Source organism: Cynocephalus volans, chromosome 3 (genome assembly GCF_027409185.1).
Source record: "Cynocephalus volans isolate mCynVol1 chromosome 3, mCynVol1.pri, whole genome shotgun sequence".
NCBI lineage: Eukaryota > Metazoa > Chordata > Mammalia > Dermoptera > Cynocephalidae > Cynocephalus > Cynocephalus volans.
The window spans coordinates 3,427,397-3,497,743 of NC_084462.1; the positions used below are offsets into that span (position 1 = coordinate 3,427,397).

The 70,347-nt window shown below is 47.1% G+C and overlaps 4 protein-coding genes across 4 annotated transcripts in view; 3 read left to right on the forward strand and 1 right to left on the reverse strand.

Moving 5' to 3' along the window:
• SIGLECL1 (SIGLEC family like 1) overlaps positions 1-6,020 on the forward strand; it is a 6,455-nt gene extending 435 nt beyond the window's left edge. Inside the window, exons 2-6 of the mRNA XM_063088764.1 lie at positions 1-17; positions 162-267; positions 1,443-1,599; positions 2,729-2,821; positions 5,781-6,020. The exon at positions 1-17 is cut by the window's left edge and continues 265 nt beyond it. Of these exons, the coding sequence (XP_062944834.1) occupies positions 1-17; positions 162-267; positions 1,443-1,599; positions 2,729-2,821; positions 5,781-6,020 (613 nt within the window). The remainder of the gene's footprint in view (positions 18-161; positions 268-1,442; positions 1,600-2,728; positions 2,822-5,780) is intronic.
• Positions 6,021-20,745: 14,725 nt separating this feature from the next.
• On the forward strand, positions 20,746-41,165 carry LOC134371861 (sialic acid-binding Ig-like lectin 10). Its single transcript, XM_063088765.1, has 8 exons — positions 20,746-20,764; positions 21,918-22,019; positions 22,958-23,242; positions 23,573-23,854; positions 24,006-24,108; positions 35,478-35,617; positions 39,342-39,466; positions 41,160-41,165. The coding sequence occupies exons 1-8, from the start codon at positions 20,746-20,748 to the stop codon at positions 41,163-41,165; spliced, it is 1,062 nt and encodes a 353-aa protein (XP_062944835.1).
• A 10,962-nt stretch (positions 41,166-52,127) lies between these two features.
• IGLON5 (IgLON family member 5) lies at positions 52,128-67,534 on the forward strand. Its single transcript, XM_063092232.1, has 8 exons — positions 52,128-52,206; positions 60,939-61,017; positions 61,805-62,037; positions 63,532-63,651; positions 65,021-65,155; positions 65,330-65,450; positions 65,954-66,108; positions 67,446-67,534. Exons 1-8 carry the CDS (start codon positions 52,128-52,130, stop codon positions 67,532-67,534), a joined length of 1,011 nt encoding a protein of 336 aa, XP_062948302.1.
• A 2,575-nt stretch (positions 67,535-70,109) lies between these two features.
• Positions 70,110-70,347, reverse strand: part of VSIG10L (V-set and immunoglobulin domain containing 10 like) — an 8,345-nt gene continuing 8,107 nt past the window's right edge. Inside the window, exon 10 of the mRNA XM_063092205.1 lies at positions 70,110-70,347. This exon is cut by the window's right edge and continues 690 nt beyond it. The gene's annotated coding sequence lies outside the window, so the exon portion shown is untranslated.

Here is a 70,347-nt window from a genome sequence, read left to right on the forward strand (position 1 = left end):
CATCCTACTGATGTCAAGTGAGGACGGAGGGGGCTTGGTGACTGGATGAGGACCATGAACAGGACGGGGACCGGCACTAGGGCTGGAGGAGGGAGCAGAGCTTTGGCTCTGATTCTGACGTCTCAGGAGGGAAGCCTTTCTCACATGATCTCTACTTCCAGGAAAGAGCTCTTTGGTCTCCCAGGCCTTCCTTAAAGGGCTGATCCAGGGTGTTATCTATGGAGCCATCGCAATTGCACTGCTTTTCTTCTGCCTCCTCCCCCTCATGTAAGTACCAGGGTTAAAATTCACCTGCAAGCCTCTCCCAAAGCCTGGCAGGCCCTGGCTGCAGCACTGGCATAGAGAGGGCATAGGCCAGACCCCTGCCCTCGAGGAGCTCAGGGTCTGAGAAAGGAGAAAGGCACCAAACTCGGTCACCAAAATTCAGGGCCGTTGAGACTATACTGAGTCATAAAATGGGTCAGGGGACAGATGTTTTCAGTGCATGTTATAAAAGAGAAAGCCAAGGAGGGACTGGCTGCCCTGGAGGAGCCAGCAGAGAATCCCCGGTGTGCTGTCTGAGGTGGGTGTGGGAGGCTGCGTACTTATTAGCTTGATGGAAAGTAGTACAAGGGTACTTCAAAAAGTTCGTGGAAATATTTGTATTATTTTTCAAGTCTATTTTTCCACAAACTTTTTGAAGTACTCTCATATATACAGAAACCAAGAGGCATGCTTGAGGAATTTCCAGTGTCTTCGTATAATGTCATTTGCACTGAGAATGACAGATAATGGTTAAAACTGAGGTTGAAAAGGTCCTTGGAGTTGGTTCATAAAGACCCTTGAAACATGGCTGAACATACTGGCTAGAAGCCTGGAGTGAGGAGGCAGAGTTGCTGGAGGTCAGGCCAGAGAGGCAGACAGGGGATCTTCACTTGTGAGCCATGAAAGAATGCTAAGCTGAATGGAAAACATGAGTTAGAGGTGGGACACAGATCTGAGAGCAAGAATCAGGAGGTCAGAGTCTGGGCAGTAAGCTGGTGCTGAAATCTCAGCAGGAGGGCCAGGCCTGACCTCGGTTGAATGATGTGGGCAGCCAGAGGAGTGGGATTTGGGAATGACTGGCTATCAGGGGAGAGAAAGAAGTGAGGAGTGAGGGTAAACTGAGGAGCTATTTTCAAAGTATAATCAGCTGGACTTAAGACCAATAGCAATCACTTTACAGTTTGCTAGACCCTTTTATAGCTGACCTCATCTGAGCCTCACAGACTGATAAGCAAGGCATTTCCATTATAGAGGGTGTGAGACCAGTTCCCGGGGAGCTTGTGTGGCTTGCCCTAGATCACCCGGCCAGCTGATAGTGTTGTTGAGGCTCTAAACTAGAACTTCTGATCAAGACCACAGCCCATGTGGGGGTACAAGGAGGTGGAGAGCCAGAACTGATCAAGAGCTCATTTCTTTAGAGTGAAACATATCCGAATGAAACAAGCAAAGAAAATTGCAGCAATCAAAGCAAACACCAGCCCTCAAGTCAGAGCAGGCCAAAAACCCAAGATGTTTCTGAAATCTGAGGAGCCAAGAAAATCTATAATTGCCCCGTCTTCTGAGAGCTGGATATTGGTGGGTACCCATTGTGTCTAGAACCTAGTCTATGAGAATAATGATAATAAGACCCATGGGAAGAGGCAGATAAAGTGTTTTGAAGGAATTATCATCCTCAGTCCTGTAGGACGTCTAAATGCCAAAATATGTTTTCACATTATTTTATAGATGATGAAGCTAAGGCCAAGAGAGGAAAAGAAGTGTGAAAATTAAGAGAAATAATTTAAAGGGTAATAGAATCAGCAATCTGTACACACACATGCGCACACACACACACACACACACACACACACACACACACACACACTAGCACACTAAGTCCCCATTGAGAAGGGGATTGGGGAGACTCCTAATAGAAGTTGTAGCATTGGAGCAGAAACCAAAGGGTTTGGTTTACAACTGTCTGGCAGGCAGCAGTCAGCATATTGTAGATGCCACAGGTCCAAGTCATCCCGAAGTGCTTGGAGACCATGCTAAGCCCAGGTTACTCCTTTCTTTACACTGCACCCCACATCCTCAGCAGGGCCTGATAGGGAAAGTGCCTGAGGTTGCTAGGCCTCACTGTTATTTACCATTTATGATTCTCCAGGACCAGAAGTGTTCTGTCACCCTCTTTACACTCTGTGTAAAGAGCTGATGTCCTTTTGTGGATAGAATGTGCATCTGTTAAATTCTACCAATATTTCCTGCAGTATCTCCTAATCTGTGTGCTGGGCAATGCTGGTATCTCAGAAATGGGTCAGATCCAGACCTTTCTCGCAAAGAGCAATCAGGCTGGTGGGAAAGACACTTCATAGTAACAGGGCTGAGCCATAGGGTTATCGTGGTCTGGGTGGTGAGAGGCACTGAATCTGGCTGGGAGAATTGGGCAAAACTTCCCAGAGGAGTCTGGGAAAAAGTTGGATGGCTCCCGGTACTGGGGGTGCACAGAGGGAGGACTCTAGAGAGACGACAGGGTTTCAAGCTCCAACCATGGGATTGCGAAAAAAGCTAAGCCAATGCCTGCTCCACGTTGCCTTTGTCCTGTGCTCAAAGGGACATCCTTTTAAGATTTGGATGTCTTACCTCTAGACCTGTTCCAACACTCTTCTTCTTCTTCTTTTTTTTTTTCTTTTTGCCCTGCTCTGCATCTGCATTTCCCATCCAGGAAAAGCAAGATAAACAAGCCAAAGAAGACTGTGGAAACTACATCACAATGGAGTCCTCATTCTCTCTGGAATTAGAAAAGTCTACTAAATTCGTAGAGCCCTCAGAAACCCTAGAGTCTATAATAAGCCTGAAGCCCCCAGAGTCTCCTCAGCTTACAAAGCCTTCTCAGCATCCACTTGTCCCTCACACTGGTTCTGCATCCAATAGGGGTTACTCTTAGACCTGGTCTTAGAACTTTTGAAGACAAACTTTATGATTTGTTGTTTGCATCAGCCAGAAGAAACATGCCCTGCCCTGGGATAGTGTCAAAGGAAGGAAAAATACAAGCAAGACTATGAAACAGGTACACCAGGAAATAGCTTTTGAGGCCATACTATGTGCCCAGTACCTGAGATAAGCATACAAGAACACCAGGCTTTGAAACCATCATATATGGATTGATTCTCAACTTGAATGCTTAATGGCTGTATGCTTTTGGACAAGACCATTTTACCCCCCTTTTAAACTTTAGTGTGGGCCGGCCCGTGGCTCACTTAGGAGAGTGTGGTGCTGATGGCACCAAGGCCAAGGGTTTGGATCCCTATATATGGATGACTGGTTAGCTAACTTGGGAGAGCATGGTGTTGACATCACCAAGTTAAGGGTTAGACCAGTCATCTTTTAAAACAAATAAATAAATAAATAAATAAATAAATAAATAAATAAATAAAAACTTTGGTGTCCTCACCTAAGATGTACCTGGGTGAAAGGTGAGTGAAAAGTGGTGTCCAGTGATGCAGGTGAAGAAAAAACACAACAGTGGACCTTGAACACCAGGATAAGGAATTGAGGTTTTATCTTGGACTTGATCCTGACTCCCTTAGAATGTAAATTCCATGAAAACGGGACCTGTCTGCCTTCTTTTCTACTTGTATCATCAGCACCTAGAATGGCACCTAAAATACAATAAGCTCTCAAAATGTTTGTCAAATAACTGAATAAATGAATGAATGAATGGATTATAAGCTGATGTAAGTTTTGAAGTAAAGAAGTAAAGTGTAGTGACTAGATATGTGAGGGTACTTCAAAAAGTTCATGGAAAAACAGAATTAAAAGAAACTAATCTTTCCAAGAACCATTGAAGACCCTGATATACAGAAAGATTATTCTCTCTCTCATATACATATATATATATGAGCCTGGAAAGTTCTGGCCTCTCAGGAGCTCACCCCTTACTCCAAGCTCCAGCTACATTGTCTTGCTCCAGGCTCTCCAACTCATCAAATCTTTCCTTTCCCAGAGCCTAGAATGTGCTGTTCCTTCTGTCTTGCCGGGTCTCAAGGGCTCTGGTGAGAAGTTTAGGTTTTATCCTCACTTGTGGAGAGTTATTTCCTTGTGTACTTATCATTTCAGAAATGAGAGAGAATATCTATGAGAATCTTGTAAAGCAGGTTTGAATTAAGTATACGAGCCTCTATTTTATACACACACACACACACACACACACACAACAGAGGTTACTCTTAGACCTGGTCTTAGAACTTTTGAAGGCAAACTCTATGATTTGTTCTTTGAGTCAGCCAGAAGAAACATGCTCTCCCCTGGGATGTGTTAAAGGAAGGAAAAATACATGCAAGACTATGAACGGGTACATCAGGAAATAGTTTTTGATGCTGTACTGTGTGTGGCCTCAAAAGCTCATATATATATGAGAGAGAGAGAGAGAGAGAGATTAAAGATATTAAAGATGTATTTAGAAGAGGTAGGACAGGAGGCAAAAGAGGAGGTTAGGCCAAGCTAAAGGCAGGCATGCAAGGAATGAGAAAGAGATTCCAGTATTAGAATGGACCGTGGCTGTGTATTGTTCCCCTAAAAATGGATGACAACCTCCCTTTTGGAGCCATATGCCAGTAGTTCTCAGCAGGTGGAAATAGGGTCACCTCTTGCCTGGGGCAGTATTTGTGAGTAAATACAGTGATTCTGTAGCACCAGTGGGATAGGCATTGTGTACTGAGGTCAGAGGTTTATATAAGCCCCCACATGTATAAGCACCTCTTGCATGCAGTTCATGCATTCTACAGAAATATGAGCGCCCACCATGTGCCAGATAATGAGGGGAATAAGTGGGACACTGGCCCTGCCTCCACAGAGTCGTGGTCTACACAGGTATGTAGACATACACAGACAATATATTTCTACACAGACAAGAAACACACCCAAATTTATAGTTTAAAATGTGGATGAAAAAGGACAGAATACTGTAAGAAAGTACAGGAGAGAAACCTAGTTTGGATTTTAGAATCACAGAAGACCTCTCGGAAGTGACACTTGCATTGAGACCTGAAGGATTATTAGGAGCTAGCCAGACAGAGGGAACAGCGCATTCTAGGCTCTGAGAAAGGAGAGGTTTGGTGAGTTCAAGAATTCAGAGGAAGCCAATGTGGCTGGCGCTCAGAGTGAGGGGTGAGCTCCTGCGAGGGCAGAACTTGCCGGTCCTCATGGGCTCTGGTGAGAAATTTAGGTTTTGTCCTCACTCGCGGAGGGTTATTTCCTTCTGTGCTTTGTAATTTGGTAAAGTGGGCTCGTATTCAGTGCAGATCTATCAATGAGAATCTTGTAAAGCAGAGGTTTTGAATTGAGGCTAGGAACCTCTATCATAGCGTCAGTGTTTGCTTCTACTAAAGAGACGCGTCTTTGGTTTGGGAGGGAGAGGCAGGCAAGGTTGGGAAGCGGGAGAGTAGTGAGTTTGGGAGAGGAAAGAGATCTAGAAGAGGAAATGTGGCTGGGGATAGGGCGGGGATAGGCTTGGGCATGGGAATAGAGAGCCAGGGCTTCCTCCCGTCTCCTGTTTTGTTGGTAATCGGGCCTCGGTTGCAGGACTGGAAACAAGGAGGTGCTCAGGGTGCCTTCTGATTGGCCCTGGGGCTGAGCACGGGGCATTCTGTTCCTTGACATATGGCTTCCAATCAGCCCATCACCTGCCTGCCAACAGGTACTGGGTTAAGGGAGAAATGTCTCAACAGCTGATTGGCCTGGGAGGGCTGGCAGGGTTCTAGAACCACCTGCTCTAGAAAAGCGATTCTCCCAACGGCTGGAGACGCCCCTCTAGAGCCCAGAGCGCCCAAGAACGACGGTTGCCGGGCCTGGCTCCGGCGCTGGAGACCCGCGCGTTCTCCTTCGCGGCCCCGCCCCCTCCCAGCGGCCCCCGCGCGCATCCCCGGGCCCTGATTGGCTCTGGACGGACTCGTGGGGCCCCTCGGCGCGCCTGCGTGGTGGGACTTCGCGGGTGGGGGTCGGATATCCCCAAGTGACCTCCCGCTAGTGGGAGGTTGGTGAGGCCCCGGGGGAGTCCCGTCCCGCTAACGAGCTGGTCAGATAATCAGGTAGCCTCCCTCCGCGCCAGTCACTTCCCCAGAAGTGACTCAGTCGTTGTGCAACGGTTATTCCACATGTCAGTCAGTTCATCCTGCTCATCCCGTGTCGTTAAATCAGTCCAGTCACTTCGTCCTTCTGGAAAGTTCTCCAGTCAGTGTTTCTATAAGTCACCTGATTCACTCGGCAAAAATCCGGGAGGACGTTCAGTTTTCAAAGAAATAGTGCTGAGGACGATCCAGACTAGAGCTGTTGGAACCGAAGACTGGGAGGTAAAAGGAAAGGATCATGGAGGGTGGGGGAGGGGTGGGGGAGGGGTGAGGGAGGGTGGGGGAGGGGTGGGGGAGGGGGGCTGTGAAGACAGCCCATGAGTGCACCAGGGCCTGAGAAAGGAAGTGAGACGTGAGAGAGATCAGAATTTTAGAGTCTGAAGGAGCGTTACCTCCTCCGCAATAAAACCCTCCCATTTTACAAATAGGAAAAAGAGGACGAATCAGAGAGGGGACAGGACATGTCCCCAGTTACCCAGCGAGTTACAGGCAAAGCTCTGGTTTGAACCAGCCTCGAGCTATTTACAACCTTTACTTTGAGTTGTAAATTTGAGGACGAGGGAATTTGGCAATGGGGGGTGGGGGAGCAGAAGTGGGGTATGAAGGAAAGAAATGATTTGTTATCTGGAGGATTGAATGACATCTTCTTGATGTGAGAATGAGGGAGAAGTTCTTTAAGAATGGCAGAAACGGGAATGGAAAAGCAGAGGGCTGGTTCTTGAACCAAAGTGTCACTGGAAAGAAATGAGTCAGAAGTAGTCACAATGGAAATGCCTATGGGAACCAGTCAGGGATGATGTGAATTTTAAGTAAGACTTATTCAGCACTTACTTTGTGCTGGCTCTGTTCTGAGGGCTTTACGTGCATTAACTTAATTAATCCTCTCAATGATTCTACAAGATGGGTACTGTTACAATCTACAAGTTATAGGTGAGGAAACTGAGGCCCAAAGAGGGGACATAACTTGCCCACAAACAGCTGGCAAGTGGTGGAGCCAGGCTGACTGCACAGCCCTCAGTCTTAACCACTGTACAGCGTAGTGCATCAGGGAGAGAGGGGACAGGGATGGACTGGAGGACATATGATCCGTGTTAAAGGGGGAATTTGATATCTAGCAGATTGTTGCCATGTACTGTTAGATCTGATTTTGTTTAAAAGAAGTTGGAAATTCAGACTTGTGTGTGAGGATCCTGATTTTTAAACATTGACAGCTAAAGTTTGTATGGGCTAAATAAAAACACCTACATTTTAAATGCTTTACAGAGCATCATTTGTAAACTCTGAACTAGACTGTCTTTCAGATGAGGAACCAGTTCCCTGGTGCGGGAAGGGCCCGGCCAAGAACCATCTGGAAAATGAGAGGCAAAGACCAGGCCTGTGGGCTGCTGGTCCATTTACTCCCAGAAGAATCTAGAGCCCTTTCCTTGGAGATGGCTTCACATCTAAGTTGTATTGGTTTCCAATTGCTGCCATAACAAATTACCACAGATTTAGCACCTTAAAGCAACACCCATTTATTATCTCACAGTTCTGTAGGTCAGAAGTTTAGGCATAATGTGGCTTGGCTGATTTTCTGCTCCAGCTTTCTAGAGGTTTCAGCTTTCTTCCTTTCAAGGCCTATATCAAAGTATCAGCAGGGCTGCGTTGCTTTCTGGAGGCTATTGCCATGAACCTGTTTCCAAGCACATCAGATTGTTGGTAAAATTCAGTTCCATGGGGGGTTGTAATAGTGAGGGCTCCATTCCTTGCTCTCTGTCAGCTGGGATCATTCTCAATTTCTAGGAGGCTGTCTGATTACCTCCTTGCTTCATCTAATCTTTTAAAAAAATTTATTATTATACAATCTTCAAAGCCAGCAGTGTTGAGTCTAGTAGAGTCCTTCATATGCTTCATATTGCTCTGACTTCCCCTTCTGCCTCCTCTATCGTCTTCCTTTCTCTTCTCAGTCCTTCTGACTCTTCTGTTTTGAAGGGCTCGTGTGATTACATTGCACCCACTCAGATAGTCCAGGATAATCTCCTCAATTTAAGATCAGCTGATTAGTGACATTAACTTTATCAGCAAAGTCCCTTCACTGTAGTAGTTAGATTAATATTTGATTGAATAACCAGGGAGCAAGAATCTTGGTGTGTGTGGGGGTAATCTTTAGAATTTTGCCTACTACACAGATCAAAGCTGAAGACATCTTCAACTCACATTGCACATCACTGTTTGCTTTCCCCATCAAGTCTCTTCAACCTTGTGAGGTGAACAGGGCAAACTGATTCATTTTCATATTTTACACATGAAGGAAGTGACTCAGAGGGAGGAAGCTTAACCATGATGACACAGCAGCTCTTAAAGCAGCGTGGTATACGGGAAAGGACACTGGGTTTAGAGGCCAGGGAGAAGGGTCATGACTCCGATATGTCATTTTCTTGGCCATGTGACCTTGACCAGTCCCTACCCTAGGCCTCAGTTTTCTTATCTGTAAAGTGATGTGTTGATAACTACATAAGTGTTGTTCTGGAGTTTAAGAAGGATAAAGTACTCTAGCATCTATATATATATATATATAAAAAATGATAAAGTATGTGAATCTCCTATGCACAGCACGTAGGCCTCCATGATTGCTCAGTATATTTTCTTAAAGATATCTTCAGAACCACAGCTGGAACTCAAATTTCCTGGTTCCAAATCTTTTCTTTCACTTGGTAAAGTTTTACTGTATACCATCCATGTTTCAGATTCTGTGCTGAGTACTGGAAACACAAAGGTGGACTCCAACTTGACAGTCAGGGTGGCTCCAATATGTCACACAAAAGCAACTTGGACATGACTAATTTTCTCAAGGAATTCACATTCTGGTGAGGGTAGACAGAGAGAGACTTCTCTGAATACTGTGACATAGAAGAAACTGACCAAAGAGAGAAAGAGAAACAAAAGGGAAGCAGGACAGTAGTATTTCTAGCTGTTCATTATGTAATCTTGGTAATAGTCTTCTGTTAAAGTTTGGAGTTTATTCTGAAAATGAAGTTAAGCCACCAGAAGGTTATAAGCATGGAACTGACGTGATGGATTTATAATTTGAAAGGATGACTCTGGGTGCCACATGGATAAGGGGCTGTGCAGGGGCAAAACTGGAAACATTATCAGAGCAATGAAGTAATGGAAATTCCGCAAGACCCTTACTTAGCTGCAGAACCCCCTGGATAGTTTCCCCATCATCCGCCTCTGCAAGTTCTTCTGAGAGTCCTCAAGAGATATCCTATGTCTTCACAAACAGGCCCCTTCCTTCTGGTTCCTACAAGCATGGAAGCTTCGGGCTCTTATGGGTCAGGCTGGCTCTCCTGTTGTTCTGTGGGTGCACTAGGCCCTATTAGATGCTGCAGCTACCCTTCTGCTGTCTCATCCTAGGGATATAGTGGTCTCTCTCAGAGCTCCCAGAGGGCATGGCAGGAACAACTGCTACACTTCTGCCTCTTTGCTCTGTAGGCTGTATCCACCAAGAGTCTCAAAGCTTTGCAGAATTCTGTGTCTAATTGAGGGTGCAAGGATCATTTCGTTTTGTGTCATATTCTGTTAGAGGAATCCTATAGCAATGCTGCTTGTGCCTTGTGGCAGACAGATTCTAAGAGGGCTCACAGTTAACACCCATTTCTTAGTATTTACACCCTTTTGTAATGCCCTTCCCTTGAATGTGGGCTGGCCTAGTGACTTTTTCTAACCAATGGAATATGGCAGAGGTGATGATGAGATGTCACTTCTGCGGTTAGGCTGCATAAGATTGTGACTTTCATCATGCTAGCTGACTGTCTCTCTTACTGGCTTTGATGAAGCAAGTTCCCATGTTGAGGAGGCCCACGTTGCAGAGAACTGCCAACAGCCCGTGAGAAACTCAGTCCAACAGCCCTTAAGGAACTGAAATTCTGCCAACAACCATGTAAGTGAGTCATATTCTTTTCCAGTTATGCCTTCAGATGAAACCTTAACACTGGTGGACACCTTGATTGTAGCCTTGTCAGAGACCCTGAAGCAGAAAACCCAGCAAAGCCATTCCCAGATTCCTGACCAGCAGAGACTGTGATAATGAATTTGATCATGAATGATAATGTGTTGTTTCAAGTCATTAATATTATGGTAATTTCTTATGTAACAATAGATAACTAATACATGCCTCAGTAGGTTACAACCTCCTGCTCTCTGATAGGGACCCAGAAAAGGTGAGGCCAATACACAAACATACCGGGCTATATAGAAAGTACAGTTCCTCCCTTGCGAGAACTGAGGTCTTTTTAATCATTAAATTCATAGCACCTGGTTTCCTCTTCTTTTAGGACAGATTTTTTTAAAGGCTTTTTTCCCTATATTCAGAGAGATATGGGGCAACCCACCACCAAACTACTGTGCCCAGAAGACCAGAAATATATGAATCTCACCAAGACTCAAAAATAATATTTTGTTGTATTGACCTGTGAGTCTCTTTTCCAAGCAATCTCTTCCACTCCCTAATTCCTTCCCAGTTTATTCAGTGGCGTTGAAGAGAGGGAGGGCTTTACAGGAGGGTGTGCAGAAACACAGAACACAGTGAAAACATGGATACGGCAGAAACGTGGAAGAAAGAACAAAGCTTTGAGATTTAAAATATAATTTTGAAACTCATGACACAGATGATGGATTGAACACAAAGGCTTTTGGAATTTAAAAGTCGGGCATTTGGAAATTCAAAAGCCTTCATCTAGAGGGAACTCATGGCATAGAGATCAGCTAAATTTTCCTTCATACCCAAGAGTAGAAAATACGAGGGTACTTCAGAAAGTTCACAGAAACGTAGAATTAAAAGATAATACAATCTCACCATAAACTTTTTGAGGTACCCTTGTATCCCCAGGATTGGAGATTCAAACAGGTCATGATAATAATAACATGATTACCATGTATTACTTACTATGCACCACTGTACTATTTGAAGTGTTTTATGTGTACTAAATTTTTTAATCCTTATAATAATCCTTTCAGGTGGACTATGTTTTGAGCTCCAGTTTACAGATGAGGAAACTGTGGCACAGCTCATAAAGGGTGAACAAGGATTATAACCTAGGAGGGTTGGCAGAGCCCATGTCTTTAACCACTACTGGCAGTGAGGGGCTCTGTGGGGCTTGAGAAAAGTGCCTGTCTACAATGTCTACAAACCTGAGTCCAGGAGTGGTGATAGCTGAGGAAGACAGAAACACCAGATATGTAGTTCATAAAAATGGGGGAGGAAGAGGAGAGAACTCAGAGAAGTATGAAACTCATGACCAACAAGATCTCCCATGCACAGAGCAAAGAGGAAATGTCAACAGGGCTGTCTGAGCAAATGGGACCAAGAAACCCCACCAAATTCCCACTTATTTCAAAGTAGAGCAAGAAGGAGACAGTGATTACCTACTCACCAAAGAGTGGATAGGCAAAGTGAAAGTCCTTAGATAGCCTCATCATATTTCCTGAGACCCAAAGTTGTACAGGACAGGAGCAAAGAGTTTCCTCTTCTGGGGGACTCAGGAGAGCTCTGATAGGCTTGGTCCAGAGTAGGAGATGATGCAAAAGCAACATGACCAAGAACCCAAAAGGATGAGTAACATCTGGAGGGAGGTGTGATATTGTGATTTATAATGGTTGTAGTTCCTATTCCCAGCCAGAGCACCTAGAATTTCCTAACACCTAAACACCTTGGAATTTCCTAAGTGACAAGAAAGATTAAGGTGACAGAGTGTCCTTTGTTATTCACAAGTCCTTTTCAATCACACCTGAGTTTGTGTTAATGAAGTGACTTCTGGAAAGCCCTTAAGGATGGGGGCTGGTTGTCAGGGGAACCATGCATGTGATTAGAGGGTTGGAACTTTGAGCCCCACTCCCCAGCCTCCAGGGACTAATGATTTAATAATCATGCCTACATGATGAAACCTCCATAAAAACCCAAAAGGACAGGGTTCAGAGAGCTTCCAAGTTGCTGAACAAGAGGAAGGTGGCACACCTGGAGAGGGCATGGGAGCCCTGCACCTCTTGCCCCATGTCTTGCTCTATGCATCTCTTCCATCTGGCTGTTCCTGAGTTGCATCCTTTGTAATAAACCAGTAATCTCATAAGTAAGTGTTTCCCTGAGTTTTGTAAGCCATTCTAGCAAATCATCAGATCTGAGAGGGGATTGTGAGAGAACCTCCAATTTGTAGACACATTGGACAGAAGTTGGGGGTAACCTGGGGATTTACTACTTGTGATTGGTGTCTGAAGTGGGGGACAGTCTTGTGGGACTGTGCTGTAAACCTGCAGGGTCTGTATTAACTCCAGTTAATGTCAGAATTGAATTGAATTGTAGAACGTACAGTTGGTGTCCATGGAGAACTGGAGAATTGCGTAGTGTAAGAGAAACCTGCACACATGTGGTCACAGAAGTGTTCTGTGTTGAGTGTGAGTAGTAGAGAAGGAAACATGTAGTAGAGTTCAGTTTTTCCTGCAAAGGAGGCCAGCCCAAACAGTAAGAGCCAAGGACCACGGGCCTTTACCAGCACTGAGCAGTGGGACACTCGTAGCTCCTTAGAACTTAAATGCAACCAGTCATTCCTCACCCAACACATTTCTTCAGACATTTCCTTTGTATCGAGTAGCTTTCTTGCAACCACGAGGTGACAAACAGAAGGGAAAGGGCCAGAGGAGGTAATGAGGTGCTTACGTAGTCGAACCACTTGGCCAGTGCTGTGACTACCAAAGTCTCAACTTCTGATTATGTGAGAAATATGAGAAAAATAAATACCTATTTGTTTAATCCACTGTAAGTTGTGTTTTTGGACACAGCCAAAATGCTTTCAAACTGCCACAAACGATAAAAACATCTAAAATCAAGAAAACTAGTATTAGCAACACCAGAAGAGAGAAAGATAAATCTAGAGGGAGGGGATCTGCTTCCACTTAGGAAACATCCTTAAAAAAAAATTAAAAAAGTGGGGGGGGGGTGCTGGCTGGTTAAGCTCAGTTGGTTACAGCGCAGCCTTATAACCCCAAAGCCATGGGTTTGGATTCCAGTACTGGCCAGCTGCCAAAAAAAAATGAAGAGCTGCAAGAAAGCATTCCTTCCACCCTAATGATGAAAAAAAAAAAAAATCCAGATAATCTGCAGAATAATAATTCTTCTTGAGTTGGTTGGACAGCTAAGGTTGCAAGGCAGTGGGCTTACTGAATTCCAGATGGTGACAAGTTCCTCCAAGAAGAGAAGAAACATAGAAACTATTTCACCCTTAGCAAAACATGAGAAGAAGAGGGGATTATCATAAAAGAGGGTAAGAAGAAGATTCAATTAACTGGGAGTCCTGGGCACAAATGTAGTCTCTCCCCCTCCCCCCTACTCTCCCCCCCACCCCGCCCGGCTCCACAATAACATCTTTGAATGTAAAAAAAAATAATAATAAATAATATATATATATTTTTGTGACCGGTAAGGGGATCGCAACCCTTGGTGTGGTGTCGCCCACACCACGCTCAGCCAGTGAGCGCACCGGCCATCCTTATATAGGATCCGAACCCGCGGCCTCGGCACTCCCAGCACCACGGCACTCCCAGTGCCGCACTCTCCCGAGTGAGCCATGGGGTCGGCCCAATAAATAAATTTTTAAAAATTAAATAAAAGTAGTAATTTTTTAAAGATAAAATCAAAACAAAACAAAACAAAAAAACCACATGTAGTCTGTACTCACTCTTTTTTATTGTCCTCCACCAGGTGATTGCAAGAAAGATTCGGAGGCAAGGCTGGGGGCTGAACAAAGCAACCTCCACCTCTAGCATCGTCCCATGAAAAAGGAGCATGAAAGCTTGGTCCATTCCCTGAGCCTTCCTTGCAAAAGAAAGAAAAGCTTAAACATCTGGGGATAGGGTCAGAAAACCTCCTGCCCTCAGGGTCCAGGCAAAGATCCACAGCTACTGAGGGAGGAGTAAAAGCAAAATCTGTCTGCCTTTGGGGGAGGGATAGGGAAACACTTCCACATCCAGGGTTCAAGGAAAGATCCACTGATTCTGGGAAGGGACAGGAAACACTCCCTTGCCCAAGAACTCTCAGAGACACAAGGCAGAGGAGGGGTAAGAATAGCCCTATATCTATTAGAGAAATTGTTTTTATAGTTAGAAATTTTTCCATCAATAAAATATCAGGCCTAGATGGCTTCACTGGTGGATTATACCAAACATTAAAGAATAAGTTATTATAATACCAATTCTACACAATTCTTCAAGAAAATAGAGGAGAGGAACATTTTCCTACTCATTTCATGAGGCTAGCTCTGATATCAAAACCAGACATAGGATTATAAGAAAACTCTGAACTAATATCCCTTGTGATGATAGATACAGAAATTTTCAAAAAATATCAAATCAAATCCAAAAATATTTTTAAAAATTTTAATCATTTTAATACATCATGATCATGTGAGTTTATCCCAGAAATGCAAGGTTGATTCAAAATTTTAAAATCAATCAGTGTAATATGTCAACAAAGGAAGAAAAACTGTGTGATCACCATCTTTCCAATAGACACAGAAAAAGCATTTGACAAAATTCAACCTCCACTCATGGTTAACCAAAAAAGAAAAAGAAAAAAAGAAGAACTTCCAGCAAACTCTAAAGAAGGAAATTTCTCAACCTGATAACGGATATCCATGAAAAAGATATGACTGATACCTTGCTTAATGATGAAAGACTGAGTACTTCCCATCTAAGCTTGGGATCAAGGCAAGGATATATACAGACACTCCTCTATTCAGCATTGTATGGGAGGTCCTTGCCAGTGCAGTAAGGCAAGAAAAAGAAACAGTAGGTACACAGATTTTAAAGGAATAAATAAAACTGTCCTTATTCACAGATAACGATTGTCTACATAGAAAATCCCAAAGAATCTGCAAAAAAACCTATATAATTAATAAGTGAATTTAGCAGGATCATAGGAGACAGTCAGTATACAACAACTAATTGGATTTTTATATGTTAGGAAAAAAATAGAGGCTGATGAAAGTTTTCTATAGTTTAACTGGGGTGGTAATTAAATGTGTGCATTCATTTGTCAAAATTCATTAAACTGTACACATAAAATGGATGCTTTTTATTTGATGTAAACTATACCCCTATCAGAATCATTTAAAAAAATCTTTTCAGAGCCCCAGCAGGCTGTGTCACATGGCCACCCTTACCTGCAAAGGAAGCTGGGAAAGTATTCATTATTTCTGGCCTCTCTAGTGGTACCAGCAAGGGATAACATAGTTGGGAATGTTCATTGGGTCAGCCAGAAAGCAGTGCCAGCTTTCATAGTACAGCTGAGGCTCAAACTCAGGCATTCCTGCTCTTCACAAGCCAGGAAAATATTGTGCTCGTTCATTTTATTTTTCAGCAAATATTTATCAGACAAGAACCTGTCTAAGTACTGTGGAGGACACAAAGGTCTATTTGACATAGGGCCTTCCCTCAAGGAGCTCACTCATAGATAGATTCCCTGGTAAGATATTTCATCAGTTTCTCAATTAGAGTGACAATCAAATGAAGAAATATGGCAGTAGGCTGTGTGTGCTTGGTGTAGCAGCTCCACAAGGCCATCAGGAATTAGGCTTCCTATGCTATTGTCAAGAAAATCTTTAAATCTCTGGCTTTCATCCTCATGGTTGTCAGATGGCTGCTCTAGCTCCATGTTCCAGGGAGGAAGAAGAAAAAGTGACAAAGAAATAGTGGTACCAATATCAGAAAAGTGGAAGTTTCAAAAGTCTCCAGCAGAAAGCCTCTTATGTTTGCTATTTGCTATGAGTCAAATGTGTCCCCCAAAATTTCATGTATTAGAAACTTGAACCTCATTGTAACAGTGTAAAGAGGATGGAAAATCCGATTATGGTATTTGAAAGGTGGGAAAACTTTGAGAGGGATTAGATCATGAAGACTGTGCCCTTGTAAATGGATTAATCCATTCATGGAGCAATGGGTTGATGGTTTAATTGGTTATCATGGGCGTGGACTGGTAGCTTTATAAGGAGAGCACGTGAAAGAGCTCTCACTCATGCCATCCTTGCTATGTGATTGCCTGTGTCACCATGGGACCCTGTAGAGAGTTTCCATCCAGAAGAAGGCCCTCACCAGATGCATCCCCTGGACTCTGGACTTCCTAGCCTCTGAAACTGTAAGAAATAAGTTTCTTTCTATTATAAACTATCCAGTTTCAGGTATCATGTTATAAACAACAGAAAACAGACGAATACAGAAAACTGGTACTGAGAAGTGGGGTGTTGCTTATGATGAATACCTGAAAATGTGGAAGTGGCCTTGGAACTGGGTAATGGGCAGAGCTAGAAGAATTTAGAGGAGCAGGCTACATAAGGCCTAGGTTCTAGTGAGGGTTTAGAAGACAAGAAGACCAGGGAAAGTTTGGAACTTCTTAGAGACTGATTAAATGGTGGTGATCAGAATGCTGATAGAAATTTGGACAGTAAAGGCCATTCTGAGGAGGTCTCAGATGGAAATAAGGAAGAGCTTTTTGGAAACTGGAGCAAATGTCACCCTTGTTATGAACTGGAAAATAACTTGACTAGATTGTCTCCATGCCCAAAAGTTGTATGAAATGTGGAACTTAAAAGTGGTGGGAAACATTTCTAAGCAGCAAAGCATTTAGGAAGTTTCATGGCTACTTCTAGCAGCTTATGCTGAATTACGGCAGCAGAGGCTTGACACGAAGGTAGAATTTATAATTAAAAAGGAAGCAAAGAATAAAAAATTGGAAAACTCTCAGCCTAGCCATATAAAGAATAGAAAAGTGTGTTCAGGAGAGGAAACCAAGGGTGTAGCCCAGCAAACTTTCTCCTAAGGAGCTTAGGAGATAAGGGACGGATCATCAAGAGAATGGGGAAAAAACCTGAAGGCGTTTCAGAGGTCTTTGAAGCATCCCCTCTCATCACAGACAGAGTGGTTTCAGGGAACAGGCGTGGGATGCCCTCTATGGACTTGCTACCCAGAGCCACCTTGGGATGCTACTCTCTGCACCCTGGCTGCTCTGGCTTCTCTAACTGCTTCAGCCATAGGTAAAACAGGTCCAGGTGTGGCTGGACGTGTCGTTTCAGAAGATACAAGTTGGAAGCCTTGGTGGCGTCTATATGGTGTTAAATGTGCAGGCTGGCAGAATGCAAGAGCTATGGAAGGATAGCAGCCTCCACCCAGGTTTCAAAGGATGTCTGGAAAAGCCTGGGGACCCAGGAAGAGATTTGTCATGGGGGCCGAGTCCCTGCAGAGATCCTCCACTACAGCAATGTCAAGCAGAAATGTAAGGTCAGAGTTGCAGCAGAGAACACCTTCCAGGGCCTTGCCTAGTAGAGCCATGGTAGCAGGATCACCATGGAGATCTCAAAACTATAGAGCTACCTGTGTGCAACACAGCCTGAGAGAGCTGAAGCATTTGTTGAGCCCAGGAAAGCCACAGGGATGGGGCTGTCCAAGGCCTTGGAGGCCCAACTGCCATACCAGTGTGCAGAGGATGGCAGACATGGAGTCAAGGTAGATTATTCTCCAGCTTTAAGATTTAATGCCTGCCCTGCTGGGTTTCAGACATGTTTAGGATCGTTTATCACTTTCTTTTGGCCTTTTTCTCCCTTTGTGAATGGGAATATGTATGCTAAGCTTATCCCACCATTGTGTCTTGGAAATAGATAACTTGTTTGAGTTCACAGATGAGACTTTAGACTTTTGAATTGAAACAAATTAAGACTTTGGGGATGGAATGAATGTATTTACATGTGAGAAGGACATGAACTTTGGGGGCCAGGGGCAGAATGCTGTAGGTGAAATGTTTACCCCCAAAGCTCTATTAGAAACAATCCCCATTGTAACAATATTGAGGGGGTGGGAAACTAAATTATGTTATTTGAAAGGTAGGGCCTTACAGAGGTGATTAGATTGTGAGGACTGTGCCCTGATGAACAGATTAACTCATTTATGGAGTAATGGGTTGAAGGTTTAATAGGTTGTCATGGGTGTGGACTGGTGGCTTGATAAGGAAAGCATGTGAAAGAGCTCTCACTCATGCCATCCTTGCCATGTGATTGCCTGTCACTGTGGGATCCTGTAGAGCGTTTCCACTCAGAAGAAGGTTCTCACCAGAAGCACCCCCTGGACCAGCCTCTGAATCTAAGAAATAAATTTCATTTCATTATAAATTACCTAGTTTCAGATATTATGTTATAAGCAACAGAAAACAGACTAATACAGTATTTTAAGTAGACAAATTTCTAGCAGAGTCAAAGGATTTTATTTTTGCATTGTCCACATGAGAGAAAAGAAGAATGTAGTCTTGCAGTTAGGTATACAACTTTGGAAAACAGAGATGTCAATTACAATTAATACTACCAGAGCAAGAAATCTTTAGGTAAGACAACCAGCCAGAATTTCATTTTTGGGGGGATAATTTTCATAAGACATGGAATATTTTCTTACATCTTTGAAGTCTCATAAGACCATTTTGTTTACATTATTCTTCCAAGGGCAGATTTGTATTAACAGACACCAGAACAAGTCAGTATAGTCATAAATATTTATTCAAAACTGTATAAATGATATTGTTACAAACATTCTCAGTTTTGCACAGAATCAAATAAGATTCCTCGAACCATTTTATAACAATGAACAATACCTTTTGATTTATTGATGCAGAGGAAGGGAACAACTCTTTCTGAGACTCACTTTATGATGAAAACTTACTTTTTAAAAACTAGGCCCTGGAATTTTATTAGCTAGTGTTATATGCAAAAAGCAGGCCTTTGGAGCTTAATGGTGATGGCAAAAAAAGGTCTGTGTGTGTGTGGGGGGGGGTTGGTGGGATGGGGAGTGGCTGAATAGGCTTTTATTTGCTGATAATAATTTTATAGTATTTTTCTTCTTCTTGGCTCACTGGCCAGAACTGTGTCATATGGCCACCACTAGATGCAAAAGAGGCTGGAAAATAGAGCTTTTTTTTCTTTCGCACGGGGAACTTGATCACCTGAACAAATTTGAAATAATAAGGAGGGAGAGGAAGACAGATATCAGGCAGGCAACTCTCGGGGTCTGCCTGAGATGGTGCCCTAAGAGCAAGGGACAGATAAGAGTACCAAGGAGAGTCTGAGAAAGGAGGCTTCTTTGTTGCTTTGGAAATTTAAGAATGAACTTCCAAAAAGAAGTCACATTTAACATGGACTTGGAAAGAGATAGGATTTGAACGTGGGTAGAGGATTGAGTTGCAGAAGGATGTCATGAAAAGGGTAAACATACATAGGTAGGAATGCATGGCATATATGTAGAAAGAATACTTTCTTCTCTTTAGCATGGAAAGAGTGACAGGGGTGTAGGGAAGGGGGCAGTGGAGATAGGGGACACGTGGGGTAAAATCACAGAGATCTTCCAATGCCAGGCAAGGGATTTTGGAGTTTATCCTGTCAGCCATAGAAAAATTGTTTATTTCTCAAATATCTCTCTTAACTACTAGGTGTCTTCAAAAAGTTCATGAAAAAATTCGTGTTATCTTTTAATTCCATTTTTCCATAAACGTTCTGAAGTACCTGTGTATATCCCCTTCTCTCCACTCCCTGTAGCTACTGTTCCAGCTCAGTCTTCACCATTCCTTCTCCTGGACTATTGGTTCCTCCTCAATGCAGACCTAGAGGGACCTTTATACCACCCATCCCTGTTCCCCCATGGTTCATAACCTTTCCATGATTTCCATGACCTTCCCCATTGACTTGGGAGAGAATCCAAACTCCTCAGCCTGGCCTTTGAAGCCTTTTGACAGGAGAAGAGATTAAGAATGAAGACTCCAGAAATAAGGAAGCAGACATGATATTGGGACCTCACACAAAATCATAGGGACAAACTCCTATCCTTGACGCTCCTCAGCATCTGGTCCCGTGAGGCTCCTAATTGGAAAGATAAACAGGCCTTAAGGGTGGCTGAAGAGACAAGAGTCTCTAGGAAGCAGCGAACTTATCTCTCCCTCCATCCCTGCTTCTTACCGCTGCCCTTCTTCTCATCCTTTCCAAATCCTGCCCTCTAGGACTTACAGATCTGAGGTCAGAGTTAGCAGCAGGATATGTCCTGGTCCTCTCTTGCCTCTGAGACGCTGTTGGTGCGATGACACTACAACTGCTATGGCTAGGTAAATAGAATGAGAGGAAGGGTGGGAGGTGTGCAGGGAAGCAAGGGCCATGATCGGGAAGGTGGAGAATGGGAGGCGCTGAGGTAAGATGAAGAGGTGAGGGCGGAAAACATCAGGTACCTGATAAACAGTAGGTAATGGACGTCTTCCTTGTGAATATTCTGTGATTGACATTATAACCCACCATGTGTTCCATTTGATGTACCCAACAGCTCCCTAAAGAATTATTATTCCCATTTTACAGACGAGGAAACAGGCTTGAAGAGGTTAAGCAACTCACCCAAAGACACTAGAGATTTTGCCAGCAAGGTGTCAACTCTTTTGACTCCTAGTTCCATTTTAATGCCATGCCCCTGCTGCTCTAGAACTTAAACAATAGATGCATTCACATCTGCTCTCTCAACATCACCACTGGTGTGGTGGGTGTTATTGAGTCACATCTTACAGAAGAGAAACAGCATGGTGGCCCAGAACCAAGGTGTCAAGGTCCCTGGGTGTGAAGACTTGGAGTACTGGCTTAGAGTGTGGGAAGCTGCGGTCCAGGTCTGATGCTGTTACTCCATCATTTATGACCTGGGGCCAAGACCTTAATCTCACTGAGCCTCAGTTTCCCCATATGTCTAGGGAGGTAAAACCATTACGAGAATGGCTTAAGCAGATATCTATGAAGGTACCAGGAAATCTGTATTACTACCATCATCTTAGGCTGCAGTAGAAGTGGCCTCAGGAATCATGTAGTTCACCAGTCCGTCTGTTTTGTACATGAGAGAGCTGTCATCTAGGAACTAGAGAAGGAAAAGGAAGGAATAACTGTTAACTAAGAGCTAACAACTAAGTTACAGACTGCAATTGTCATTACAGAGGGCCATTTGGCCTTGTAGTTATCATCTTTAATTCTCACTACATTGTAGCATTGGTATTATTGTGTCCATTTTTCTGATTGAGAAACTGAGATTCAGAAATGATGACAAATACAATTAATACAACAACAAGAGTAACAAAAAAGCTCAGCAGACTGGATTGAGGCGGTGCAATTTGGGAATCCCCAAGACTATCCTCAAATTCAATAATTCACAAGAAGGACTCACAAAACTCAGAACTGTTGTAGTTACAGTTGATTATAGCAAAAGAATACAGATTACAATCAGTAGAGGGAAACGGTACATAGAGTAGGGTCCAGGAGAGATCAGGTGCAAGCTTCCAGCTATCCTCTCCCAGTGGAGCTGCATGAACAGAGCTTATTTCTCCCAGCAACAATATGTGGTGACATGCACAGAGTATCGCCAAGCAGGGAAGCTCACCACACCTTAAGTCCAGGGTTTTTACTGGGGGTCTGGTCGTGTAGGTATGGATGATCTTAGTCTCCAGCCCCTCCAGAGGTCAAGCTGATACTGCAGGGCCCAAGACCGCCACCTTAAATCACATCATTAGCACAGACTATCTGGTGTAGCCTAACACACCAGGTAAACACAGACGATTATCAGGCAGGATATTCCAAGGGCTCAGAGTTCCCTTCCAGGAGTGGGGCAAGTGCTAAACCTTTCTTGGGTAAAGTTAATCCTTTAATGCACAGGCGAGAGACTGGAGGACATTAGATAAATCTATTTTTCAACTTGGATCTGTCTCCACAGGATTACTTTCTCATGTTTTGGTGGAAGTTGAGAAGATACCAGTGGAAGAGGAGCTGTGCACTGCAATTCCTTGCATATTTGAATTTCCCAAAGAATCCCCCAGTGATTCCATGATCATGGGCTACTGGCTCAATAAAAATATCAGTTCTCCTGTAGCTACAAATAAACCCAATGCTACCATAGATGATAACTTCAGGCACAGATTCCACGCTGTTGGAGATCTTGAAGAACTAGACTGTTCCCTGATGATACGTGACATACCCAGAAAAGACAGCATGACATACTTATTCGATGCAGATCTAGGAGAACAAAAAAGTGCTTTCCTGAGGGAGAATGTCAAACTCTCTATGTCAGGTGACATTCAATCTCATGCAATAAGTAGTTTGGAAAGAAGGAAATCCAGAGGGAGTTCTGGAAGTTGGTTTTTATTTCACTGGGCACTGGGCTTTACAAAACCTTAGATGTTTAAGTTTTACAACAGTAATACAAGAAGACTGGTGCAGTTGGTTATTTTTTAGAATAGAAATGGCAAAGAGAGGGGAAGTGACTTGCCCAGAAGCACCCAGCCAGTAAGAGATAAGGGGGAAATGATCACAGATTGGCTGGGAAGGGGCTGAGCCTGAGTGGAGAGTTGGTTTGGGGGAGGGAGGCAGAGTAGAAGCTAACACTTGGAAGTCTAGTCTGAGGGACAGGTAAGGAGTCATAGGCAATGCAGATCCTCAGAAAATTCATTCATTCTTGGGTTTTGAAAGCCCAAAGTTCAGGTTCAAGCTCTGCCATCTTAAATAAGTGTCTTAAGTTTGCTCACCTGGACAATGGGGTGTGCCACTTCCACACAGAAAAAGGAAATCTATTAGTGAAAAACCACCCAACAATAACAATCCCAGGTTCCATAAGGTTGTTGGAGAGGTGGAATGGGATTCCAAGTGAGCTAATAGGTAGGAAAGCACTTTGTAAACTGGAAACACTGTGCAGCAGTGAAGTGTTCATGAGGGTCCTTTGTCCCCAAGGTTTGAATCCACTCCTTTTCTCTCCCCCAGACCTGACCCAGAAACCAGAGCTCCGCATCCCAGAGATTCTTGTGTCTGGGGAAACTGTGACCTCTACCTGTACCATCAAAGGCGACTGCAAAGAAACCAATGCTCTCTTCCTCTTCTGGAAAGGACCTGCCGTGTCCTCCAACCCAACTGTCTCCAGCAACTCCTCCTCCCTGGTGCTGCACTTCACCCTGAACCCTGAGTACCATGGCACCACCCTCAAATGTCACTTGAACATCTCCCTAGCTAACTTAACCAGAAGTAGCGTGGTCAAGCTCCAAGTGGTCTGTGAGTTCTGTGGGCATGGGCAGGGTCCAGAGTCTGGGGGAAATGGTGGGCCCAAGAGAAAGACCTGAGTCCCAGAGGAGAAGAAGTCTGGGGAGAAATCATATCTTCTCTTGGCCTCTGCTTCTGAAAGGCCATAGGTAAGTGCTGAGCCCAATTCTGAGGCAAATGAAGAGGATGAAGGACAATTCTCTGAGTCCCCAGCCCCACTCTAGGATTCCAAAAAATCTTTCTGAACCTCCTTGTGAATGACAAAGAGAAGATTGGGTCCTGGAGGAAGTGGAGAAGGAAAGTCAGGATACCTGGCTGACTCCTGACTCTTTCTCCCCACAGCACCTGCCAGATTGTACAACTCCTCTTGTGCCTTGGAGAAGACACTGCAGTGCCGCTGTTCCTTCCACGGGATCCCCACTCCCTCTGTGCAGTGGTGGATGGGAGGTGCCCCTGTGGATGTGAACAGCATGGATAACATCCTCCAGGTGACTTCCACCATGCTTGCCCCCTGGGCCAACAGCACCATCAACCTCATTGGGGAGCCAGAAATACTCACGAGACTTTACTGTGAGGGGAAAAACCAATATGGAATCCACACTTCAAGCATCTTCTTTATACCAGGTGAGTATACAGGGCAGTAGTGACTGAGCTAGAAAAACAACACTTAGAGACCAGGATGAGGATGGGCACAAGGCCAGAGGAAAGAGTAGGGTTGTAGCTCACACTTCAAGGCCTTAGGGGAAAAACCACTCTCACTTCCCTCTGATTCCAGATCAGAATTTTGTTTCCAATGTGTTCATGAAAGGGCTGATCCAGGGCATTGTGTATGGAGCCATTGCAACTGCTCTGCTCTTCTTCTGCCTTGTCCTCCTCACGTGAGTATCAAAGTTCAAATTCATCAGAAAGCCTTTCTCAGAGCCAACTACATTTATTTATGTTCTTTATTTTATTTTTAATAGTTTCTTCCAGCTTATTTTATTTTGTCTGCCTTCTTGAAATGGATTCATTTTATTAACGTTTAGCCATTCTTCTTTTCCAACATTTGTGTTTAAGGCTATAAATTTCCCTCTAAGAACAATTGTAGCTGCATCTCACAAATTTTAATATAAATTATTTTATTATCATTTGGTTAAAATATTTCTAATTTTCATTATAAGTTTTTGTCCGTATTTTGTCCCATGGGGTTTTTTAAGACACATCAATATTTTCTAATAATCCTTTTAAAACTTTTTTATAGCTTAAATTGAATATGAATTAGAAAATATACCATGCATTATTTCAATTCTTTATTTTCTTTGTGGCACAATTTTTGTTTAGTTTTTATAAAAACTTTATATGAGCTTGAAAATAATGTGTATTTTATTCTTGTTGAATGCAGTATATGTATTCATGGAGGACTGGTTTCAGGTCCTCCTGCAGATACCAAAATCTGTGGATGCTTAAGTCTCTGATGTAAAATGGTGTAATCTATGCACATCCTCCTGTATAATTTATATCATCTCTAGATTGTTTAGAATACCCAATACAATGTAAATGCTGTTATACCATATACTGTAAAATATGTAAAATATGTAAAATAAATGATATATAAATAGTTATACTGTATTGTTTAGGAAATAACAAGAAAAATGTCTGTACATGTTCAATACAGACACACTTTTTATTTATCTATCTATCTATTTATTTATTTATTTTATTATTATTTTTTTTTTAAAGATGACTGGTAAGGGGATTCCAACCCTTGACTTGGTGCTGTCAGTACCACACTCTCTCAAGTGAGCCACGGGCTGGCCCAGACACAATTTTTAAAAAATAATTTTGATTCACAGGTGGTTGGATTGATGGATGCAGAACCCATGGATATTGAGAGCTGATTGTGTGTGTGTGTGTGTGTGTGTGTGTGTGTGTGTGTGTGTGTGTATGTGTATGTGTATGTATATGTCCTTTAAATTGATTTAATTAATTATGCTATTTAAATCTTCTCTATTTGAGATATCACATGTTTTCACTTATTTGTGGGAGCTAAAAATAAGTAAATAAATACACAAATAACCTGGTGGGGGAGAGAAGAAGACACAACAATTACAATTCCTTGAAGTTGATATGACAAGCGAACAGAAAGGACATTGTTGGGAGGGAGGGGGGAGAGGGAGGAGGCAGGGAGGTTTCAGTAATGGGCCACAATAATCAATCACATTGTATACTGACAAAATAAGATAAAATTTTTTAAAAAATCTTCTCTATTTGTACTGATTTATTTGCTGGCTTGCTCTAATGATAACAGAGGTGTGTTTTAAAATCTCCCATAACAATTACAGATTTGTCGATTTCTTCTTGAAATTCTGTCAGTTTTTGCTTTATATATCTTGAGGTCATGTCATTACTTTCAAGACTATTTAAAAATGTGTATATCCTTCTGATATCAAACACTGTTTTTCTTCTTTATCTTTGCCTTAAAGCCCGTTTTGTCAGATATTAGTATAGCTCCTCCAGCTTTTTTTCTTTTTAACATCAAATTTCAATCTGTGTGAAGCCTTATAACACCAAGATTACAGGTTAGGATATCTGTACTGGCCAGCCACCAAAAAAAAAAAAAAAAACAAACAATCTGTGACCTTGAGGTTTAAATATGTGCTTTATAACCAACATATAATTTGACTTTTTTTTTTAGTTTGGTAATCTTTTAATTAGATTTAACCAAATTTACTCAATGTAATTACTAGTGCACCTGAATTTAGATATACCATCCTAGTTTGTTTCTTATGTTTCTTTTTTCTCTTTTTTTTGCCTTTTTTGAATTGACTTGATATTTTTATCAATCCGTTTTTTCCTTTCTGCTAGTTGAAAATTATGTGATTATGTTTTCTTTCTGTTTTTTTACTGGTTACTCAGAAATTACAGCATGTGTATTTCAGTTATGAAAGTCTACATTAATTAATACCTTTTACCCTCCTTCCAGAAAATATAAAGATCATTGAACAATTTCTCTGAACCTATATGCTACTGTCATGATGTGCTTTATGGCATTCTATCAATTCTATTATGCATATGATTTTGCATTCTAACATCTCTGAAATCGTGATATGTCTTACAATCAGTGATCACAGTTGCTGTTGGCTCCAGGTAGCAGTCCTGATATGGCTGTCATCACTTGCACAAGTGGATGAAGCCATGCTACCTTTTGTTACTAAGGGCAAAAGTGCAATACAACTCATGCCTGTCAATGCCAATGAAGTCACGAGAAATTACTAAATTCTGTAGAACAGATCAAAGAAATTTCAAATCAGTAATGACATAGGATGATTCATATAAGTTCAGGACTGTATTAAAGTCTTTGTCACACATTAATTAGCTGCATTTTTTCTCTTTGTGATATATATGAGACAGGAGGTGCTCAGTTTCTCTGGGTTCAGGTTTCAGGACACACCTCTGGGTTTCAAGCCACTCCCTAAGGTCTCAAGCCCCTCCTCTCGCCCCTCCCCTAGAGGGGTGTTACTGTTGCTAGTTAGACCTATTTTTTGGTACCAACTTGGGGAAACTGAGACCTCAAGGGGCTGGCTTATGCAAATCCAGTGGCTGGGCATGCTCAGTACAGAAGGGTTATATAACCCTGGTAGCCGAGCATGCTCAGTAAAGTGGAGTTTATCCTTTGAATAACCTGCTAGAAGTGCTAAAAAGCACAGAGCATTCTTGAATATGTTCAGTGTGTGTGATAGTATTTGATGAATGAACATGATCCAAAAAGAAACCAGCTGAGCATGTGCAAGACTATGTTACATAACAGGGAACCACCTTAGGTAAACATTCATTAGATAGCATGAATATGTATTAGCTGGTGAAACTATAAAAGCCAAATCCCGGCAGGAGGCAGGGTTGTTGCTTACTTTCCTGAAGCCAACCTGCACTTCATTGGCTGAGATGTGTATGCTTTCTTTTGTATCAAACTTACTTTTGGCAAGCAGCTGCTCACTCTCTTGAGCCAACCTGCACTCTGGAGTAAACTTTAAGTGTGTATTTGTTACTTTTGTATTAAACTTGGGGTGGGCCCTGCTCAGTCTCTGCATTAGCTGCACTTTCTCTGTGAAGTCTGTATCCCTTATCTGTTACATTAAAACTGTTTTAATCTTCTACTGTGACCCGGCTCTTGAATTCTTTCCTGTGGCAGAGTCAAGAACCGGGTAAGAGGATGGAGCAGGTGAGGCCAACTATCAGGCTTCTCCGTGTCCTTCCTGTGACATCATATATATTATGCACCTTACAGCCAGTGGTATGTTATCATCAATGAAATACCATTTTTTTTAGTTTTAAGCACCAGAAGATATTTTTATTATTATTTTATGCATTCATTGTTCATTTTGATTTACACACATATTTACCACATCTACTCTCTGTTCCTCAAATCTTAGATTTTCCATCCAGAATTAATTTTTTCTCTGACATACATCCTAGGAAGCCTTTTAGAATTAGTTTTCTGATAGCAAACAGTCTTAGTTTTTGTTTCTCTCTCTGTCTCTCCCTCCTCTCTCTCTCTCTCTTTGCCTTCATAGTTGAATGATATTTTTGCCAAGATTGGGTATGCTGTGTTGGCATTTTCTTTCTGCACCTTGAACTATTCCACAATTTCTTGCTTCTATAATCACAGGAAAAAAGTCAGCTGTGACACTGATTTGCTACTCTTTTGAAATAATCTATTTTTTCCTGTCTCTACCTTTAAGATCTCTTTTTCTCTGCAGTTTCTGTATTCTGCCTCACTATTTCAATTTCCTCTGCCCCGCCTCACACTTTACATTTTCATGTGGCATATAGCACTGTTTTTGACACTGTGCTGACACTGTGGCTTCTGCCTAGTGCTCTTTCTTCTCTACACTTAGTCTTCTATCCCTGTTCCCCTCTCTCACCTGACTGATGTTTACTTATCCCTTACAAATCAGCTCACAGCTCTTCCATCATGTGCTCCAGGAAGCCTTCCCTGGCCTCTCACCTAAGCTGGTTGCCTTTCTTGGGCTTCTGGGCTTTGCGATACTGGCACTAACAGTTTTACTCAGATACAACTAACTGTGGATTTTTTTAATTTGTTGTTATTGATATTTGTTTGACCTCTAGAATCTGTGCTTTTGTGTCTTTTATCAGTTCTGGAAAATTCTCAACCATTGTTCCTTTATATATTGCCTCTGCCCTTTTCTTTCATTACAGAACTCTCATTTAATATTTGTCAAACTTTTTTTTTAAAACACCTATCTTGTGTCCTATATTTTCCAAAAAGATAGACAAGTAAACAAGTGTGAGGTTAGAGGTGTATACGAGTGAGATACTAAGGAAACCCCTCCTTCAGTATCTCCATTTGTGGGGTGGGGCATAGGGGATCAGTACTGCCCAGAAATCTTCAGCTTGCTCCTGGCCAGCCCTCTTCAACATCACACCTGTCAATATTCCAAATATTCTCCTTTTTTCACAAACTCTTTTATTTCCTCCCCTCTCACTGTCAGCAATAATCTTTACTTGTTTCACAGGAAAAAGGTGACTCATCAACATCTGCGCAGTTATTATCATTGGCACTGATGACGTACTCCTTGCCTTTTCAGACAAAGGGACATCCCTCTTCCTGTCCAAGGTGAAGCCCACCTCCTTTACTTGGGAATTCATGTCCTGCACCTCCTTAACAACTATACTCCATTAATCATTCCTTCTGCCTCCTAAAATTTCAATCATTCTTTCTTTCCTGTCTCTTTCTCTGAGTGATATAAACATGCTCAAATTTCTCCCATCTCAGCCTCAAGTCCCTCTATCTACCATCCAAACTCTTTTTTTGAAATAGTGTAGCTTACACCCACTTCCTGATTCTCATTACCCTCATACTGTTCAATCTGCTCTCCAGGAACATACCACTGAAACGACACTATCTAAAATAATCAGTTTTCTGTATTCTCAAAATTATTCTCAAAATCCAGTGGTGGATGTTTTGTGTTTTACTTGTTTACCTGTAGGGGGCATTTATGATTGAAGTGGGTGAGTTGAGGCCTTCTCTCCTAAAGGCTTATATTTACAGCAAAGGAAGGCTGGCAAGGCCATCTGCTGAAAGTGATGTGGGTGGGAGCAGGGGTGAGGGGTAGGGGATTGAGGTTGGAACAGCCATTGAGAAGAATGATTAGGGTCTGTGCAAAGACAAGAAAAACAGTCAGTGAGCAACAGCAAAGGCCCACTTGTGCCTGGAGACTATTGATTATTAATGGTGCCAAGCGTCATTGCTGTGTGATGTCTCGTTACTTGAAAATGTCTTAGTCTCTTTGGGCTGCTATAACAGAATACCATACACTAGGTGGCTTATAGACAACAGAAATTTACTTTTCACAATTCAAGAGGCTGAAAATTCTAAGATGAAGGCACCAACAGATTCAGGGTCTGGTGAGGGACTGCTTCCTTATTCATAGATAGCTGTGTTCTCACTGCGTCCTCATGTGTCAAAAGGGGAAGTGAGCTCTCTGGAGTCTCTTTTATAAGTGCACTAATCTCATTCCTAAGGACTCCACCATCATGACTAAATCACCTCCTAAAGTCTCCCCCCCCACCAAATACCATCACATTGGGGATTAGGTTTCAACATATGAATTTCAGAGGGACATAAATATTTGGTCTATAGCAGAAGAGAAAGAGTAGATGTGGGCATTGGTCTAGGTTTGGGTCTTTGCATGCAGGGTGCTGTGGAAGGGTAATGAGGAGGTAAGGTGGGAGGCAAGGGAGGTGAGGAGGCAGGAAGGAAGAAGGCACTTCAAGTGGGTAGCCATTTGTACCCAGTGCAGTAGGGAAGGAAGGAAGAGAAACCAGAAGGATCTTTGCAGACATTAGAGAACATAGTGTCTTGGAACTGAGGCTTCCACCTGAGATCAAAGAACAGGAACAGTCGGAATGAGCGCATGAGAAAGCTGGATGGATAGAAAAACTAGGCAGAACATGAGGTTTTGGAATTTACATTTCCATAGGTGGAAAAGTTTTGGGATATAGTGGACCCTTAGTAGTTAAGGGATACAGTTTAATTAGTCAGGACCGTTCCAGTTGTGAGTGACAAGAGCCAAACTCAATAAGCTCAAAAAACCAGCAAGCTCAAAACAAACAAACAAACAAAACCCAGTTCTGGTTATCTGTGGCTGTATCACTACCCCCAAAACTTAGTGGCTCATTTTAGTATTTCTCACAATTTCATGGATCAGGAATTTGGGCTAGGCCCATCTGGTTGGCTCTTCTGCTCTCGGTGGTGTTGAGGTCACTTGGTGGTATTCAGTCAGCAGCTGGGCTGGTCTAGAGGTTCCAAAATGCCTTCATGCACAAACTGGGCATTTTGGTGGGGCAGCCAGAAGGCTGGGCTCAGCTGGGCCCCTATCCCTTTTTGTATGGTCTTAGGGCTTCCCCATTTGATCTTTCCCAAAGCAGAAGGTGCCAGTCCTCTTAAATATGAGGCCCAGAATCAACAGTGGCACTTCTGCCATAATCTTTTATGTCAAAGCAAGTCATAGGTTAGCCAAGATTCAAAGGAAGAGGAAATAGACTCCATCTTTCCATAGGAAGTGTATCAAAGAATTTAATCTGCCACAGAAACATATTGGCCATCTGTTAAGTCTAAAGGTATGTATTAGTTTGCTAGGGTTGCCATAACAGAATACCACAGACTTTGTGACTTAAAAACAGCAGAAATTTATTTTCTCACTGTTCTGGAGGCTCTAAGTTCAAGATCAAGGTGTTGGCAGTGTTGGTTTCTCCTGAGGCCCCTCTTCTTGGCTTGTAGATGGCCACTCTCTTGCTGTCTCTTCACGTGGTCATGCCTCTGTGCACACACATCCCTGGTGTCTCTTCCTCTTCTTGTCAGGTGCTATGGTCTGAATGTTTGTGTCCCACCCTCCCAAAATTCATATGTTGAAATCCTTACCTCCAGTGGGATGGTATTAGGAGGTAGGGCCCTTAGGATGTGCTTAGGTCATGAGAGCAGAGCCTTCATGAGTGGACTTAGTGCCCGTGTAAAAGAAACCCCAGAGGTGCCCTAACCCTTCTACTATGTGAAGACACAGGAGGAGGAAGGCTGTTTCTGAACCAGGAAGTGAACCCTTACCAGACACCGATTTTGCTGGCTCTTTGATTTTAGACTTTTCAGCCTTTAGAACTGTGAGAAATAAATTACTGTTGTTTATAAGCCATCCAGTCTATGGTACTTGGTTTTAGCAGCCTTAATGGACTAAGATATAATGACACCAGTCATATAGGATTAGGGCCCTACTCTAATAGACTCCATTTAACTTAAGGTCCTATCTCCAAATACAGTCACATAGATTAGGTTTCACCCATTTAACCTCATTTAATCTTAATTACCTCTTTAAATGACCTGTCTCCGAATACTGTCACATAGACTAGGGCACAGCCACATGATCTCATTTAACCTTAATTACCTCTTTAAAGGTCCTGTCTCCAAATATGGTTACATTCTGATGCACTGGGGGTTGGGACTTCAACACAGAAATTTGGAGAGGGACTCAATTCAACTCATAACAGGGTGGGTCTATACTTCAGGCATGACTGCTCCAGGCACTCAAATGACATCACCAAGAGTCTGTCTGTCCCCATCCTGTGGCTCTGCTTGCTTGTGGCTGACTTGATCTCTGGAAGCTCTCTCCACCTAGTGGATAAGATGACCAGCAGTAGCCCCAAGTTCACATCTTCCTGTCTTAGCAACTCTAGCTGAAAGAGAACTTATCCTTCTCATGCTGATATATCAACCCCAGAGAAGACATGACTGATTCCCCCAGAAAAGGATACCAGCTGCCACCAACAATTAACCAGCCACAGGAGCTCAAGAAACTGATCTGTCAGGGTGTCAGATGGGTATCGCCATGTGAATGCTAAAAGCTCTCAAGATGATGGCAGGAATCTCAGGAGAGGGAGTCCATGTGTCAGGCATAAAAAAATCCTCTGGGAATATGGCGGCTTGGCCTGGAGGGCTGATCACAGAAATGAGGAGGGGAAGAGGATGTTCTGGCCTAAGAGCATGAGCTTCAAAGTAGCAAAAGGGGGTTCTTCAGGCAGAGAGTGAGGATTCTAAAAACAAACAAACAAAAAATGCAGGTGTGGGCTCCAGGCCCCGTAGAGAATCAGGCCACAGGAAGGAAGGGCAGCCCTCACTGGAGGGGGCTTTGGAGGTGGTGTCCTTAGGGAAGGAGGTGAGGGTGCAGGTGGGCAGGAGGTTCAAAGCACAGTGGAAGGGAGGACTCATTGATGGGCAGGGGAGGGACAGGGTACAGGTGGGATGAGAGTCAGGACAGGAGAGGTGTGGGTAGTGCCCCAGGCAGAGGGCTGAGAAGGCGGCTTGGAGACATCACGTTGCACCATGGGTGTGAAGGCATTCCCTTCAGGAGGGACAGCAGCTGTTTAGGGATCTTGGGAGGGCAGGAAGAGGGTCACTGTGTCTGAGCGAATCCAAGTCTCCATTAGTTTTAGTAAGATAGTGGCTTTACTTGTACTCATAGGAGTGGGTTGTGAGAAAAACAAAACAAAACAAAAAAGAATAATGTGCAGTAATAAGCTTAGTGTTCAGAGACCCTCAAAAGGTGAAGGCTATTTCAATATTTGTTATTTTTGTGTATGTCTGTATTTTTATGCTTAGGCCTCATTCATAATTTTTTTAAAAAGCTTGAAAAATGTGCAAATGAACTTTATAAAAAAATATGTATGTTCTGCACACTTGATCTGCAGAAATGTATCCAGCAAATACTATTTGCCATGCTGTGTAATGCATATCCTTTTTCTGTGCATTCATTCAGCAGAACTTTATTGAGCAAATATTACATGCCAGGTTGTGTAACAGAACAAACCAGGCTCTGGGAGACAGACACTGAAGAAAGAGACACACAGATGCGTGTAACAAATATCAGGAAGCACCTGGAGGAAAAGAACAGGGAGCTGTCAAGAGAAAATACAGTAGTCCCTCCTTATCCAAGGGGGATATGTTTCAAGACCCCCAGCGGATGCCTGAAACCACAGATAGCATCAAACCCTATATATACTATGCACAACTTTTTTTTTCTTCTTCACAATTGCATTGGATAGAAGATTTGTTCTTACTATAGATCTTTGTAATCTTAGCATACAACTTTTTTTTCTTTCCTTATTAGGTCAAGAACTTTCACCTTTTCACTTAAAGGAAGTATTTTATGGCTTCTTTTTGGCACATCTGAATTGCCAGCATCACCACTCTGGTGCTTTGGGGCTATTATTAAGTAAAATAAGGGTTATTTGAACACGAGCACTACTACACCATGACAGCTGATCTGATAACTGGGACAGCTACTAAGTGACTGATGGGCGGGGAGCATACACAGCATGGACACTGGGGACGAAGGGATGATTCTTGTCCCAGGTGAAACAGAGCAGGACAGTGTGAGATTTCATCACACTACTCAGAACAGTGTGCAATTTAAAATTTATGAGTTGTTTATTTCTGGAATTCTCCATTTAATTTTTCAGACTGTGGTTGACTGCAGGTAACTGAAACCGCAGAAAGCAAACCTACAGATAAGGGGGACTGCTCTAATGGGGGAAGGTGGCAAGAAGCAGTCTCAATGGAAGGGTCAGGGAAAGCCTCTTTGAGGAAGTGACAACTGCTCTGAGACCTAAGGAGGACTGGGAGTGTTCAGACAGCAGGAACAGCAAGTTCTAGGCTGTGAGGTGGGAGAGGTTTGGAGAAACCAAGAGCCCAGAGAGGGCTAATGTGGCTGGAGCTCAGAGTGAGGGACAAGCTCTAGAGGGGCCAGACTGGGCAGAGTCCTGAAGGCTGTAGTGAGAAATTTGGGTTTTATCCTCACTCATGGATTTCCTCCTGTGTAATTCTGGAAGGTCCAATTCAGTAGGAATTCATCTGTGACAAATGTATGTGGCTGATGTGATGAGTGAGTCGCTCCAAAATTAGTTCTGTGTGAATTGCCCAAGAGTGTAACAAACCCAGAGTTATTTTTGTTGATTGCTTACCTTGGGGCTTTCTGACCCAAAATTGTAAGGTCAGGCCTGTGGCCTCAAATTCTAAGAGGAAAAAAAATGTTTTCCCAGCTCAGAACCCAGGTTGAAATAGACATGCTTCCTTGTCATTCTCTTGATCCGTGGCTAGATTTTTTTTCTAGCACTCTCTTGATGTAGGGGTGTCAGGTCCAACTCCCCACCTAGTGTGGACCCAAAGCCTCATTGTCTTTTGTCACTGGAGCATTTAAACCAAACCCTTTGGTTGTTATAATCAGCAAACACCCCACTTCCCCCACAACTCAGAAAAGTGCAGCCAGCCCTCAGTTTATTCATAGCCTCTAATTTTCACTTCACTTCCTTACAACCTCAGCCCCAACTCTATTTGGTGGTACTTTCATCAGCGTTTTCAGGCATTTTTGTAGAGGGAGGGTTTTCATACAGGAAATGGAGATTTGGGTCTTATTCTCAATGCAAAAAGGAGCAAAGGAAGAATATCCATCTGAGGAGAGACAAACGCTCACTCGGGCTGCTGTGTGGGAGACGCACAATAGAAGGACAGAGCAGGTAGCAGGGGATCGGCCAGCAGAACACGCACTCACCAGAACGAGAGACAAAGGGGACCATTATAAAATTTATGGTATATCCACACAACAGAACACTACACAGCTGTCGAAAAGACCAAGGAAGCTCCCCACGTACTGATATGCAGCCATACCAGGGCACTTCAAAAAGTTTGTAGAAAAATAGAATTGAAAGGTAATATACCAGAAATGTTAAGATAAAGAAGAAAGGACACACACACACACACCCAACCCCAAAGCAACACCAACCAACCAAACAAACAAACAAAAGAAAACCTGTCCAAAACCAAAAAGTATACATATTGAGACATTATGGGGTTGCAAGAGAAGAGGAGAAAAGGCACAGCCAGAAGGGCCACTGGGCTGAAGGTCTGGGACTTTGTCCTGGAGGTACTGGGGAACCATGGGAGAACTGTGAGCAGGGTAGGTGCAGGGCCAGCTCTGGGGCCAGCTGGGGGACAGACCAGAGGCCAAGAGGCCAGGAAAGAGGCTAGCAAGAGGGTCCAACCCAAGAAAATAGGGATTCATATCCTTATTTGATGGGGTGGGGTGGGTGTGCTAGTCACAGAGCCAGCAAGTGGAGGAAGCCTGGTCTTCTGGCCCCCAGCCTGGGGCCCCTTCTTGGGGGTAGAGACTGAGCACAGCATTAACCACAGGGCTTTTTGCCTTAGAATGAAGATGCTTAAATGGTGGGAGGAAAAGCAAATTCCCAAGACCAAAGAGGCCCTGATCCTCAAGAAGCCAGAGTTACTGGAGCAGCCAGAAATACCTAAGGAGTCTGAAGCAAAAACCCCATCAGCCTGGGCTACAGGTAAGTCCGTGGGCCAATCTGAGTCCCGGCCATCAACCAGCCAGGCTGCAGGCCAGACCCCACTCGCCACCAGGGGGCACTGGTTAAGAATGGAGATTCTTGGCCCCGCCCCACCCCCCAAACTGCACGCCCCAAACCTGCCAACCTGAGCCCCCAGTGCCAGAGCCCAGATGGTCTGCACTTGCAGCAGCTCTCTAGCTCCATCTGATGTGTGGCCACTGGCATAGAGAAGCAGGGCTGGGCCTTATCTGGGAGTCTGTACAGGTTTGCTTGCCCTTCATGCTGAGGGCCCCTTGGACTAGCCTAGCCCTGCCCTGTGGATGGTGAGGATTCTGTCGGGGTTGAGCCCCAGCCCCTGCCCCGTGGATGGCCCACTGGGACATAGACAGCGTCGCCCAGCCAAAAGACGACAGTAAATAGTAGAAGGGGGACTTTATTAGTCTGTTAGGACTGCCATAACAAAGTACCACCTACTGGGTGGCTTAAAACACCAGAAATTTATTTTCTCACAATTCTGGAGTCTAGAAGTCGAGAACAAAGTGTCGGCAGGGTCAATTTCTTCTGAGGACTCTCTCCTTGGCTTGTAGATGGCCGTCTTTTCCCTGTGTCCTCATGTGGTCTTCTTTCTGTGCATGTCTGTGTCCTGATCTCCTCTTCTTATAAGGATAGCAGTCACTAGATTAGGGCCCGCCCATATGACCTCATTTTAAGTTATTCACCTCTGTAAAGGCTCTATATCCAAATGTGATCATATTCTCAGGTACTGGCGGTTAGGACTTCAACATAGAAATTTGAGGGGGATAGAATTCAGCCCATAACAGAGGCTTAAAGGAGCTAGGTGGATCCCTCCATGGGTGGGAGACCCCGAGAGGGGAAGGGGCTTGCCCAAAGGCAGAGGAACAGCAGCATCTGTTTCTCCCACAGTCTAGAGCTCTTCAGAGAGAAAGAAGAGAGTAGACAAGTGAATTCCAACATGGATTGTGACACACACGTGGCCTCACTGGCCCAGTCAGACCTGCACAGAGCTTCAGAGCACAACAGTGGCTCCATCTCAGGCTCTAGACCCAGAGGCCTGCTGCCAGGCCCTCACCTGTCCACTCAGCAAACATCCCCTGGGGACTCCCATGTGCCAGGCCTTACGTCAGCCATGCAGGGAACACGCCTTATGCCTGCCCCCGAGGAGCAAGCTGCATGGGCAGGCAGGCCACCACATACAAACACTGACCAAACACGAAGGACATGCGAGGGAGGCAGTGCTTGGAAACCGACTGTCACTACTGCTGAGGCCACACGGGCCACTGTGAACCCAGATGACCAGGCAATGGGGAGCCATCGATCAAACCAGCCTCAGAATTCCACAGAGAGAAAAACTGAAACCTGTAGGAGGGAAGTGGCTGAAACACTAAAGAACCCCTGAGGGAATCTCTGCAGGGGCATTGGGGACCATGGGGCTCCATCTTCCTCACATCCACATTGCAAACAGGGAAACTGAGGCTCGCTGTACCTCAGGCCACATAGCAAGACTGTGAGCTGCTCAGGACTCCTGAATCCTGGGCCCCTGGACCCCTAGAGTCCCTGTCCCTGACTATTTTCTCCTGATCTTATAACACTAGTGCAGAGATTGCAACTCAAAAGCTCACAGCAGCCAGGCAGGGAACAAAATGAATGCAGGAGGCCTGATGGGAGCTGCGTCCATCTTAAGAGCAGGTGCCCCTCCTGAAGTGTGGCTAACAGCAGCGAACTCCACTCCTACTCCTTCCCACCCCCAGTCCTGAGCAGGAGTTGCCAATTCTTCTGATTATGTTTTTCCAGGAAATCCAGAGATCCAGGTTTCAGTGTGAAATTTCTTGATTCAAACATGTTAGTAATTGAGAATATGTTTTTTAAAAGGTCTGGGTCAAAGAAAAGCCATATGCAGACCTCTCACTTAAAAATCTAACTAGAAGCATAGATATTGGGGGGGATGCCCTCTTCTTACACCCACCTCCTGCCTAAAGCAGGTGAAGTTATTCAGAACACAGACACCTTGCCAAGTACAACCAGAATCCCCAGGCACTGGGAAGTAGCTTGGGTCTGGAAGGATAAGGAAGAGTTCCCTAGATAGAGAAGAACATTCCAGGTATTTCTCTTGTGGCCACAAAGAACTCCCTGAGGCCTCTCCTATGCCAGGCCCTGAGCTGGGGACACAGAGAGGAGTCAGACCTGGTCCTGACTATAAGAACCTCCAGGTTGTCACAGCCCCACGTGGCCAGGCCCGTGTCCCAGGGAGCAACTGGGGGGTGAGGGGCCAGCACTGGGAGAGGGAGGGCTATATTCTGCCTGGGGAGCCGGAGGGTTGCCACCTGAGCTGGGCAGACATGTAGGGAGGGGTGATGGCATGCCAGGCACAGGAAGCCACAGGCTCAGAAGCAGGAGGCATTGGCGCTGGGCGAGGATGGAGGTCAGAGTGCTCCAGCAGGGCAGGGTGAGCAGCATTTTGGGGGAAGGGGGCAGAGGACAGTGAGAAATGAGCCAGAAAAGGTGCCCCAGGCTGGGCATGGGCGAAGCTTCTCTACAAACAGACCTCAACTGTCACCCAGCCAACCCTCAGGAAAAATAAGAGAGGAGCTGATCCCTGGCCAGCTTCCCTTTTCCTCTGAAGGACACACATGACAGTGACAATGTGCCTGAGTTTGACTTCAAAGTCCTGATGCTCTGCTACTTAGAGGATCGTGGAGACAAGGAGACCAACTCCAGGAAAAATGTGACCGACTCCAGAAAAAATGTAACATCCCCATGGATGGGCAGTGGGGTGGGAGTAGCAGGGAGCTGGCAGCAGCTCCACAAATAAAGATGAGGTTAGAAAGTGGAACTGTCTCCCAAGAAGTGGTTACAGGGCTGAACTCTTTCCCCAGAGTGAAGGGAAAGACATAAGAGGTCACTGTGGGGTAAGATAGACAGACAGAGCTCCAATGCCAAGCTGTGTGACTCTCAGCAAGTCCCTCAGACTCTCTGAACCAGTCTGAGAATCACAAACTTAAAGGGTAGTCATGAGACTCATAGGGGAAGCCCATGCAGAGGACCCAGAGGAGACCAGAGCTCACTTCCTTCTGAGTAGACATTTACTGATGCCTTGTGTGTCAGGGGTCCCCAAGACCACTCTCGGGTTGGATGATTCACTAGGACTCACAGAGCTCAGCACAGCTGTTATACTCAGTTACAGTTTATTGCAGCAAAGGATACAGATTAAAATCAGCAAAGGGAAAAAGGTGCATAGGGCAGAGTCTATGAGAGACCTGGCACAAGTTTCCAGCTGTCCTCTCCCAGTGGAGTCGTATGAACAGCACTCAATTATCCAGCAACAATTCATGACAACAGGAATGGAGTATTGCCAGCGAGGCAAATTCACCTGAGCTTTAGTGTCCAGGGTTTCTACTGGAGGTTGTTTATGTAGGCCTGGATGACCACCCACATGACTGACGTTAGTTACTCAGTCTCCAGCACCTCTAGAGGTCAAAATGATACAATATGGCCCAAGGACCCCATCGTCAATTGCATTGTTAGCATAGATTATCTCACCTGGCCCAAGACCCTCTTGTTGTAGGATGTCATGATATCCCAAGGGCTTAGACATGATCTCCTGGGCCAATCAAAGGCCAAACCTTTCTTTGGAATGTGCAGGGTTTGGACAGCCTAGGCCTGCTAAGTCATCCCTCGACCACACTCCTGTCTAATGCCTGCTCAGGTTCTGGAAGTGCAGGAGATGCAGATGAGTCATCCATGAACCAGCGGGGGCAGCAGACACAGATGGCCCCGGAGAGAGCAGGATGTGTGGTGAAGGAGGCAGCATGGAGCATGGCGGAAGCCCTGGTGAGGTGTCTTCTCCAGCATAGCAATCCGGGCCTCCAGAGAGTAGTGCCTGAGCCGAGTCCTGTGGGATACGTGGTAGTTCTCCAGGTAGCCAGGAGGGGGCAGGATTTCCAGGTGGTGACAATCTCTCTCTCCCATACATTCATCTGTTCATTTATTCATTTAGGCATTCATTCATTCTTTCATTCAGAAAGCTGTGATGGCGGGGATCCCATCTGCCCCTGCAGCTTCTGTCGTACATTCAAACGAGGGTACATCAAAAAGTTAGTGGAAAGATTTGTATTGCCTTTTAATTCTATTTTTCCACAAACTTTTTGAAGTACCCTTGTATTTCCTGGGCTTACCGCTGTGCTTTTTTCTTTCCCTCCCTCTGTCTGCCTTGGAGTTCTTTCTCTTTCTAGTTTATCCCCACCCACCTCCTGTCTCCTTGTCATTCTCAACCTCACTTGCCATCCTTCTCCCTCCCTCCCCCTCTGTTTCTCCTTCCTTTAAAAAAAAAATTTTTTTTCATTGTATATATCTAAACTGTGCAACACAATATTTTGATAAATATATACACAGTGAAATAGTTACTGTAGTCAAGCAAATTAACATATCCATCATCTCAGTTACCTGTTTTTGATATTGTTATGGCAAGACCACTTAAAATCTACACTTTCGGCAAAAATCTCAAATATACCCTCTCCATGCTGTACCTTAGATCTCTTTACTTGTTGGTTTTACATATCTCCTATGTTATGTACTTGGGCCAGCATCTCCGCATTTTCTCCCCACCCCTTCCCTCTAGCCTTGCTAATCACCATTTTATTCTCTATCTCTGTGTATTTGACTTTTTAAAAAATTCCACATATAAGTGAAAGTATGCAGTATTTTTCTTTCTGTGTCTGCCTTATTTCACTTTGCATAATGTCCTCGAAGCTCATCCATGTTGTTGCAAACGGCAGGCTCTTTTTTTAAGGCTGAATAATATTCCATTGTTTCTCCTTTCTTTCTCTCTTTTACTATTTCTCATTCTTCCCTCCCTTTCTTCATTTGCTCATTTAGCAATCATTTCCCCAAGGCCTCCAGATGCCACACAGAGATGAGACGGGTTAATGCCTGTCCAGACCAGGACAGAGATCCATCCAGTGCAGGCAGGGGTGGGAGCCAAATGGCCTAAAGCGCTGAGACCCATTAGAAGAGGATGCTTGTATCTCTGTCTAGGCCGACGTCACTTCTGATTAGTTGGGACTCTCTATGTGGACGAAAGAGTGGGGCTGAGTCTCTGGAGCAAACTCCTAACTCAGTCAATGGTCAGTTGTGTCGATGAGTAAGTCTACAAGGAGGAGATCCAAGCAGGCGATCATGGGCAGATGGTTTTGTATAAACCTCCTCTATTCCTTCAGGAAATGATGGAAACAACCATGATAATGGAACTGGCTAGGACTGAGCGTGTCCTAAGCCCTCACATGCCTTCATTCACTTCATCCAGCAGCCCTGTGGAATCAGTCTGATTGTCATTCCCATCTTACAGAGGAGGAGTTAAGAGGCCTCCCTAAGATCACACTCCTACCTTATGAGCAGAAGCTATCCCCCTGCCCTTACCCATGAGGAAGCTGAAGTTCAGAAAGAAGAGGGTCCTTCCCAGGGTCTCACAGCCTGAGGAGCCAAGCTGGATCTGGGGTACCCCTGCCCTCTCCTGCCTGCTCCTAAGAGGTAGGCCCGTCAGGATTGCTTCTCCCATCTCAGAGACAGGAAGGCTAGAGTGCAGACTGGAGAAGGGATTTGTCTGGGGCCCCGAAGTTGCTTTAGGCTTTGCTGTCTCAAGGAGCAGGTCTAAGATCCCCCTCCCATCTTACTTCAAAAGACTGTCTGTCTGTCTGTTTCTCTCAATTCCATTAACAGATAGTTACTCCTTTGTGTGCCCTGTACTCTGCTGGGTTTTAAGAATGGCCATGGATAGGGCTGCTACTGTCCCTGCCTCTCCCGGGTAGGAGTCTCCCCACCCATGGGTCACTGCGGGGGTGCCATGAGAGTGTGAATCTTAAAGGTTGGCCACTCAGGTGATGGAGCTGGGCCACCTGTGTTTGGGTTCCAGCTCTGGCCCTTAGTGTGGGCTAATCCCATGTCCCCTAACCCCAGCGTCACCTGTAAAATGGGAACATAACAGACCTTGCATCACTGTGACGTGAAGATGAGTTAATGATTCTTCAGTACCCCGCCTGGTGTTAAGGGCACCATAACAGGAGTTCTTAGGTCTGTTGAACTCTTTGCCCACGACAGGCCATATATTAAGCACAGTGTTACATGGGTCCTTCCATTTGTATCAGGGTTCCACTAGAGAAACAGAACCCGTAGTAGATTCATATTAAGAGATTCATTGTAAAGAAGTGGCTTACGTGATTGTGAGGGTTGGCTAGGCAGGTGCTATGTACTGAATGTGTCCTCCCAAAATTCATACGTTGAAACTTAATCCCCAGTGTGATGGTATTTGGAGGTGGGGCCTTTGGGAGGTGATTGGGTCATGAGGATGGAACCTACATGGATGGGATTAATGCACTTATAAGGAGTTCTCCCCGCTACCATGTGAAGATGCAGTGAGAGGCACCATTTATGAATCAGCAAGTGGGCCCTCACAAGACACCAAATCTGCTGGTGCTTTGATCTTTGACTTTCCAGCCTCCAGGACTATAAAAAATTTCTGTTGTTCAAAAGCCACCCAGTCTATGGTATTTTGTTATAGCAGCCTGAATGGTCTAACACAGCGGGTCTGAAATCCACAGGAAAGGCAGACAGGAGGGGCAGGCTGGAAGTGCCCAGGCAGCAGCCGAAGCTACTGCCCAGAAGCAGAATTTTTTCTTCTCCTGGGAAACCTCCATTCTGCTCTTAATACCTTTCAGTGGATTGAATCAGACCCACCTACATTATTGAAGATAATCTCTCTTACTTAGGTCAACTGATTAGAACAACAATGACAACAAAAAAAGGTAACTGTGAGGTGATATGTTAATTTGCTTGACTGTGGTAATGATTTCACTATGTATATGTATATCAAAACATCATGTTGCACACCTTAAATATATACAATAAAGTCAACTGATTACAGGTAACAGTCACATCTACAAAATACCTTCACGGCAACACCTCTCTCAGTGTTTCATTGAATAATTAAGGGCTCTAGCTTAGCCAAGTTGACACATAACATAGACCATCACATAGTTTGGTCTCCACCACAGCCCTGTGAAGTGGGTGTCATTATTATCCCCATCTTGTAGAGAATGACAATGAGACTCAGAGAAGTTAAGGAGCCTGCCTGACTGAACACAGGTAGAGACACCGGAGCCAGTAATTGGAGCCCCACTCTCACCCCATCCAACCTTGCTCAGTGAATGTCTTCAGCTACTAGTATTAGCACCCAGCAAAGTTCCAGGGACTTGACACAAAAAAGGAAAGTACGTCCCAAAGTAGGTAATCATACCTAACCTTGTCCTGGGAAGCAAGAAGTTGGGAGGAAAGCCCTTGAAGATAAGGGGAGTTTAGTCAATGAAAGAAGTAAGGACTCATTTATTCTTTCAAAAGTATACTGGGTGCCTGCTGTGTGCCAGTCCCTGAGGACATAGCACTGAATAAGGCCCTCTGGAAGCTTAGAGTCTATGGTAGGGAAAACAATGAACATGTAGGTAGACAATTATACACTGCAATAAGGAAATGCATGTTGGGGTAAGGAATGAGATAGAAAATGGCAGGTGTCCTTGCTCAGCCAGGGTGGCCATGGAAGGCCTCTCTGAAGAGGTGAGACATACAAGGTGGTGGAAGAGGAGGGTCTATGCAGAGGGCAGAGATGAGCAAGAGCCAATGGAAGAATTCTCCAGAAGGCTGCTGTGGTTCTCCTGGAACCCAAACAAAGGCCCATTGAGAACCCATAAAAACAAGGTGTGGGACCTCTTCTAACATCTCCTATTCTTATTTTAACTCCCAACTTTTGGTTTTAATGAATTTTTTTTTTTTTTTTTTTTTTTGTTCTTTTTCGTGACCGGCACTCAGCCAGTGAGTGTACCGGCCATTCCTACATAGGATCTGAACCCGCGGCCGCTGGGAGCGTCGCCGCGCTCCCAGCGCAGCACCCTCCCGAGTGCGCCACAGGCTCGGCCCTTTAATGAATTTTTTGAAGAGGTTTGGCATGAACAAGTTTTGAAAGGGTATAAGATGAAAAAGCAAGATTTCTAACTCAGTTCCCCTCCCCAGAGAAAACTGTTCCTGGTGCCTTGTGTATCTTTACAGAGCAGTAACTCCCCAGGGGTCATTTTTGGTTATCGTAACTATGGGAAAAAAGATGCTACTGGAATCTAGTGGGTGGAGGTCAAGAATGCTGCTCAACATCCTGCAATGCACAGGACAGTCCCCACCACAAAGAATCATCTAGCCCCAAATGTCAACAGTACCAAGGTTGACAAACCCCAGTATAGAGGAATCTGGTGTACATACAAGCATATGTGTGTGCTTATACACTTCTTTTCTTTTGTTATTATTCACAGTGTTCTGTGCTCTGCTTCTTTTCAGAAGTATGCTTAGAATACGTTCCATATCAGCAGCCTCACTTTTTTTAACAGCTTCCTAGTAGTCCATTGTATGAATGCACTATAATGTATCTAAACAGCCCCCACTGATGGGCATTGACATTATATTATCTCTGAGTACTGCAAACAACACTACATTGATGATCTTCGTCCATTTTTCTTCTCTGCAGAGAAAATTCTGGGTGTGGACTCTCCGGGTCAAAGAACAAGTGCATCGTCTTCATGGATCATGTCAAATTTCTTTCCATAGAAAAGTAGTCAATTTCACTCTCGTCAACAACTGGCATCACCAATCTAGAGTATTATCAGGTTCTTTGATCTTTCTCCATCCAACAGGTTAAAAAAAAAAGTATCTGTGGCCATCTAGATTTTTAGACAATTTATTAGATGTAAAATTGAGCATTTTTTACACTTTTGAGCCTTCCAAGCATTGTCTTCAGTGGGATTCAGGCCTTGGCCTGTGCCCTGTAAAGCCTCTAGCACAATGCGAAACACTCAGTGAATAATAAGAAAAGCCAATAATAGCACCATGTCGGCAGAATCCCGGCCAGAAAGAGGCAGCCCTCTCCAGTGGGATTTCTTAAGCAGATTTTCTAATAAAGGTACCATTTGCAGAGGTATGAATGAGGTTGGGAAAACAAGGGGCGGTAAGGCTCCCAGGTACCAGCAACAGGAGGAAAGGCTTCCTGCCAGGTTCTGCCAAATCCTAGAGAAACAAGGGGGAGAAATGGTATAGCTGAAGACTTATAGAGAACTGGGACCATGGGAGAGGGGCTGCCTGACAGGCATTGCGGCTTCCACGTCAGAACCAACGCAGGGCAGCTGGCGGGGAGGACAGTATTTTCCAGCCACCTCTCAGTATTCTGCCTGCGCGTCTCTTTGGCCAAACCCTCCCTGAAGTTGAAGGGTAAGGGAGCTTGTTGACATGGTCAGTTGAGGTCAGCCTCCTAGGAGTGGAGGGTGGAGGGGGCTGGTGTGATAGACTGAATAATGGCCTCCAAGGACATCAGGTCCTAATCCCTGGAACCTGTGAATCTCACCTTACAAGGAAAGACAGTCTTTGCAGATGTGATAAAGTTGAGGATTTTGAGATGAAGGGATCATCCTGGGTTATCTGGGTGAGCCCTAAATGCAATCACAAGTGTCCTTAGAAAAGGGAGTCAGAGGGAGATTTGATCACAGGCAGAAGAGAATACGGTAATGTGAAAACAGAAGCAGAGATTGGAGTGATTCGGTCACCAGCCAAGGAACACTGGCAGTCACCAGAAGCTGAAAGCAAGGAAGGGATTCTCCCCCTAGAGCCTCTAGAGGGAACAAGGCCCTGCTGACATCTTGATTTCAGACTTCTTGCCTCCAGAACTGGAAGAGAATAGATGAGTGCTGTTTTAAGCCACCACGTTTGTGATAATTTGTTACACCGTCTCAGGAAGCTGATGTAATGGGGAGGATGGCGGATGGACAAGAGGCAGCTCAGCAGTCAACCATTATGACTCTCACTCGGGGCCAGATAGCGGGCTAAGAGCTTTCCATCCATTAGGTAACTCCTGCAATTCTTGCAGCAACTCTATGAAGTGGGAACTATTAACACCCCCAGTTTGCTGAATGAAGAAACTGAGGTATGGGAAGATTAAGCAGTTTGTCCTGCCAAGTATGAATTATTAACTCTAACTGGTGATAATCTAAAAGGAAGGAACAAACTTGGAAAAGGGTCCTCCTCCCCTAGGCCAGGATTTGGCCCACATTGGAGAAGGTCTGGTTGTGGCCCAGGTGTGGGTGGTAGGGGTTGCCCAGGCCAGAGCTGGTCCACAGACGCTAAGCAGGCAAAAAACACCCTCCAAAGTGCAGGCAAGCTGAGGCCCAGAGGCTGATTCTGGGACAGATTGGGAAGTCATCCCTGTGGATATCACTGAAACTTGATGGGGTGAGTGCCACTGTATATAGGATGCTTCAGGCTGAGGAAACAGCCTGAGAAAAGTATGGAGACATGCGAGCCTAAAATAGTCTGCCATGCTGGATGGATGGGGAGCACAAGGAAAGACAACAGGAAAGGTGAGCCATTTAAAAGGTCTTGGGTGCCAGCCCACCTTTCTGGGTTATAGAAAGCAGAGCATACTACATTACAGCCACTCATCAGGGTTCCAAGCTATCGATCATCATGGGAGCCCCCAAGAGGGAGCCAGACACTTGTCCATCTAGGGAAGGGGACCAGATTGGGGGAACCCTAGAAGGACAAATCTGAGTGTGCGAGCGACCCTGCCTGGGCTTGAGTCCAGATCTGCTGCTTCTTGGCTGTGTGACCCTGGGCAGGTACTCCCACACTGTGCCTAAGTCTCCTAACCTGGAAAGTGAGGACAATAGTAGTTCTTCTTCCAGAAGTAGGAGTCTGGGCCACATAGGACTCTTGGCATGGGTTCTATGAGAATTCAATGAGTTTTTTATACAGGTAGATGGCTTAGAGCATAGTAAACATTCAGTAAAGGGCAGCAATATCGAGAGATAGCATAGCATAGTGGCTAAGAGCATAGGACTCTGGAGAGGTGAGAGGGTTTTTTTGATGGGAGGTGGTCAGCTTGGACAACTTGTCTGTTTTCTTTGTATTGAGGTTTAAAACACACTCAGTAAAGGACACAGATGTTAAGTGTTATAACTTAATGGAAATATATAAGTATAAACAAAAACATATACAAATATATATACATTTATATACAACATATATACATGTATCTGTAGAGAACTTATACATGTATATATGAGGGTACTTCAAAATGTTAATGGAAAGATTTGTATTATCTTTTAATTCTATTTTTCCATGAGCTTTTTGAAATACCCTCATATATGTGTCAAACATAGAGAACATATACAGAGAACATTACTGCTAATAATGGGAATCTGTTCTATAATGTTGCATGAGCACTGAATTAGTGAATACTGAACCATTGTTGCTAGAGGTAATATGTGCATATACACGAATACTTCTCATAGATTACAATCTTGAATCCTAAAAAAGGACTCATCCTAGTAGATTCTATTCTCTCCATTTTACAAATGCCATTTAGAAGTGTGAAGTAATTTGCCTGAAGCTGCGCCACTTCCAACTCTTCCAACTGGCCCCAGAGACCTTTTGGCACTGCATCACCCCTGACGGTCTCCATCCTCTGGGCATCTCTGTTTGAGAGATGAGACAAGAGGCAGAGCATTGCCTTGTACCTTTGTTGGGAGCATGTATGTCCAGAACTCAAAATTTTAGCCGCTCTGTGCATGTCCATGAATAACTACTAAAGCCATGAGTACTGAAGTAAATTTTATTACTCATGGGCTAAAAGAGGGCTAGAAATAAATTTTAGTGAGTAGGCAAATTTGTAAATACAGAATCTGGGAATATTACAGATTGACTACATCTCCGTCTATTCAACTAGCTTGCAGATCAAGAAGTAAACATGTACACTGTAGCACGCTTCCTCCTGCTGACCACGTATTTCGTCCTTTACTCCCCCCACTCAGAGTAATTATAATTCTGACTTCTACCACTGTAGATTATTTTAGCCAGGTATTGAACTTCCTATAAATGGAATCATACAGTATGTACTCTTTTGTATGTCATTTTCTACTCCATATTATATCCGTGAGATTCATCAATGTTTTAGCCCATATTGGTAGCTCGTTCCATTTTATTGCCAAATAATATTTCATGGTATGAGTATACCATAATAAATTTATCCATTCATCTGCTCCCAGATATTTGCTTTATTTCCAGTTTGAGGCTTTCATGAATAAAGCTGCAATGAACATTCATATGCAAGTCTTTGTGTGAACATGTAGTATCATTTCTCATGGATAGACACCTGGGATGAAATTGCTGGGTCATAGGGTAAAAAGGTGTTCAGCTTTAGTACATACTGACAGAAAGCTCCCCAAAGCAATAGTGCCCATTTATGCTCCCACCAATGGTGTATGAGAGTTCCAAGTACTCCACATCCTTGTAAACACTTGCTATTGTCAACTCTTTTAATTTTAGCCATTCTGGCAGGGGAGTAGAAGTATATCCTTGTGGTTTTGATTTTATTTCCCTGGTGACTAATGATGTTGGGTATCATTTTGTGATTACTGGTTATCATTTTTTTTTCAAGATGCTTATGCAACTCTTTTGCCCATTTTAAAAATTGAGAAGTATCATTTTAGTTGATTTGTAGGAGTTCTTTACATATTATGGATACAAGTTTGTTGTCAGGTGCAATATGACAGCTGTCTTCTACCATGTTCTGAGGATATAGAGGAAAAGAACTACGTTTTTTTATTCTCTCACTAAACAATCAACACAGAAGACCTCTGTGACCTTTGGTCACCAAGAAGTGAGTGGAGATTTCTCCCTAAAGCAATCAATCCATAAATTTTGCAGCAGATATCAGCTGTATGTCTTCTAATTCAATTCAGTTCTGAAACTATATGCCTGGAGATAGTCTCAGATCCCACAGGTTGAGGGCTCAGTCCTGCAACACTGCCCTCCACTTCTGATGCCAATCACAAGCCCCAAGTTGTTTTACCTGTGCTTCTGATTGACCAGCTATAAATCAGGGTTCCCATGAACCTCTCCTTGGGTTCAATTGATTTGTTAGAATGGCTCATAGAACTCAGGGAAACACATTTACTGATTTATTATAAAGGATAATACAAAGGATACAGATGAAGAGATGCATAGGGCAAGTTATGGAGGAAGGGGTGTGGAGCTTCTATACCCTCTCCAGTCTTGTCACCCTCCAGGAATTTCCATGTGTTCAGCTATCCACAAGCTCCCCAAGCCCAGTCCTTTTGGGTTTTTACAGAAGCTTCGTTACATAGGCATGATTGACTAAATCACTGGCCACCGGTGATCAACTTAACCTTCAGCACCTCTCCCTGTCCTGGAGGTTGGGGAGGCTAAAAGTCCCAACCTTCTAATCCTGCCTTGGTTTTTCCAATGACCAGCCCCCATCCAAAAGCTATCTAGATGCTGCCAGCCATCAGTCAACTCGTTATCATACATTAGTTTGTAGATTCCAAGAACCTTAGGATTTGTATGCCAGGAAACAGGGACAAAGATTTAATGTATATTTCACAGTATCTCACACGTCTATGGCTTTGAGCACTTAAAAAAAAAAATTCTCTGTCTCTGTTTCCTCATCTGTGAAATAGGGATAAAGACAAGATGCACTTCGGAAGAATGTCATGACCCTCCAAAGAGATAATCCTAAGTCTGAATGGTCCTGAATTCAAGGGAGAGCAATAAATAGCACTTTGCCAGGATCACAATGGATTTTGTAGTGATGTGCTGCTAAAGCGGCTCTCCAGAAAATAATAAGTCCTGATTCGTGGTGTTTGCTATTTGCCATGGTGTAAATACTCCCACAATGGCCAAGATCAAACTAATAATGGCTTAACATTCATCTTTCAAAATTCCTGAAAATTAAACAATTAACGCTTTTGAGCCAGTGCAAGCTGACCCCAGCACACCACCAGCTCTTGCACCACCTGGTTATGTGAACTTGGGTGGGTCTCTTCCCCTCTCTTCATCTTGGTTCCCTCCATATGTCTAAATGTAGCTAGTAAGCCATCCAGCTCATTCATGCAGTATATATATACTGAGTACCTACTATGTGTCAATCATTAGGTTGAACTCTAGAGGTATAGCTTTGAACAAAAAACCTGCCCTAGTGAAGCTTACATTCTGGAAGTAGGGGTAGGGAGAGAGGAACTGAAAATAAACAAATGAACAAATAAAATAAGGAAATTGTAAAACAGAGAGGTTTGACATAGAGTTACTGTGTTGGGAAGATAGTGCAATCAACAAAGCCTTCTTAAAGGTGAGACCGAAATCATAAGAAAAAGTCATGTGCCCATCTGGTGGGAAGACCATTCCAGTAGAGAGAATAGCAATTGCAAAGGCCCTGAGGCTAGAACAAGTTTGGCTTGTGCGAGGAACAGAAAGACGGCAACAGCAGCTAAAGCTGAGTGAGTGCTTGAGGCAGCCAGTAGCCCAGCTGGTTCATGTGTTAAGTGCTTGTTGATCAGAAGGTTAGAGACCAGGAGACCAAAGCACTGGCTGCTGCAGCCAGAGTCATAGAGGGAGAGATGGTGGCAGCTCAGACCAGGGTCGAATGAGAAGAAAAAGCAAAGTAGGGATCTCTTTTAGAGGCAGAGCCAGCTGCTCTTGCACTCAGATTGGATATGAGGGGAGGGGAGAGGATGATAAATATACTTTAGAAATAGAACACCCTGTATTGGGTGAGTTCAGAAGCTTCTGCCTTGAACTGCTCCAGAAACATAGTAGGCTCAGAGACTGTTTTCTTCCTGCCTCGGGCCTTTGCCAAGGCCCTGGTAGGCCTGGGGAGTGGACTATTTCTAGTAAGTGGATGCAAAGTGGAACGGAGGGGAAGGACCAGACTACAGGTTGGAATGCTGGGTAAAGCTAGCTGGTCCTTCAGGATCTCTCTTCTTCTCAAAAGCTTTAGGAAATAGGGATTATTCCATCTTGAAGGGAAAGACACTGAAGTTTTGGAAAGACAAGTGACTTGTCCAAGGTCACACAACCAAGTCAGTAAAAGAACGGAAAGTTGGGATGTTTTGCACCTAAGCCCTGGATCACCTTCTCCTCCCAATCCCAACCCCGAGATCAGGTTCCCCAGTTTTTCCCCATTCCTCTATTATCGTGGAGATGAGGGTTGTGGTTGAAGAAAGAAGAGAATTTCACCCCAAGAGTCAGTATTTTACTTATTCATGAAAGTAGACGGAGGAGCTGAACTGCATCCCACAGGAAGAAGGCTGGGGACCCGGACCCCTGTGTCTGAGGGAGGAGGGGCTGGGGGCCCGGACCCCTGTGTCTGAGGGAGGAGGGGCTGGGGGCCCGGACTCCTGGGTCTGAGGGAGGAGGGGCTGGGGACCCGGACTCCTGGGTCTGAGGGAGGAGGGGGCTGGGGACCTGGACTCTTGTGTCTGAGGGAGGAGGGGCTGGAGACCTGGACTCCTGGGTCTGAGGGAGGAGGGGCTGGAGACCTGGACTCCTGGGTCTGAGGGAGGAGGGGCTGGGGACCTGGACTCCTGGTTCTGAGGGAGGAGGGGCTGGAGACCTGGACTCTTGTGTCTGAGGGAGGAGGGGCTGGAGACCTGGACTCCTGGGTCTGAGGGAGGAGGGGCTGGGGACCTGGACTCCTGGTTCTGAGGGAGGAGGGGGCTCGGGGTCCCGGACTCCTGGTTCTGAGGGAAGAGGGGGCTGGGGGCCCGGACTCCTGGTTCTGAGGGGGGAGGGGGCTCGGGGTCTGGACTCCTGGTTCTGAGGGAAGAGGGGGCTGGGGGCCCGGACTCCTGGTTCTGAGGGGGGAGGGGGCTCGGGGTCCGGACTCCTGGTTCTGAGGGAGGAGGGGGCTGGGGGCCCGGACTCCTGGGTCTGAGGTAGGTGGGGGCTGGGGGCCCGGACTCCTGGTTCTGAGGGGGGAGGGGGCTGGGGGCCCGGACTCCTGGTTCCGAGGGAGGAGGGGGCTGGGGGTCCGGACTCCTGGTTCTGAGGGAGGAGGGGGCTCGGGGTCCGGACTCCTGGTTCTGAGGGAGGAGGGGGCTGGGGGTCTGGACTCCTGGTTCTGAGGGAGGAGGGGGCTCGGGGTCCGGACTCCTGGGTCTGAGGGAGGGGGGCTGGGGGTCCGGATTCCTAGATCTGAGGAAAGATGAAATAGGGACTTGAAGGAGGAGGGAGCTGGGTTTTACGAAGTGTCCCCGACCCCAGGTTCAGGGTGGGAAGAGCTGGGGACGCCTAAGGTTAGAGGGGGTAGGGGCCGGCCGCAATAACAAAGGCCTCTCCCTCGGACGAGCAACCCCCCCTCGGCCCCGCCTTCCCGGCCCCCCGCCTCCCCTGATTGGCCGGTCTCCCTGCCCGTCAGCGCCACCCCCCTCCCCGAGTCTGCAGCAGCTCCGGCAGCCTCGTCGCGCCCCCCCAGCCCCCTCCCCCCGCCCCCGCCGCCCCCCGGGCCGGTGCAGCCGCAGGCGGGGTCCCCCTCCCCCTCCCCCCTCTCCCCCCAGGCCTCGCGCGCCCCGGACCGGGCCCCCCCTTTCCCCTCCCCCTCCGCGCTGCTGCTGCCGCGATGCCCCCCCCTGCGCCCGGGGCCCGGCTCCGGCTTCTCGCCGCCGCCGCCCTGGCCGGTCTGGCCGTCATCAGCCGAGGTACCGCAGCGCTGGGGACTGGGGCCTCGGCCGGGACTCCAGGGTCCCGGGCGGGGAACTGGGAGTAGGGGTGGGGGGCTGCATCCAGGGCGGGGAAGGGGACGCCCCGAGACGCGGAGGTCTGGGCCCGGGGCCGGGGGCTGCGTCCTTCGGCCGGGAAGGGGGTCCTTGGATGTCCGCATCCGTGCCTGGGGCCAGGGGTCAGCGTCCCAAGCCGGAGCCTGGGCCTAGGGGCGGGGGTCTGCTTCTCCCGGCGTGCGAGAGGGTCGCGGACACCTGGTCCCGGCCTGGGGCGGGAGTCTGCAGCTCAGGATCAGGGAGGGGGGCTCAGACACTGAAGTAGGGTCCCTGGGCAGGATCTCTAAACAGAGTTGAGGTGAGGGACGGAAAATGATGCCCCGTCAGGGGTCTTTGTCGTCTCTGCGTGGAGAGGGTCCCTGAGGAGGTGCTTGCCTGGGGGCTGGGGTATGAGACTCTGGGCAGAGGTGGGGGGATGAATGTCTTCCCAGGGTCAGTAAGAAAGGGGGACAAGGGTGTCCACAGACCCAGGTCGCAGGACCAGGAAAAGAGGGAAAGGGGCTGAAATTCTCCAGCTAGGTCATCTAGGTTGAGAGAAAGCGTTGGTATTTGGGGGTTGTAGTTATGTGGGGGAATGAAGCTGAGGATCCAGGAAGTTGGGGTGCTGGGCTGGGGACTCAGATTTGGGCAGCTCTGATTGAATACCTGGGTTCCTGGGGCTGGACAGAGGAGGAGAGATGGGTGGATGAAGGATGGGGGACACTGGAAGAGGGGGGAAGGGAAGGATTATTGCAGGGTCAGAGGGTTAATGTCAGCTCTCCCAGTGGGGGAGGGAGCCTGAGGGCAAGGTCTGTGGGGCAGGGAGGGGAGTCTCTGCATGGAGGCTGTGTAGCTGGACCTTGAGTCTCCCCAGCAAGGCCTGTCAGGGAGGGGTGGTCGAGGAGATGCCCCCTCAGGAAAGGGAGGGGAGAGCAAGAAGGCTGGAGGCTGGCGGGGTGGGTGTTCAGGGAACGAGTTAATTCAGTGTTTCTGGAGCATTCCCCCGAGCCATACCCTGAACCAAGAATCACATAGTCAGGGACACACAATCGGGGACAACCAAGAGCCCCAACAGAGAGACCCCAACAGTCTCAGGGAGGCAGCCACTCTTGGCCTCCCACCTCCACAGACCGAGTCACTCAGCCACAGAAAAACTGTCACAGTGTCCCACCCGAAGCTGTACGTGCAACACCCACAGTCACAACCACAGCCCCGTCTACCCAGGACGCCCACGTCCCCCACACTGGAGAATGAAGCAGGCCTGGGCCAGAGTGGGCCGGAGCATCAGTCACTTGCTGGTGCAAACCTGCTGAGTGCTTTCCCCCTGTAAATGGTCTGAATCTCTTGTCTGACTTTCTGACCACCAGTCTCTCTCTCTCTCTTTCTCTCTTTGTCACTCATCTCTTTAGGTCTCTGTGTCTCGGCCATTTCCAGAGACTCCTGGGCCGTGCTGTCTCTGTTATTCGCTGGTGACATTTCATCTGTCTGTCTCTGGGTCTTTGTCTCTCCATCCCTGCTGGTCTCAGTTTGACATCTGTCTCTCCCTGCCACTCAAACTATTCCCTGTTGTCACCCCACGTGAGTCTCTCATCGCTTGCTAGCTCCCTCACTCGTGCCTTAATCCTAATTCACTTCTGTTTCCTTCCTCCTTTCTCACTCACTGGCCACCTCTTATTTCTCTCCTTGTCCTTGCCTCTTACCTTCCTCCTCCCCCTGTTCCCTCCCTCTCTTTGTACCCTTTGTGACCTCTCTCCCACTTCCTCCCTCCCTCCCCTCTCTCTCCTTCCTTCTCTTTCCCCCTTTCCTTTCAAGGTAACTTCCTACTTTCCGCTTTCACTCTTCAGGACCCCAGAAATCATTATTGTACACACTCCTGAAGTGAAGCTATAGCAAAGTCTCGAGGTGGCCTGTGACCTTGGTCAAGTCCTCTCCCACCTCTGGTCTTAGGTTTCCTACCTGAGAACTGAGAGCAAGAGGGGATGGGGTTGGGGTGAGCCAAGACAGAAGTAGATGCCAGAAAGACAACTCATCCACCACCCACTGACAGTTTGAGCTGTCTGGAAAAAAGCCCACAGCAAGATATGCCAAACAGCATCTTCTCTCTTCTCTTTTATTCGTGTTTTCCTACTAGAAGAGGAATGCATGCAGGAGAAACAATCCACCTCCCAATTGGTACAAGAACAAACCCCAAAAAGCCCACATGCCCGTGCCCCTGACCCTCCCCCACCCTGACCTCCCTCACACCCACTTTCTACACTCTCTAGAGAGAACCTGGAATCAACAGCTGGAGTGCATCCTTCCAAAGCTTTCTCTAACTTGCACAAACTCAGACAGGACACACAGAGGTCAATACATGTAAAGGATTTGTTGCTCGGTTGATGTTTTTCCTAAAATAAAAACAAAATAAGCCCATTTCTCTACACCTGACTTCCCCCCACCTGATGACACCTCCCTGGCATCCATAAATATTAATCTGTCTTTAATTTTTTTCTAGGTATTTTTATGCCAACACACACACACACACACACACACACACACACACACACACACACACACACTCATACTTACATATTCACTTACAAAAGTAGCTAAGTTGCATTTTAAAACCATTCAGCAAAATCAATTGGCAGTTTCAGCTGCAGCAAGTGAGATGGGCGGTTCCTTTGCTCCTTGGGTAACTGTTAGGGCAGTGGTGGGCAGGAGTGGGTGGGCAAGCCCAGGCCTTGGTGCTGCCCCAGAACAGCTTGCAACAGGACCTCTGAGCTCCTGGTTTGTCTGGGTTGTGGGATCTGCTACACTGGTTCATTTAGCAAATGTTTATTGAGCACATCGTTGCTGTTCTAGGCACTGGGGATATACAAGGGGTCTTCAAAAAGTACATGGAAAGATTCATATCATCTTTTAATTCTATTACATGAAATTTTAAAAGAAACCTTGTATATATATACACATATGGCACTGATCAAACCAGATGAAGTCACTGTCCTCATGGAGCTTATATTGTCATGGGACAGAGAGAGATCAAAAACCAAAACCTAACAAACAAACAAGTAAATAGATAATTTCAGAGAGTAACAAGTAATGTAAAGAAAATAAGAGTGACTTGGGGCATGAGTTGGCCGTTTGAGCTCAGGTGGTCGAGGAAGGCATTTCTGAGCAAGTGAGAGTAGTGTCAAGACCTGAAGGAAGAGAAGTCAACCTTTAAAAGATCCCAGGGGAACAGCAGGGGCAAAGGCTGTAAGGTGGGAACCTGCAGAAAGGAGGCGCCAACATGCAGCATCTAGTTCCAGGGCTCTTGCTAGGTGTCTAGACTTCCTGGGTGTCTGAGGTCAGCAAAGAAGAGGGGGAGTCGGGGGCTCCTCTGTGCCAGCTGTGCCAGGCCCAGCGTCTTCTCACAGCTCTTCCCTGCAGAGCAGCATTCCCCCTCCTCCCTGCCCAAGTCTCCTCCCCATCCCTCCCCTGGTCTAGCCACACTTCGACCACTAACTCCCTGAGTGACCGGCACAAGCTCACACACATTGCCTTGGCCCCAGGCCTCCACCTGTGGTTTCTAGGACTGTGGAATCAGCGCATCTCCCCGGTTGGAGGATCCCAGCTTTGCCTAACTTCCACTCTTACCTCAAACTCAAGGTCACTCAGTGCGTTAGAAATCTTTCTTAAGGGAACTCACCTACCTGCAACCTTCATTCCTTGATTTATCAAACAGGTAGAGGCCTGCTAGTCGGGACTATAAATCCCACTCGGGCCAGGACGGACTGGTGCCTGCCCTGTAATAATCCTAACAGCCAACTCTGGGACAGCTGTTTGCAAGCACTCAACTAGCAGGCGCTGTTCTAAACCCTTTACTTGGATTACTCCTTTTAATCCTCCCCACGACCTGATGAGGGAGGCACGATTCTTATCCCCATTTACAGGTAAGGAAACTGAGTCCCAGAGAGGTGAAGTAACTTGTGCAACAGCTCAGAGTCAGGCTTTGAACCCAGGCAGCCTGACAACCCCACCCCGTTCTCTCGGCCCCTGCTTACTCTGGGCTGGTGTTATCAGAGCAGATGCTCATGGGGCAACTGTATGGGAGTCATTGACTCCGAGGAACCTACAACCCAGATGTGGTCCTGCCCTTCCCTCATCTTTGAGCCTAGCATTTAGGGAGACCAACGCCAAACCAGGGATAGCAATAGATGTTTCTTAAAGAAGAAGGTGCTGTTAGGAACAGCTAGCATTTATTGGGCCCTTTCTGCATGCCAAGTGCTGAGCTAAACATGTTGCTTCCATGTTCTCGTGGAATCCCTCACAAAAACCCTCCCAGGGAAGAACTCTTATTTTTCACTGTTTACAGGCGGGGAAACTGAGGCTCAGACTGGCCAGGGAGTGTCACCCAGCCAGGAAATGGTGGGACAGACATTAGATCTCCCAACCCAGGCTCCTCAGTGCTTTGTTATCTGGTCTCCGGAGACCATTCATTCCTTCTCCAAACTCTTTTGGGTTCTGACTTATGCTCAGCTCTGGAGGACACAGCCAAGATTCAGACCCTTAGGGAACTCCTGGTCAGGTGAGGGAGGCATCATGGACACAGTCTCACCTGAGTCAAATGGTGTCCAGAAGAGGGTGAGGTGCCTTGAACAGTTAAGGGAAATCCTTCTGGAGGAAGGGGCATTCGCATTGGGGTCTTGAAGAATGAGTAGGAGTTTAAGAGTTGGAGAAGAGTGTCACAGACATCCACTTATATTTATTCATTCAATAAACACTTCCCAAAGCCTTCAGTGGGCCAGGCCCTGTGCTGGGGGATGCTGGGGACACAGACCTGAGTCAGAACCAGGCTGTGCCATCAAGAAAGTTCTGGTCTGATGGGGAAGACACATGGATGGTCACCAGAGTATAATTCTGAGCATTAATGGGGATAGTCCAGGCACTGCAGAAACATAGTCCAGGCCTGGAGGAGGCAGGGAGAACTTTGCTGAGTTGAGTCCGAGTGTACCAAGCAGAATTTCTGCAGAGTGGAACTCATGTGCTCCTCATAGAACATCTGTGGAAGCCTCCTGTGGGCCAGGCCCTGAGCTAGGTAATGCTGGGGCCCTGGAGGTGGGTTAGATCCAGGCACTGCCCTGAAGGAGCTCCCATCAGTGAGGGAAGGCATTCACAGACACAGTCCAGGGTGATTGGGGCTGCGACAGAGGGTGAGTCCAGGCCCAGGGACAGAATGGGCCATGAACTCTAAGAAAGTCAGCCTTGACCAAATGAATGGCTAACCTGATCCCCACCCTCACTTATTGAAGCCCAGAGAGGGGCAGAGACCTGCCCAAGGACACACAACATGGAGGGGGCCTCCTCGTACTGGAGTCTGGGGGTTTTGTGAGACAGATATACAGACCCATGACATCCACATTCTACACACAGACCAAGAATCAAAGGCCTTCCTGAGGGACGGATTTGTTCGAAACATGTCTCCTGGGACTGCCCACTAGCCAGGCCCCAAAACAGATGGGGAGGCAAACAACTCTGATCCATGGTGCATGTGATCTGAGCCCTGGGAGCAGGGCTCATGTGGGAGATCAGAAAAGGCCTCCTGGGGGGCCCCACTCATGCTAGGTCCTTGGAGCAGGAGAAGGGTTTTGATGGGGCAGAGGATTGGGCAGAAGAGGGAAATGCAGAGCTGGACCCCACACCTACCAGGGGACTCGAGGCAAGAGAGTGAAACCAGAGCCTCAGACAGATGGACAGATGCCAGGCTGAGAGCCTGGGGCGTGGTCCTGGGGGTAGTGGGGAGCTACAGAAAGGGTGGAGTCAGCTCTGAGTGTTGGAAAGATCCCTCTGGCAAGGGGTGTGTATGTTTGTCTTTGTTTCTGTCTGCTGGGACATGTGGTTAAGGTTTTGCCTGCCTCTGCAGAGTCCACTCCCTACTCCAGGGCACTGGTTTGTGGTTCCTGCTTATGGGGTGATATCTGGTTTAAGTCACAGGCTGAGTCCAGGATCCCTGGGCTCCCTGAACTGGGCTCCCTGAACTGTAAGGGGGCACCTTGGACAGCTCCCTCCTCCCCCTCTTTAGCCATCGGCCTTTGTTCCTTTAAGGCAGTGGCTCTCATTAGGGCAGTGGAGGTGTGACTTTACCCTGTAAGAGGGCGTCTGGAAATGTCTGGAGGCATTTCTGGTTGTCACCACTGTGGGTTGGGGAGAGCTATTGGCATCAAGTGGGTCCAGAACAGGGGCCCTGCAGAACATCCTAGAGTGCACAGGACAGTCTGGCCCCAAATGTCAGCAGTGCTGTGGTTTGGGAACCTTGGCCTAGGATGTGTCACCAGGAGTATGAGAAGCCCTGTGTGGTGTGTGTGTGTGTTGGGTGAGGGGGGACGGTGTCTGTCTTGGCCAGACTAGGAAGGGATCTATTTTTATTTTTTTCCACCTCCAAACTTGGACAGACTAGGAAGGGATCTTAGTGTGCACATGTGACTCCATTTTATGGGACTGAATGTAGCACTACCCATGACTGCCTTGTGGTCCAGGTGTATCTTTTTGCATGTGACTTTCTGACTCCCCATGTGTGTGTGCATGCACATGTGATCCGATAGTAGGTGACAGCATAACTTTTTGCACCTGATTCTCAGCCCAGGGTGGCCCCTTTGTGTTTGAGGGGATGTAACTGAGCAGCTGTCCCCTTGCACAGGCTGTGGCTTTGTGCAGGTCTGATCCAGGACCTTCCAAAGTGGGGGTGGGGGGGGTGGAGGGTTAGAGAGCGTGTTCCTAGACTGGTAATGTCAGTGGGACTGATTAGGCCAGTGTGTGTGTGTGTGACGTCCCCTCTAAGTACAGCTGTAACTGGCCATGTGTAGACTTTGCAGTTGTGTGTGGGAGGCTGTTGTTTGTAGAACCATGTGGGAACCAGTTGTATTTGATGGGGTGACTTGGTGTGTGCAACTGTTGCTTGGTTTGGGGTTGTCCCTTTGTGGCTGAACATGACCATATGACTGCTCCTGGGACAGAGCTGTCTTTTCTAAATGACCTTCTGCTGGGTGTGTGTTCGGGGCTGTGTGTGCACCTGTCCTTCTGAGCATGCTGATAGCCGTGCATGTGGCTGAGAAGCTGGGACTATTTCCTAGCCTGTTGCTGGTTCTGTGTCTTTCTTGGACCCTGCTGACGCGCGCGCGCGCGCGTGTGTGTGTGTGTGTGTGTGTGTGTGTGTTTGCATCTGTCCCTGGCCCTCCCATTGTTAACAGGGCTGTACATGGCAGTGTCCACTGTGCATAGATTGGGGATAGTGAGCCCCCTCCCTCCACCCTGAGCTCTTCGAAATCCATCAGTGACCCTGGCCTGAGTGAGCCTAGGATGAAGGGCTGCAGAGCCAAGCTCCAAACCCCAGGACCTGACCAGCCACCACAACTGGCTCTGTCTGGCCCCATCCTGAGGGGCTACTGATGGAGAGGACCCCTGGGAGTCCTTGGGGCAGCATGGGCAATTAATTCATTAGATTAATTAGCTCCTCATCCTGGGCTAGGGGCAGGGCAACCCGCACAGGGCCCTCCCGCTCCAGGCATCCAAGGTCATCCCATTGGCCTCTCTCCCTCTCTGCCTGAGGCTGGCTCCCCCACCTCTGCATGCCCAGTCCCCACTCCCTGGCCTGGGTCCAGCCTGCTGGCTGCAGTCCACAGAGAGATGAATGGTGGGGGTAATGGGGCCTGCGTGCCATGCTGGAGTGTGCAGGTAGGCCTGAGCAGGTGCCTGCAAGTGTGCCCCGGTGAGCAGGATGCACAGATGTGTCCTTGTGGATGTGTGTCTGCCAAGGTCTGCCATATGTTCATTATGTATGTAAACATGTGCATCTGTCTGTATGTATACATGCTATATACTCATGATTCTGTGCACATATATGTGTGTCTGTACCATGTACCTATGAATATGTATGCGTACTTGTGTATTTGTGTGTAGACATGTATCTGTGCATATGTGTGTGTGTGTACACAAGTACTTGTGTGGATATATCTGTACGTGTCTGTGCATATATAGTGTATCTATACGTATGTATGTGTATATGTGTGCATTGTGCATATCTGTGCATATGTACATGTATCTATGTAATTGTGAATCTGTGCCTATTGATATGTGTGCCTCTGAACACTATATGTCTGTGTGTTCTGTGTACACATATATCTGTGTATGTGTGTGTGTCTGTGTACATCTGCATATGTATATGTTATGTGTATGTGTCTATGTGTGTCTGTGTACATATGTCTGAGTATGTATTGTGTGTGCACGTCTGTATGTGTGCACACGTGTCAGTGTGTATCTGTGTGTCTGTGTCCATGTGTCTGTACATGCTGTGTGTACATGTGTCTGTGTGTGGCATCTGGGTGTATCTTCGTGTGTGTGTTTGTGTGCTGTGAAGGGGGTGTTGTCTCTGTGTCTCTGGAGGTGTGTAGGTTTGTGTGTCCATGTGAGCCTACCCATCCCAGCCTGTCTGTGAGTCAGTGTGGGCCCATGAGAAGGTACATGTTAATGTGTTCCTGCTTTGAGTGTGTCTGCTGTGTGTATATCTCTGAAAACATCAATGAATGTACATAGCAGTGGGTGCGGGAAATGTCTGTGTCTGCAGGGGTGTTTGCATGTGTGTGCACATGTGTACAGTCTCTGCCATGCTTGGGCCCTGCTCAAAATGCAGAAGCTGAGCTGCCCCCTCCCTTCTGCAGGGCTGCTGTCCCAGAGCCTCGAGTTCAACTCTCCTGCGGACAACTACACTGTGTGTGAAGGCGACAATGCCACCCTCAGGTACCTCCCGCACCGGGGACTCGGGAGATCTCACAGAGTTGTGCAATGCAGCCACTTCACCTTCCAGAGCCTCCCCTTCCTCGAGAGGGATGGGGGGCAGGAGGTGATCATGACTGCAGGGACAGACTGGCATGGGGAGGGCTTGGTGACACCTCCCCCCTCAGGAGCAAGGCTGTTAGGGGTGCTGACTCTGAGCCCAGCTCCACCCCTGGGCCTCAGTGTCCCCATCTACTAAAGATGTGGAGAGACAGTAACTACCACATGGACTGTTGTGAGGATTCACGAGTTTATATACACTTCGTGCTTAGAGAGAGTGGCACATTGTGACTTCTTAATAAAGGAGAGACTGGATGATTGTTTCCCCAGATTTCTGCCTCTCCTCACTCTGGGTCTGTATCTCTCTCTCTTTGGGCCTCTGTCTGCCTCTCTCTGGGTCTCTGTCCCTCTCTCTCTCTCTGGATTTCTGTCTCCTTCTCTCTGGATTTCTGCCTTCTCTCCTCTCTCTGGGTCGCTGTCTCCCTCTTTTTGGGTCTTTGGCACACAACAGTCACTCAATAACTATCAGCTATGATTCCATTGTGCACGTGGACTCACAACTTTCCCTCTTGGGAAAGGCTTGGTTTATTCACCTGTACAGTGGGCACAGTAACTTCTGTCCCATAGGACTGTGGCAGACCTGGAGATGTCGTGGGCCTTCCTCTCCTTCCTGCCCCCTTGATAGGGGAACCTGGATGGCCAGATTGGGGTGGGCAGAGAAAACCCTTTTTACCCTCGCCCTCCCTGGCAGCTGCTTCATTGACGAGCATGTGACCCGTGTGGCCTGGCTGAACCGCTCCAACATCCTGTATGCTGGCAATGACCGCTGGACCAGCGACCCGCGCGTGCGGCTGCTCATCAACACCCCTGAGGAGTTCTCCATCCTCATCACCCAGGTGGGGCTTGGCGATGAGGGCCTCTACACCTGCTCCTTCCAGACCCGCCACCAGCCGTACACCACTCAGGTCTACCTCATTGTCCATGGTGAGCCCTAGGCAGGGACCCTGGGTGGGTAGAGGGGATCAGAGCATGAGGGAGAGGGGACATGATGACAGACACATGGCAGGGAGTGTGCAGGGACTCCCATTAATGCATCCACACACTGTGTACATGCCAAATGCCTCCCGGGGATACATCTATGTGGAAGACAGACACAACCCTGCCCTCGTGGATTCAGCCAAGCAGAATGGGGACAGTCACACAGGCAGTGACCCTTCAGCATGACAGCTTCTACAGCAAGAGAGCTATGGAGCGAGGGGGTTCTTAGAGGAAGACCACGTGCATTTACTCAGCCCCGCTTATTGAGTTCCTACTGTGTGTAAGCTGTCCCTGCCTCTTTGGAGCTGATTTTCCAAGGAGAGGCTAAAAGAGGACTTCCCAGACATGATGTCTGAACTGAGACCTTTGGCTGGTCATAGAGCTAGTACCAGAAAAGAAACAGTGCTTGCAGAGGCCAGGGAATAAAATAAGCCAGGTGTGCAGAGGCAAGTCCCACGTGGATGGATGCGCCGGAATTCAGAGCAGGGGGGATGGGGCTGGAAAGCCACAGAGCTGGCAGGCGGCAGAGAGAGAGACAGGGGACGGAGCTCAAAATCCTGTCTCATCCAGCATCAGAAGTGGTCTGTGGGGAAGCCAGTACCCAGAGAGATGGGAACCCAGAGAGAGAGAGCCCAGTGGGGTTGAGCCAAGCTCCGATGCCAGAGCCAGACCGCCTGGGTTCCAACCTCGGTGCCATCATCCACTAGCTGAGGGACCTTAGCAAGCAGAGTGGCCTTGGACTCCTCTTCTGCAAAACAGGATGTGCTGTCATTCGTCAAATCCAACACATTGTCAGCCAGAAGGTCCACCTTTATTTTATGCCCTACTAGAAAAGAGAAAAAAAAACAAAACAAACAAAAAAACCCTACCAATTAAACCCTGGCATTCTGTATCACAAGTCCATCCGGAATGCAGAAATGTTCAAGTTGAAGAGGGAAAGAAAAAAAGCACAGATATATCTTACAATTGATGAAATATAGTAACCTCTACTCCAGACGGTGGAGATGAGGGTCTAGTAAGTAGAATTTTATAAAGCACTTAGCACAGAGTGTACCTCACAGTAAGTACCATAGGGGTATTTTAAAAAGAAATTAATTAAAAAAAATAATAATAATAAATAAAAATAGAGACACAGAAAGAGAAGAATTCAGACCAGAAGATAGAGAAACCAGGTTAGGATGAAGGTGAAGAGAAATACAGAAACTGAGAAGACCAGCAGTTAGACAAGGAGTCAGGCCCAGGCAGAGACTGCAGAGAAAAGGGCAAAAAGGCACGTGAGAAACGCAGAGATTCTTACGGAGAGAGTGAGTGTCAGCTGCACTCCCTGGTCTGAGGGAGGGGCTGGGGGCCTGGACTCCTGGGTCTGAGGGAGAATAGAGTGGGGCCCAACTCCTGGGAGTCCAAATCTAGCCTCTCACTAACTTCTCCTCCCGCCTGTAGTCCCTGCTCGTATAGTGAACATCTCCTCTCCAGTGACAGTGAATGAAGGGGGCAATGTGAACCTGCTTTGCCTGGCCGTGGGGCGGCCAGAGCCCACAGTCACCTGGAGGCAGCTCCGAGGTGAGGACCCCTTCCCCAGCCAAAAGCCCCTTTTCCCCATTCCATGGTCTGCACCCCTCCATTCTCCATATCCCTGTCTGGTTTCCCAGACTCCCCTTTCCCCTCACTTCTGATCCCCCAATCCTTCTGGCAATTTGATTTCCCTCTCTCACCCTGATCCCTGGTTATTTCACCACCAGACACCAGAGCCTGAGCACCTTGACCACTGACTTCTCACCTGCCCTGCAGGCCTGGGCCATTGCCTCCAAATCATCCATCAAACAGCAGCTTTCCCGATTTCCCCAACCCTAAAATCCCTGGTCTCTCCCCACACACTCACAGGATTCCCCTGGACTCAGATCCCCTAACATTAGATGCCCTAAGCTGGGCTACAGCCAGGGCCCTGGCCACATTCCTATTTCCTAGTCACACCCCTACCTCTCTTCTGCTGGATGCTGTAACCCAGCAGGTCTCAGAGTGTAAGCAGCACCAACAACACCTAAGAACTTGCCAGAAATGCACATTCTCAGGCCCCAGCCCAGACCTGCCAAACTAGAAGCTCCCTGCACCCCCCGCTCTACAATCTTTTTAAACAAGCCCTCCATGTGATTCCGGTGATCAAGTTGAGAACCACTGCTCAAAGCTGCCCCAAACATAGGGCCAAGATGCCTGAACATGTCAGTCCAGGGCCTGGACATCCCCCACTAGCCCTTTTTCCTGAATCTCCACTACCCAGATCCCAGATCCCTCTATCCTCACTCACTGGATCTTTGGAGACCCATGATGCCAATCACTAGGTTCTATTCCCTGAGTACCCTGAGACTCCTTCTGGAGTCTCATATCCCTGGATCCTACCCCACTGGGTCATCTGATCCCCTGAACCTAGTCTTGAGATCCTGGATCCCTGGATGCCCTAAGCCCCAGAGCTCTTCTGAAATCAATAATCTGTCAAAAGACCTCACATATCTGGATTGCTTATCCCAGTCACCAGATCCTGATTCCCTGGACCCCAAGAGCTAGATTCCAGAACTCTGGACAGCCCCCACCCCCAACTGGGTCTGTATTTCCTGGATCACTCTGAAACGCAAGATCTGAGATCCTGGGATCCTCCTCCCCACTGGGTCCTCTGAGCGCTGGGATCTGTGTCTGGATCTTCTGAACCCCCAAATTCTAGGACCATCCCCACTGGGTTCCAGCTACCAAACACTGGATCCTCTCTCCTCCCCCCACCCCCAGCAGCAGATCCCCCAGTCCCCTCCCCGCTCCTATCGATCCAGGCACTCCAGGCCTTGCGTGCCCACCCCGCTGATGTGTGTCCGTGTTGTGCCCGTGTTGTCCCGTGTTAAGTGTTTGTGTCCGGCCCCGCCCCCGCCCCTCCCTCCCCCCACAGATGGCTTCACCTCCGAGGGCGAGATCCTTGAGATTTCCGACATCCAGCGGGGCCAGGCCGGGGAATACGAGTGCGTGACACACAACGGGGTTAACTCAGCGCCCGACAGCCGCCGCGTGCTGGTCACAGTCAACTGTGAGCCCCTCTGGCACTGGGCACGAAAGGGGGGCGGACCCTGGGGAGGAGTGGTCCGATGGCGCAGAAAGCCGGGCCGGGACTCTCTCTGGTCTGAGGGAGGAGGAGGCTGGGGACGGGACCCTTAATTCCGCACATGGTTAGGAGAACTCACCGACCCACGCCCCTCGCCAGATCCTCCGACCATCACGGACGTGACCAGCGCCCGCACGGCTCTGGGCCGGGCCGCCCTTCTGCGCTGCGAAGCCATGGCGGTGCCCCCTGCGGATTTCCAGTGGTACAAGGACGACAGACTGTGAGGACATCACCCGGGCGGGCCGGGTCATAGGGACAGAGGAGGGAGAGAGGCCCTCGGTCCCGTGGATTGCCGGGCGGGGGGCGGCGGAAGGGAGCAGAGCCCCGGGTCCCGAGAACTGGAGAGGCCCAGCTTCTAGGTGATGGGGTCTCCTCTGCCCCCGGGAGACAGAGCTGGGTCCCAGGTGACGAGTACTGGGGCACGGCCTCAGGGAGGTCTGGGGCCGGCGGCCGACGCTGAGCATCTGGCGGGCCCGGGTTACAGGACCACTGGGGCGGGGTCCGGCAAGCTTGAACGCCCCTAGGGACTGCGGGCGCACGCCAGGCCAGTCCAGTGTCCCTGAGGGGCCAGAGAGAGACGGGGGTGGGGGACGGAGGACGGCGGTGGGAGGGACCGGGATCCAGGAGGAGCTAGAACCCGAGGCGAGGCGTCACTGGGAAGCGGGCAGAGTGCTGTGAGAGTCGGGCGGCCGGCTCCGCGGATCTGACCCGGATCCCCTGCAGGCTGAGCAGCGGCACCGCCGAGGGCCTGAAGGTACAGACAGAACGCACCCGCTCCATGCTCCTCTTCGCCAACGTGAGCGCCCGCCATTATGGGAACTACACGTGTCGCGCCGCCAACCGGCTCGGAGCATCCAGCGCCTCCATGCGGCTCCTGCGTGCGTCTTCCGGCGGCGGGACGGAGGGACGGGCGCGGCGCGCGGGAAAGGACGGGGCCAGGGAGGTGGAGACGCGGGGCCGCCCTCCAGGCTGTCTCTGATTTTAGGAAAGAGACGGACGCTGAGACTGAGCAAGACACCAATCCATAAAAACGATATTCATTGAGTGTCCACTAAGGGCAGGGCATTGGGGACACGGGGGCACAAAAGAGACAATGTTTGGGGACTCGCAGAGCTTTTGGTCTAGTTGTAGTAAAAAGCAATAAACGTGTAGACACATAGATAAAATATGTAAGCAAACACATACATATATAAACAAAAAATCTTAGGTGTTGATAATAAAAATAAACAAAGTTAATTTTATTTATAATAAAATAAAAATAAATAATAGAGTGGATAGGGTTGGTAGCTACTTGATAAGCTCATTGGAGAAAGCTTCCTGGAGGAGATAACATTTAAACTGAGACCTGAATGGTAAGAAGTCAGCCTTGCCAAGATCTGCAAGAAAAGCTTTGCAGGCAGAGGGAACAGTGTCTGCAAAGCACGGCAAGAAGGCTAGCGTGATCAGAGCAGAGCGATAATGTGGAACCTAAGCTTAAAGAGGAAGGTAGAGGCCAGAGTCTCACAGGCCATGGTAAGGAGTTTGGATTTTATTCTACTGCAGGGTGAGGCCGCTGGAGGCTATTAAGCAGGGAGTGACATGTGTTTGATGCTTCTAAAGAGAATCACTCTGACTGCTATTTGAGGAATGGGCTTGGAGGGGTAGGGGCAAGAAGGGGACAGGAAGAGGGAGGCTGCTGTAATAATCCAGGTCAGGATGGCACGCAGTCTCTATCTGGGGACGTCTTGGTGGTGGAGCCCATAGGGCTATGTTGTTGGATGGATGTGGAAGGGTGAGGGAAGAGGGAAGTTGAGTCAAAAGTGATTCTGCGGTTTAGGCTCGAGCAGCCACGTGGAAGGGGATGTACTATTGAAGTAATGAAAAGGAGAAATATTGTGGGGGCGGGCAGGGTGGGGAATGATAGCCACTATTGGGAAGAAAAGTCCAGAGAGCAGTTTTGGACATGAGTGCTGACTGTAGGATGACTGGTGGAAATGCTGGATAGACAGAATCTGTAAGACAGAAAGACAGACACTTAAGAGTCCCAGGCTAAGATGTGAAAAAGAAATAGAGAGGATGCTAAGACTCAAAACAGTCAGAAAAGCAGGCACTTGGAGTGCAAGACCCAGAAAAGCTCCTGGGGAGGAAGGCTCAAAAAAGACAGGACACCTGGGACAGACACACATGGGGTCTTCCCCTCCCAGGCCTCCTTCCCTGACCCTTTCTTTTCCCCTAGGTCCAGGATCACTGGAGAACTCAGCCCCAAGGCCCCCGGGGCCTCTGACCCTCCTCTCTGCCCTGGGCTGGCTGTGGTGGAGAATGTAGGCAGCTCGCCTCCCCCTGCCGGGGGCCTCAGGCCAAGAGCAAGAGAAAAAGGGGAGCAAGTGCTATGGGTCTTGAGGGGGCAGAAGAGCTCTCGGCCACCAAGGAAGAAGAGAGGAAGAGGAGGAGGAGAAGGAGGAAGAAGAAAGATCTTCAGAGAACCCATCACTGTGAGGGATAACGCAAAATTATGCATCTTTCTACAGCCATTCTCGCCACCCGTTCACGTTTCCGATTGTGACCCACCCCCGGCCACCCCACACCCCTCTCTTAGCTCAGGCTGTCAACAGGCTCGTGTGGGTGTGGGTGTGTGTGTGAGTGTTAGCCCACGCGTGTGTGTGTGTGTGTGTGTGTGTGGGTGGGTGGGTGGGTGGGCTGGGGGAGGGGACTTAGCAGTCCTCCATCCCCTGACACCCCCATGTTCATGTCCCCATCCCTGCTGCCTCTCACCTCTGGCTTGGGGTAGGTACGGAGGCTTTGCACTGGAAGGTGTGAAGAGGTTTTCCAGGATCCCTGATTTCCCGATATATGCATGCCGACCCCCTCCCCTCCCTGTCCAAAGGGTGTGTCCTGGGCAGTGGGAGTGGGGAGGGGTATCTCACTCACCTGTCAAGCTGTCATTCAGCCTTGAGAACAGGTGGGGATCTCCATCTGTGCTCCCAGCATCCCTGCAGTCAACCACCAGCTGCCTGTAGCCAGAGGCCCCATCACTGGCTCAGTGGCCTGAGACCGCCCCACTATTCCTGTCCCTCCCTACCCTGGACTTTCTGGCCCCATCCTGGGCCATTCGGTGCTTCCATTCAACTGTCAGGCTGGTGGCAGTAGTCACCTGTCTGTCTCAGTGCTTTGCCCTACCCCCGCCACCACTCCCCTTAGCCACCTGCAGCACCAACCAGCTGCCCTAGGGGACCCTACAGCTGGCCCACAGGTTTGGCTTACTCTTCTACTACTTCCTGGCCTCTCCACCAACTGGACCTCCCAAAGGCTGACCTGGCTGCCCTCACACCCATTCAGACACACTCACACACACACACACACACACACCAGTGACTGTGACCAGCAATAGTCCCCTGGCTCCAGCTGCCCTGTAGCTGGTGACCAGCTGTAGTTCCCCCAAGGGTGGGAAACTGTTGTCAGGAAGGGATGCTGAGAGGCTGTAGCCTCAGCTGTGATTATAGGAATACTCCACCCTGGTACATCATACCACACAAAGTGGGGGAGAATGGCATCACACTGACATCCTGAGCCCTGACAATGATGCCATGTCACCAGCTCCGATTCCTGGAGACCCTCCATAAACACCCACCCCAGCCACACCACCCAGAGCTTGGTGGAGAAGAGGGCAGAGCAGGGGCAGAAGGGCAAGGGGCAGTGACTGTACCTCAGACAGGGGCGTGGGCCCCATCCCACATTGTCTTCCATTCCCAGGGTCCAGGGATGGGGAGGGGAGGGAGAGGGATGCAGGGGAGGGGGCGGGGGGCCCTGGGGGCCGTGTGTTCCGATTCATGGGGAGTGTTGAGACCACCACACCAATAAACGCCTTTTTCCAAAGTCTGCCTGCAGGTGTCAATGTCATTAAGGATTTGGGTGAGTGGAGGGCAAAGGGTAGGGGTCATTTGGTGGTACCTGCACAGCATCATTCCTACCCCTTACTTTCTCCTTGGTAGATTTAGAATTGACCCATTACAGAGGTGGCTCCTGATTGCCTTAAGCCACTCAGCATAGCCCATCCCACCATGACTGGTTAAGAGAGGGGCACATGACCCAGTCAGGCTAATGAGAGTGTATGGATTCACAAAAAGGGATGCTCTTGGGCTGGGTAATGCAGCTCAATGACGTGAGGTCTAGATTTGCAAGGGATATAGAGGGCTAAGGCACCAGGACCCCAGCCCTCACCTTTCCCAAAGGATCCAGAGGCTCCATTTCCCAATGGCCTTTTTCACCCCAACCTTTAACCAGAGGCCTTCACATCTTTTCCTTCCCTGGGATGGACACCAGTTGCCTACACTTTAGTTATGTGCTTCCCTTTTCTGCTTTGCTGGCAGACCCAACTGCCGTGATACAGGCTGATATTTGTTTTCCCAGCCTCCCCTGCAGCTAAAATGTGGCCAGTTTGGGCCAAAGAAACATAAAGGAAAGTTTGCTGGTAGGCTTTCAGGAAAGCCCGCCCCCCGCTCCCCTCGCTCACGAAAGGGAGGAAGTGGGGTGCGTGTGTGAAAAGGGAGCTCTGCCTCCTTCATTTTGTCTTTGGATGCAGTTGTGTGAAGATGTGATCGCTGAGGTTGCAGCAGCCATCTTGCTGTATGAGGCAACATGCATGGAGAAAACGTGCCAACCCACTAGAGTGGAAAAGCAGAAAGATTCGAGGGCCTAGATCCCTGACAGGGTCACTGAGTGGCGGAACAAGCCTGAAACTACTCACCTCCATATTTCTTGCCACCATTTATTTTGTTACTTGCAGCCAAAAGAATCCTCACTAATGCACTCCCTAAATTTGCAATGAGAAATCCAGATGAAGACTTGTCATGCTGGAGAAGCAGCAGCAAGTCCAACTCTTCACTGGCACCAAAACATCTGATCAGTCAACAAATATTTATTGTCTGCTGTGTGCCAGGCTGTGTGTTAAATGTTGAGATAATGAAATGGTCTCTGCCTTTGTGAAGCTCTCAGTTTGAAGAGGGAGTTGGAGGCTATACAAGTAATTATGTATTTATGTACCAGGAGGGGGTAGTTCAGGAACTCTGGGACTTAATCCATGACCAAGGGAGGGGTATGGGGAAGGTCTTCTTAGATGGTAATGGTTACCCTTAGACTTC

Excerpts from the sequence above, each read along its gene's own strand:
- LOC134371861 (XM_063088765.1), top strand. Across the intron at positions 23,243-23,572 it reads GGTCAAGCTCCAAGTGGTCT|CACCTGCCAGATTGTACAAC; the intron begins GTGAGTTCTGTG and ends TTCTCCCCACAG. Across the intron at positions 35,618-39,341 it reads CCCATCAGCCTGGGCTACAG|GTTCTGGAAGTGCAGGAGAT; the intron begins GTAAGTCCGTGG and ends ATGCCTGCTCAG.
- IGLON5 (XM_063092232.1), top strand. The coding sequence starts at position 52,128 with ATGCCCCCCCCTGCGCCCGGGGCCCGGCTCCGGCTTCTCGCCGCCGCC. Across the intron at positions 62,038-63,531 it reads GGTCTACCTCATTGTCCATG|TCCCTGCTCGTATAGTGAAC; the intron begins GTGAGCCCTAGG and ends TCCCGCCTGTAG. Across the intron at positions 65,156-65,329 it reads CGTGCTGGTCACAGTCAACT|ATCCTCCGACCATCACGGAC; the intron begins GTGAGCCCCTCT and ends GCCCCTCGCCAG.